This window comes from Brachyistius frenatus, unplaced genomic scaffold (genome assembly GCF_029030835.1).
Source record: "Brachyistius frenatus isolate BFR_SWC_R1_liver_20210118 unplaced genomic scaffold, ASM2903083v1 Contig_44, whole genome shotgun sequence".
In the NCBI taxonomy this organism is placed as follows: Eukaryota; Metazoa; Chordata; class Actinopteri; family Embiotocidae; genus Brachyistius; species Brachyistius frenatus.
This window is the reverse complement of record NW_027210643.1, coordinates 1538332-1608034: the sequence shown is the minus strand read 5'-3', so window position 1 is coordinate 1608034 and position 69703 is coordinate 1538332. Positions and strand designations below refer to the sequence as shown.

The 69703-nt window shown below is 41.6% G+C and overlaps 8 protein-coding genes and 1 non-coding gene across 9 annotated transcripts in view; 2 read left to right on the top strand and 7 right to left on the bottom strand.

Moving 5' to 3' along the window:
- Positions 1-17670: 17670 nt before the first annotated feature.
- On the bottom strand, positions 17671-22956 carry LOC138623490 (alpha-1-antitrypsin homolog). Its single transcript, XM_069703043.1, has 5 exons — positions 22854-22956; positions 21938-22541; positions 21479-21749; positions 18710-18851; positions 17671-18562 (listed from the first exon to the last, which is right to left on the bottom strand). The coding sequence occupies exons 1-5, from the start codon at positions 22854-22856 to the stop codon at positions 18371-18373; spliced, it is 1212 nt and encodes a 403-aa protein (XP_069559144.1). The 5' UTR covers positions 22857-22956; the 3' UTR covers positions 17671-18370.
- A 2008-nt stretch (positions 22957-24964) lies between these two features.
- LOC138623533 (alpha-1-antitrypsin homolog) lies at positions 24965-27459 on the bottom strand. Its single transcript, XM_069703103.1, has 5 exons — positions 27423-27459; positions 26546-27182; positions 26128-26398; positions 25782-25929; positions 24965-25594 (listed from the first exon to the last, which is right to left on the bottom strand). The coding sequence occupies exons 2-5, from the start codon at positions 27171-27173 to the stop codon at positions 25403-25405; spliced, it is 1239 nt and encodes a 412-aa protein (XP_069559204.1). The 5' UTR covers positions 27174-27182; positions 27423-27459; the 3' UTR covers positions 24965-25402.
- Positions 27460-29938: 2479 nt separating this feature from the next.
- LOC138623489 (alpha-1-antiproteinase-like) lies at positions 29939-33459 on the bottom strand. The gene is made up of 4 exons (XM_069703042.1): positions 32669-33459; positions 32093-32360; positions 30772-30919; positions 29939-30606 (listed from the first exon to the last, which is right to left on the bottom strand). The coding sequence occupies exons 1-4, from the start codon at positions 33426-33428 to the stop codon at positions 30418-30420; spliced, it is 1365 nt and encodes a 454-aa protein (XP_069559143.1). The 5' UTR covers positions 33429-33459; the 3' UTR covers positions 29939-30417.
- A 438-nt stretch (positions 33460-33897) lies between these two features.
- clmnb (calmin b) lies at positions 33898-45064 on the bottom strand. The gene is made up of 8 exons (XM_069703102.1): positions 44967-45064; positions 43607-43690; positions 43405-43497; positions 43058-43284; positions 42752-42945; positions 42326-42408; positions 40366-41894; positions 33898-34674 (listed from the first exon to the last, which is right to left on the bottom strand). The coding sequence occupies exons 1-8, from the start codon at positions 45000-45002 to the stop codon at positions 34548-34550; spliced, it is 2373 nt and encodes a 790-aa protein (XP_069559203.1). The 5' UTR covers positions 45003-45064; the 3' UTR covers positions 33898-34547.
- A 2639-nt stretch (positions 45065-47703) lies between these two features.
- Positions 47704-48042, bottom strand: LOC138623570 (small Cajal body-specific RNA 13). The gene has a single exon (XR_011311084.1). It is a non-coding gene; the product is annotated as a small Cajal body-specific RNA 13 (non-coding RNA).
- A 242-nt stretch (positions 48043-48284) lies between these two features.
- On the bottom strand, positions 48285-49197 carry prkrip1 (PRKR interacting protein 1). The gene has a single exon (XM_069703153.1). The coding sequence runs from the start codon at positions 49119-49121 to the stop codon at positions 48552-48554; it is 570 nt and encodes a 189-aa protein (XP_069559254.1). The 5' UTR covers positions 49122-49197; the 3' UTR covers positions 48285-48551.
- A 274-nt stretch (positions 49198-49471) lies between these two features.
- glrx5 (glutaredoxin 5 homolog (S. cerevisiae)) lies at positions 49472-54022 on the top strand. Its single transcript, XM_069703155.1, has 2 exons — positions 49472-49868; positions 51494-54022. The coding sequence occupies exons 1-2, from the start codon at positions 49577-49579 to the stop codon at positions 51664-51666; spliced, it is 465 nt and encodes a 154-aa protein (XP_069559256.1). The 5' UTR covers positions 49472-49576; the 3' UTR covers positions 51667-54022.
- A 1215-nt stretch (positions 54023-55237) lies between these two features.
- LOC138623488 (uncharacterized) lies at positions 55238-60630 on the top strand. The gene is made up of 9 exons (XM_069703041.1): positions 55238-55469; positions 56562-56629; positions 57787-57834; positions 57974-58038; positions 58134-58171; positions 58855-58934; positions 59781-59843; positions 60027-60077; positions 60403-60630. Exons 1-9 carry the CDS (start codon positions 55394-55396, stop codon positions 60454-60456), a joined length of 543 nt encoding a protein of 180 aa, XP_069559142.1. The 5' UTR covers positions 55238-55393; the 3' UTR covers positions 60457-60630.
- A 2856-nt stretch (positions 60631-63486) lies between these two features.
- Positions 63487-69703, bottom strand: part of ints9 (integrator complex subunit 9) — a 9325-nt gene continuing 3108 nt past the window's right edge. The window contains exons 9-18 of the mRNA XM_069703134.1: positions 68892-69026; positions 68464-68575; positions 68154-68334; positions 67725-67785; positions 66773-66944; positions 66543-66667; positions 65309-65476; positions 64894-64992; positions 64682-64819; positions 63487-63906 (exon numbers count right to left, since the gene is read on the bottom strand). Coding sequence (XP_069559235.1) covers positions 63730-63906; positions 64682-64819; positions 64894-64992; positions 65309-65476; positions 66543-66667; positions 66773-66944; positions 67725-67785; positions 68154-68334; positions 68464-68575; positions 68892-69026 — 1368 coding nt within the window. The 3' untranslated portion in view covers positions 63487-63729. The remainder of the gene's footprint in view (positions 63907-64681; positions 64820-64893; positions 64993-65308; positions 65477-66542; positions 66668-66772; positions 66945-67724; positions 67786-68153; positions 68335-68463; positions 68576-68891; positions 69027-69703) is intronic.

The window sequence follows — 69703 nt, the reverse complement described above, 5'->3', positions numbered from 1 at the left end:
CACTGTGGGAGATTTTTTGGATCTGAACTCCGGATCGAGAGGAGAAACTCTCGATCTGAGTGAGAGACTGCAAGTTCATCCAAGTGGCAACCACCATGAGTGATGAAGCCAAATGTGGATGTGACTTACAGCTGAACCGAACAATGTTTTTTATATTCAAAACGTACAAACAAAATCTAATGAGAATTATTACCAAGGTCAGCAGATTCTCTCAGCTATTTTTAGCCTCTTCTAGCTTGCTGTTTTGGTCTGTAGGTTCACAATACCCTCTTCTAATAACACTCTTTTCATTAAGCCAAGCAGCCCCTCATTGGTAACCATAATGTAGCATTTAGGAACAGTAAATTCCAGACATTCAGCAGTTATGCAGCAACATTTGATTCACATTTCTGTCCACAAATTATTTCATCCAACTTTTAGTTTGGTTTTGTTTTGGGTCTTTGCTATGCGTTTCTTAAGCTTCTAAATGCTCCACTACATTATCTAGCTACTGACTAACTCTTGTCAGGTACAAACCAAACCAATGAGCTAAAAGATGCAAAAAAGCTCTGGAAAGCTGAGAGGAACTTCAGAGTGAGGAGATAACTATGGATTTCTCACTACAAGCCACCCCTGTCACATTACACTGAGTCGCTTGTTCATATCGATGGTTCAGCTTTAAAAAGAATATTTTGGACCGTGTGCTTTGATGAACAGGTGTCTCTGGTTCAGTGGATGCTGCTTTCTCATTTCACAGCAGCTCAACCCTGCCTGTGCTCTATTGTCCAAATTAAAATTTTGGATGAGTGATGGAAGCAGAAAGATGTGGCAGAGCAGAAGTGATGGAGATCAGTCAGAGCTGAGTGAACTGGAGCCAAAAACTGCAAACCAATTCAGATCTGGAGGAAGTAAAAAGCAGGAAACCAGAAGGTCATGTCTTTGTTGAAGCTGTTGAAATGACATCTATTACCAGGGATCTGGAACATATAACCTTTTTTGCTCCAGGACATCAACTTGGTTTAACCATAGACTTGTTTCCATTGCATTTTCTGCCTATCAGGTCCATCACATCCAAACTCTCAGCAACCTCGGATTTGTCATGGAAACTATTGAAGACCTCATCATTAAAACCAGGTTCCTGCTCAAGCTGTGTGATGTTAGAGTATCACATTCATCCACTGTTACGTATACATTTATATCTGCAGTGATGAAATTCAATCATTTGGTTTAAATCAAGAGCTCCGACTCTCCTTTAAGCCAGTAAAGGAGAGGAGGGCGAGCATGCGGTGCTTTGTTTGCTTTGATGAATCATATTTCTCCCAGATATAAATATGAATCTATATCCAAAAGTGTAATTGAAAGTGAGCGAGAGCGTTTGAACCATACCACCGGTCTCCCTCTGCCACACTAATAAGCTATATTTCAGCTTTGATGTGGAAGTGTGTCACCTCCTGAGGAGAGGAGCAGAGGGAGGGACTCTCCCCCTCGTTTTTTTTTTTTTTTTTTTTATCTCCTCCGCTGACAGATATTATCAGTGTATCAGTGAGATGCCATTTGAAGTGGGATACACACACACACACACACACACACACACACACACACACACACACACACACACACACACACACACACACACACACACACACACACGCACACACACAGAGTTCTGTACATCAAATTATTAATCACAATAACAAGGAATCATCATCAGCACCCACAAACTGGCACAAAAGACAGTGGCAGTTCTGACTGTGGCTAAAGGAGCGATATCCATATTTAATTGACTGAAGAAATGCCACATGGGACAAGCAGCTTTCATGACAAATTGCCGAGTACAAAGTGACGCACAATAAGATGGTGGACTAAAAAGTCATCACAGAAAATTCACTTTTCATTCCCTCGCAGTGATCCACTCATCTGTCCGTCAGTCCCCGACGCCCCCCCCCCCCCCGCCCTCATTAACGCGCCTTTCAACTGCGACATATAGATGACATTTAAATATAAATCACCAGCATTAACATTTATAAACATGAGGGTTTTATGATGGCTCGGTAATGAGGTGTTGTAAATCCCCGGGCCATGGTTCACAGTGCCAGCGGACACATAAACCGCAGAGAGCACTTTAACAAGGACACAACGTGGCGTCACTCCACCGAGACAACATCAGAGATCCAGTGAAACCACCGGATGACTGATTCATGAGCTCTTGCTGCAGGTAACAGACATATGTATTTATAAACTGTATCACTCAACCCACATGTTTATCTAATTCACAAGAGAACATTTAATAGATTCAGGCTTCACTGTTCTGCGAAGGCTTTCCAATAGATTTTGGAACCTGGCTGCAGAGATTTAGCATTACTGAGGTCAGGCATAGCTATTCTGCAACAAGGCCTGGCATGCAGTCAATACTCCGATCCATTTCAAAGGTGTTAGACTGGGTTTGAGGTCATGGATCTTTAGAGGCGAGTCAAGTTCTTTCACTTGAAAACTCAGACAACAGTGGGTTTTTCTTATGTAAATGGCACGAGGCAGAATCAACATGTTAAAACAAGGAAGATATTTTCCAGAATCTGTTGCCACAGAGCTTATAACATGTTTGCAAAGTAGCAAAATGGTTTTATCTGCAGAGCCTTCATTCACAATGAACTCCATTTGTTTTATCCGGATGCCTGCACACGGCAAGTGAAGAATTCTTACAGCTTTAATGGTTAACTCAAAGCACATGGTTGAGGTTTCATAACAGACTTGTATCTTGGATAGTGTTGAAAAGTCAACACTAACTAAGAGCCTCCAAAAACATGAGTGCAAAACTTCAGTGTTTTTCCTTTTAAATTAAATGATGACTAATAAGCAACAATCAAAGTTAAAGTTTAGAGAAAAGACATTTCTTTTATATATATATATTTTTGGTGTTTAGTTTAACAAAAACTGTCAACTAATCTGTCAACAGGAGATATTTGATTGACACTGCTGGCAGCTCTGTCCTCATATGTTGAATATTAAGAAGATAAACTGTATTATCCCCAAAGAGAAATTTGTCATGTATCATGAGAGCACACAGACAGACGTGCTTCTCTCAGTCATGACAAGCAACAACACACCACCTAAACAGCAGCCATCAGACAAACATCAGTCAGGTTTAATAATACCAACATTTATATGCAACAAAAGTTTGACAAAGTGCTGCTCAACATCAGAACTAAAACAGATCAAAAAGACTTGTAAACAATTAAGTGAACAAAATGAAATTAACTAACAGAACAATTGAACATGAAAACAATTGAGAACAACATCAAGCAAAAGAACACAGAAGGAAATACATAAGCAGTGATTAGGATTAAAATATCATTCAAATTGGGCTTAATCAGAAAAATGCCAATGAGAACTGACATGAGAAATGATAAGTTGATGACTTGATCGAGTGTGGACGCTGTTCCAAAGTTTCAGAGGTGCTACACAGAAAGAAGCCCGGTCGGCACTGAGAGCCAGTCTGGATTTTTAAAAAAATCAAAAATCAAAACAGAAAGAAATTATAGAAAGAAAACAAAGCAAAACAATGTAGTAAATAAATTACGACACTGATATACACAAAAGTAGCAGCAGAGAGATACTGCACATCACACACAGGAGTGCTCACATCATGGTGACAGCACAAAAGATGAGATCTAAAAGTGGGAATAATTTAAACATTCTCCAGTCTCTGTGCAGTTTCTAATTGAAGCTGGGATGAATGACAGTTGGAGGCATGGATGGATTAAGGAGAACTAGATACCACATTACATGATGGTGTCTCAGTCATTGAATAGAAGTTGCTCTGTGGCGCTTATGCTGGAAATTCCAAGCTCGCTCCATGAGGTACCTTGATCCTCCACATGCTTCTGCAGTTTAGGCCCTATAAAGCGTGAGCATCAGCTGAACTGATGAAGAGAAGCCATGAGTCACAAAGCTGACACATTCACATATGATGGGATTTTACTGTTGATCCTTATACAAGTACATAACAATATGGGAAGTGGTGTCCATATTTCTACATATCAAGTAGAAAGACAGACAGATAAATATAGAGGATAACAGTTTTGTACTTTCCAGGATAAGTGGTGGAACAAAGAATCAAAGACTAGAAAAACAACAGCCATAAAGTGCCGCTTGAACGATGCTTGTGCAGGAAAAGCCATTAAGCAGTGGGTCAATAGTGGAGGACAAGTAGCCTGAGTATTAAACTGATCATGACATCAAGCTAAAGACAGAGAAAGCCTCTGAAGACTTCCTTTTGGCAGCACTTTATTCATCTGCAGCACAGGCTTTTCATTAGGCAGTGGACATAATAGATGATCCATTGATTCTCCCTCTCTATGTCACTCTGTCTCGACCAGCATTTCCACCGCTGTCAAAAACTCCACTACGTCTCTGAGCGTTCGACAGTGGTGAGCAATCAGAGACAGACATTTATCTTGATTATAGTCCACTCTGAGCCACAGGAACAAGATCGGTTTTGTCTATTCGTCATGTCACCGCCTCTCCGAGGAGGAACTGAGCAGCGGCCGTAGAGGAGGCGACGGATCCTTTCGCAATTCTCCACTCAGATAGTATTTCTATGTGGAAAATGGCTGAAGAATAAGATGGAGTTCAGGTGAGGGGAGGAAGGTGAGAGGTGAACGAGAAGATGTGATGAAGTTTTCGCCCCGCAGCCGTTTGCCGATGATGACATTAGCCTGAAATCTCAAGGCAGACCTGAGCTATTTTCTCCTCCCCGTGTTGTAGAAGCGCTGCAGGGTCGAAGCTGCAGTCACTTATATTCAGAATACTGAGGGTCAAAGCAGTCACATGAGTCTCACTGTGAGGAGCTGGAAGGTTTTATAATGTGTTTCGTTTGTCAGGGACAAAGCACATCACTCAACATTAATGTTAATGTTCCAATGTTAGGCAAAAGGCTCATTTTCATCTGTTGCTCCAGATGTTAGATCAGCCATTAATGAAACTACATGTACAATTAGTACATGAGAAGAAAAGAGAGTAGCAGCTGAACAAGATAAGGGGCTGAAAGGACTGAGGTGCAAGTACAAAGTACAAATGCAGACAAACAATATGAAACAATGTTAAGTGGGTAATTAGCTCAGGCTGTCGAAACGTGACATCAAATCAAATGTTCTTAAGTTCAAGGCAAAACTACCGTTTTTGTATGTTGGCGTCTAAGAGTGTAAAAGTGAACTTCAATACATAATGTAACGCCATGCAGCCATATCAGCCAACCAACAGCCTGTGTGAGACGCATGGTGGGGGATTGATTCGGGTGACACACATGAAAGTTACTTTGTCTAGCTTGCCAGCGGTTCACCTCCACAACCAGCCACGCTATGTGTTCATTGAACACCTACTGAGTGAAGCACAAAAGAGAATAAATCCATCTGCTATATCAAAATTACAGGAACATATTGCATTCATAAAAGAAAATGCATGAATGTGGATGAGACCCGTGCCATGCATGAGAACTTATCTCATACATTCTTAAAACAGAAACCGTTAATAGCTAACTCACTGTGCTTTATTTTCTAAAATGTACAGAGTCACTCACTACATGCATGTAGTGAGGCAGGAATGTGAAAGCTTTAGAAGTTTCAGAAGACATTCATTGCACAGATAATCTATACAGGACAGATAATTACATCAGCCATAATGCTTCTTCTCAAATAGCCTGATGAACCTTTTCTTATAACTATGACATCCTGTATGTTGTAATTATGACATCCCCTAGTTTTAAGTTCTTTTACTGTTATTACAATATTTATTTTTTTTGTATCTAACATCCAGGTCTCATAATTGGACGATTCTGATATTCAGGTCAGGTCGTAATGATGTGATATGGCCAGCATGAACTCGTGAACATGATCGCACTCCTAGTTTAGACAGAACCCCTGCTTTAAGTATTCATGCTGAGCTAAGCTAACTGGCTGCTAGCGTCAACTTCATATTTAGCGCACAGACATGAGAGTGAAATCGATCTTGTCAAGGAAGCACACCAGGCAAAATGTCAAACTTTTCCAATAAAGGGTGGATCCACAGACCCTCCCCCCTGAGACAGTGGATTAAAAATGTGAGTTTAAAACAATCGTCAACAGAAATCTTTGACCAGTCAGCAACATGAAATCATACGACAAAATTCCCATAATGTGAAACTTTTTTTTATACAGATGACAAATTACATTTATAGCACATCAGTAGAAATCAGTAAATAGCTGCTGTTTAATTAATTACAAGACATGATATATCATGGTGTATAAAGTAATAAATTATGATCAATAAATTATGATCTATAAATCAAAAACAGTCCTTTTTGAGGTATACAGCTTATTAAATCTTCATATTTACTAACAAACACGTGTACACGTGGTGCGTGTAATGACATTGCTGCATTAACATACAGTAGATCTGACAACTGTCTTCATATTAACATCTTATTTATATTTAACTCTGAAGAATGGGTGAAATATCACTTAACCAATAACAAATCATGACTTTGTTACATACGTTTTAATTAGTACTTTTGTGTCTTCTCAACAAATGTTGTTACCACGAATGCTCCTTTACATCGTGAATACCTGACAATTATTAGTTTTATGTCCTCTCAAGTAAAATACACCAAACTTTTTGTTCATGATTGTGCCACTAATTCATGAATCTGGCACACCAGAGACAACAGATTTGAGTCATCATGTTCAGAGCATATTACCATTAATATTCACATCCGTATGTTGTGTTAGTTGCTGTGCATAACATTCAAGCAACACTTGTAAAGTGAAGAAATTAACATTTGTAAGGAATTCACCTGTAGTTTAAAATGATTAATTAAGATAAGGGCTTAATTTAGCAAGAAAGCTCTTTACCAATCATTAATTAGGTCTGTAATCGATGTGATAACACAACATATAACTGTTCCCGCTAGCCTTAGTATGGCTGTGTTAGCTCATTATTTGGCACATGGATGTGAATATTAATGTCAAATGGCCTGAATTGATGAACATTTTGTTTTTGTTGTCCTTTGCTGGTGCTACTCATGTATTAATCATACAATGTAAACAACATTAATTATTATTTATGTGCTGTTCTCATATCATTAAAAAAAATATATCTGGAGTGCAAAATCACAGACATGGGAAAGTAATCGTGTCATAAGTGTCATATTTGTCTCTTTTGATCAACGTGGTTGTCCTCTGATTTGTTCCTCGTTGGGTCTCCTCAACACTCTGATCTTTTTCTCCAGCGTGTCCCGCTGCTATGTGTGTTTTTAACAGGATTTTAATTGGACGGCAGCCATTTTCTCACTGTGTTGCATCAGTGCTAATGTGCTGCCGGTTCCGTTTGTACTCGATGGTATTCTCTGAAGTGTACTATCACCAAATATTTCAAGGGGAACGTCTCGGCTCTTCCATCACACGGATGCACATGACAACGCCTCAGGGACGGAGAGTTTATTTGGGCTGCTTATGTCAACACCAGCAGAGTCTCTTTTATGATCCTGTAAATCTTTACTGATTGCCTCTATCAGAGAAGTCGTAGGTGGGGGAGTGGTGTGTGTGTGTGTGTGTGTGTGTGTGTGTGTGTGTGTGTGTGTGTGTGTGTGTGTGTGTGTGTGTGTGTGTGTGTGTGTGTGTGTGTGTGTGTGTGTGTGTGTGTGTGTGTGTGTGTGTGTGTGTATGGAGGTCTCCAACAGGCCTGCAACAATTTCAGCAGGCATTAATGTGATGGATCAGCCACACACTGCCGCACACCTTAAAGCTGAAGGTGTAAAAAAAAACAGTCAACACATGTATCAGGAACCCAGGGAGAGCAGCGTGATTCTGTGGGGTTGATGCGATATGACAGGGGAATAATAATGAAACACAGTTGCTGTCTTAACACTGACCTGGACTGATACACTACAAACTGAGATACAGAGGCAGTCGATCCTCCAGCACGACGGGTTGTTGGTCGAAACGCGTGCCGTCTAATCCCATTTGTCAACAGCAAAGACGCACTTGGATTTTGGGGTCATGGCGTCGAACAGCACGTTCAAACGCCTCGAAGAGGCATCCATCGCACTCAGGATGCCTTCACACACACACACACACACACACACACACACACACACACACACACACACACACACACACACACACACGGTGTCTGAGCATGTTTCTGTGTGTGGGCACAGTCGCATACTGCAGGTTAGCAGTTAGTGAGTGATGCGCTTTCGACTGTCAGCACGACTTACAGTAATAAGACATCACAGCCGAACGCGCTGTGCATGCAAACATTTGGAGTTGTTGTGAGTTTCTCCCCTTTCTGCCACAGTGGCCTCAACATCAAAGGTGTCGAATTCCTCACTGTACATCTCTGCTTTGTGAGGGAAAGCAGGCATAAATAATAAACATGATCACTTTCCTTATTGTTTGCCTTTGATGCAGGTGCAGCCTCCGCCTGTCAACCTGCCTCCTGCCTCGTCTTCTTTGTGGGCTTTGATGCACATTTAACGAGGTTCGACCAAATCTTCAGTGTGTTAAGTGGATGCCATTCTGCTGTGTGCTGTGTACTCTGTGGATTTTGTCATCGACTCTTATGTATTGGGGAACCACTGGGGGGTTATTCTTGCGTCACTATCTTTGTATCTGATAGGAATGCTAAAACCTATGTGAAGAAGTATTTTAGTCCGTTCCTGCACTGCCTCTTAATGAGAAATACATCCTAAAACAGAATTTTAAACTTCCCTTGCTATGATCTTGGATTTCAGCTTTATATTTTTGTAAATAAACAACCCAATCTTCCTCACACTCACTGCAAAAATAAATGAGGTGCCTGTCTGCGATAGAAGCTCACAATTTCTCCTCTGCAGAGATAATTTAAAGCGGTTCGCTCTTGTTGTTTCTTTTGAGCCTGTTTACACTGCCCAAGTAAAAAAAAGAAAAGATCCACTCTCTTTTTGGGTAGAATCCACCTTTAATGTGTTTTCCCAGGCTGAGACTGTGGCGCAGATAGCACACAGATGATACCGGATGATAGGACGGTGAACCTTTCCGTGACCTTCCAAAGCATCCAGCTCGTTTGACTTTGATGTGTAAAGTAGACGAATGACTGGAAGAGCGGCTGGGCTCTAATTCTGGTCTAAATTACAAACTCAAATGAGCAGAGCATTAAGTGAACAATACCCAGGTGCAGGAGACCTCGCTCTGTTCCAGTGACACAACAGTGCCACCTACTGGTATCTGTGTGGGATCATGTGAGTGTGTTGTGTCCTGTTGAATAAATGCAAGTTGTACCCTTTTTTCCGATTTTGTTTCTGATGTTTGTGTGTGAGTGCCTCGCTGCCTCTGTCTGCATACAGTGTCTGCACCCAGCTTAGCTCCACAAAGGTTTAAAAGAATAAAACAATACTCTTTTGTGCGTAATTAGTTGTTCTTGTGTCTGTTTTTTCCACAAAAAAAAAGAGTAGTTTTATCACATTGATGATAAGCAAAGTGATGCAAATGGCATATTTTCTACTGCTGCTGCTTCATTCAGCCGGTAAAATAATAGCTTTAATTTTATTGCCAAGGTGCCCCAGGAAGCGCAATGTTTTTGTTGCTGAGGTAACGGATTAGCACAGAGCAGTGCTGGTCACAATAAAAGAAAGAAAGAAAGAAAAAGATCATTACATATTACACAATGAAAATATAACTACATTATGAAATGGGTTATTTTGTGAGGGTTTATTCCCTTCTTTTTTTTTCAAAAGATATCAAAGATATGAACGCCTCATCAAACATCAAACAGTAATCTTATAAAATGTCAATACAGTGGGGTGCTACTGGGATTATTAAAAACATTAAAGATGATATTGAAGATGTTTTAGGATGTTTATAAAATACTCCACTTTGAATTATAATCTGTGTCTGATGTGTTTTTTCCACACAAAAAACAATCTTTAAAATGATATCTACTCCTTCTCACTCATTAACAATTTCACAATCTATGAATATACAAGTGTGGTCACACGATACCTTATACTATACTGTGAAGTCAGAAGTCATGCTCACAGTAGTCATAATGATTTTTGTCTTTAAATGCTTTGTTCTGCATAAATGTGTTTGAAAAATAATGAGTGTTTTTTTGAAGATTGCTGATACTGTGGGTTTGTACTTTATTTTCTGGATCAATAAAGTTAATCTTGGATTATTTAAACTGATTCACTCCCATTTAAAGTGTTCTTTGTCTTCCAAGGAGGATTATGAAGTAATAAAAGAGAAAGAATGAAAATCTCTAAATGCCCATGGCCTCATGTGTAGCTAAAATTAAAAAGACATGGAATTTAGGAAATGGCAGCGAATAGTCAGTGATATATTTCTGGTTGCAACTGACACTGACAGCCAAATGCATCTTTGTAACTTTCATTTCCTGTGCTGTTGCTAGGCTGCCCAAATTAGGCTGCTGTTTCTTCATCCATCAGTGTTAATTCCATTAAATTCAATTGTATTTATATAGTGCCAAATCATAACACAGGTTATTTCATGGCACTTAACACATTAAAGTCCTTCCAGCAGAACTTTACAGCATTATACAGAAACGCAACAATTCCCACATTAGCTAGGAGGGGGGAAAAAACTCCTCTTTAAGGGAGAAAAACCTCCAACAGAGGGAAGTAAAAACTCCCTCTTAACAGGAAGAAACCTCCGACAGAACCAGACTCAGAGGTGGGCGGTCATCTGCCTTGACCAGTTGGGGTGAGAGGAGAGCATAGAGAGAAAAGGACAGCATAGAGATAGAAGAGAAGAACTGTTGGTGGAGACGACAATCACAGAGCAGAGACATGCAGCAGGCCAGCGTTCTGAAAGCAAAGTTTTGTAAGTCAGCAGGATCATTTTAAATTCTATTCTTGATTTCACAGGAAACCAGTGAAGAGAAGCATAAACAGGAGAAATATGATCTCTCTTGCTAAATCCCGTCAGTACTCTTGCTGCAGCATTTTGGATCAACTGCAGGGTTTTTAATGAGTAATTTGGACATCCTAACAACAAGGAATTACAATAATCTAGCCTAGAAGTAACAAATGCATGAATGAGATTTTCTGCATCACGCTGAGGAAGGATTTTCCTGATTGTATTAATATTACGTAGATGAAAGAGGGCAGTTCTGGAGACTTGCTTTATATGGTGGCTAAAGGACAAATTCTCATCAAATAGGACTACAAGGTTCCACACAGTGGTGCTGGAGGCCAAGACAACGTCATCCAGAGGAACTAAGTGATCAGAGAAAGAGTTTCTGAGGTGTTTAGGACCAAGTACAATAACTTCTGTTTTGTCAAAATTTAGAAGCAAATTGTTGGTCGTCCAGGCCTTTATGTCTTTTAGACATTCTTCAAGTTTTACTAACTGATTTGTTTCATCTGGTTTTAATAGAAAGATAGACAGATTGTTACTGTAGCCTAACAAGGGAAATCCATGCAAAACATTCTGCTAGCAAACAGAAGGCATTCACTCCTCTCATGCCCTTTCACTGGTCCCCTCATTCCATGTAATATGTAACTGAATCTTCATAAATCAGTAATTATCATTCTATATTATCATGTAATGATAATGAATGGTTACTATGAGGTTATTGTGAAAACAAACATTTATCTTTACTTATCATGTTTCAAATGTGTCATAGAATAAATTTAGCACCACATGCCCTCACACAAATATCAGTACATCAACGGCTGGTTCTGCTATATAAAACAGAGACAACCAACCTTGACATCACCCATGGGTTTCTGAACTGCCGTTTTGAAGCCTGGAGTTTGGCATTTTGGCTGTCACCATTTTTGTTTTTTGGAGCCAGAAGTGACCATATTTGGACAAACTCAGGGGGAGCAGCAGTGGATCTGATTTGATCTGACTGGAAATCTAAGGACACTATTCCTGTGCAATTATAGTGGAAGCCTGACTGCATGCCAGGCCTGTCAATCAAATAGACACAGCCCCAAACATACTTCCCTTTGTGGCCTAATATCTAATTAATCATGGAATTATTTTCAGAAGGATCACCATTACAATAAGCAGAAGGAATATATTTCGCTAATTACCACCATATTGACTTGTTTAAAATATGTATTGACTTATTAATCCATTAAACAAGTTCATGCTTATTTAATGGCAGTGTATTGGAGCCAGAAGTTCTTTGGTGCCAACCCTAGTGGCCCTGGGTGGTAATGCAGTTTGAGGCACTTCTGCATTGGCCTCACTTTTCAGATGTGGAATATACAGTCTATGTTTGTAACATGTGATCCATGTTCTCAAAATGATAACCAACCAACAGGCTCAGTCGAAGGGTTATATTAACATTTTATAATGCTGAAAAATCCAGGCACATCAAAGTAACTTGAGCACATAAAATCAGATTTACTCCAAAACGATATTTAATATGAGGTAATGCAGGAGTCCATAATCCATGAAGCTAAATCCATTTTAGTCCTAGTATTTGATTATCCTGTTGTATATCCAGACCTAAATTCACTGCGTGAGTATATGTCTGGTTATGCTCCATAGCAGTTGTTGCATCCTACTGGGCGTAGATCTTGGGTAAATTTTGAAACTATTAGAGCAGCTTTAACAAATTAGTGTGCGCTTAAACTTTCTGGCAACTAAATTTAGAAAAAGACGCTCAACTTCAGTCGTCACACTAAACCAGACACTGGACTTTTATCACAGCAAATAAAACAGGAACTGTGAGCAATATGGCAGGGAAAAGCTAGTAAGCCTCTTCAACGCTTTCAACGTAGAGGCTAAGTAACTGGTACAAATTTATTTGCCTGATCATCATTAGTTCCTGAGTTACACTTATTTTTGTGAGCAGTGGACCGGCTGCGTCTGGGATTTCTCCATGGACATGACCAGAGAGCGCACATAACATTTTGTGTCAAACTCTTGAAAATCGACAACAGAGAACCGTACAATGCTTCACTGGGGCTTTGAAAATACAAAAAATAGCTGGGTGAGGAGTTGTGAGTGACATTTGCATTTCTGAGAGGTGGATCAGGATTGTCAGGATAGGCCTGCAACCAGGTGGATTTTCTTTGTCATCCCAGGAGGGTCAGACTGTCACCATGGAGCTCTACTGTGATGTTCTGAGGCGTCTGAAAAAAAACTTAGAGATCAAAAGACCCGAACTGTGGCTCCAGGGCACTTGGTTCTCCAATGTGTCAATGCGGCCGCTCACGTGCAATGAAAACGCACAAGTTTCTCACCCGAAACACAATCAATCGTAGCTTCTCACCACTCCTACTCACCAGATTTGGCCCCCTCCAACTTCTCTCTGATCCCCAATAATTTGTCCCAAACTTTGATGTGCGCCCTCTGCTCATCTTTCAGGTGCGGAAACCCTCCCGGACGCACCCGGTCCACTGCTCACAAAAACATGTGTAACTCAGGAACAAATGATGATGCAGCAGCAACATTTTTACCAGTTAATCATTAAGGTTCCTGTTCTGTGCACCTACCTGTGCTGCGCTCTGTGCGTATGCACAAGCAACAGTCTTGGAATTCATTAATCTACCATCGTAGATGTGGACTGGTCGCTGTACAACGACCTCCAGGGTGGAAGGTTAAAGTTAAAACATCCTGCTAATATCCAATAAACAATGTTACTAATAACATGTAACTTTAGTTTACAACTAAATATAACATATCAATATTTATATAAATATGTTACAAAGTAAATCTTTTTATGATAATTCAGAAACCATATGTGTGATCACACCATATGGCAGCTGATATGTGAACAAACAGAATTTATTAAGCAGTTCCTCTTTTTTTAGATCACAGCAGTGTCGGTTCTGGGTGTTATGCCTGTGTTGAACACGTTGAATATGTAATGTGTGATGACAAAAAACCTGAGAACATCCAGTTATCTCATCAGTTCCGTTCTTTGTCTTTTCCGTGCCTTTGTTTGTCAGTCAGTCTCTTGCTCTTCCTCCCGTCACATCCCCGGAATGAGCTGCTGTGTGCGAGTGACAGCGGCGGACTAAAATAACCGGCGTTAGGACTCGCACACCCTGAACCTGACGGCGAATGCATTATAGATGCCCACTTCACAATGTGTCATATCATGTCTTGATTTGCATGCGCACCACGCATTTGATCTTCTCCAAGCAGGAATAACAACCAAAGCAGAGAGAGCTGAGAGATTTTCAGTAGTAGAAGAGGAAGAGTCATGAAGCTCGACACTAATGAACACATCTTTGTGCGGAGGCTCAGAAATGATGTTGAGTTTGTGATGTTTTCCAGAGCAAAGGGGTGCGTGCTACACTGCAGACTTAACTTTGCCTCTATAATTGTACTGCAAGGGATACTTTGCAGTGAAAATGTAGTCTTATAAGTTGCCTTTCCCAAATCCAGAGTTTAAATATGTGCAAAGAGAAATGTTTAACACAAAGAGTAATGCTGACTCCGAACATTTATACCTTTCTAAATGGACATAAGCCATCTGTTTAGTCCATAGCAGTACTAGCAGCCTGTCAGCCACCGGAGGTGGGTGTACAGGGAGGTCTCCCAGCCCTGACCAGGGCCATTGTCTTCGCCACTGTCCAATTAGTGTACATAATTTCATTCATGGTTTGGTCGTCTGGCTGCAGCGATTTCCATGTGATGCCCTTCTTGCAAGCTGCCAAGAGTATTTTAAAGTATCCATCCTGAGCTGTGAGTTTGTTTGGGATTCTGCCCGGGCATACTGTAACAAAGAAGTAGACTAATCAACTTTGATTCCAGAAATGTTATATCTTTAGCAATCTCTTGCCGCAATGAACAAAATCCAGAGCAAAACCCTAGAAAATACAGAAATGGTCGCCCAACTGTTCACACTCCCTGCCTCCAGCATTCATCCTGACCCTGAAAACTACTTTGAATAGATTTCAGTGTTCAAAGTTACAAAATTGTATTGTGATCTTCCAGCAGAGCTCTCCTTAGGACCTTGAGTCAGTAATCTGGCTTTCCTATATATCTTTACAATCATCTTTAGACACGCTGAGGCCGGAGTCTTTCTCCCATTTCTATTTAACATAGAAGTGAAAAGTGCAGTTTTGCCTTCTGTTCCATATTTGTGATATTAGTCGTTGGTTATCTTCAATATTGTTTGCGTCAGTTATTGTATTGAGTAAGTTAGGTTCACTATTTTCCATTTGAAGGTGTTTAAAGTCATTATCCAGCCCAGTATCAGGTGTAATACACCCATCAGACAAGTAGAGGATACTGTGTCGATGTCATGTTTTGCCTCATCTGGTTGTGAAAACATATGTACAGTATGACCAGGGTCGAATGCGGTGGTCATTCGAGGAAGTAGACAGAGTGACAAAGTCCCAAGCAGGGATGATGATGGGTTGGATAGAACAAACATGGGACTTACACCTGGGAGACCAGTGTCCGTGAGAAATCAAAAGTCAGGCTGGATATTTTTAGCTAACGAAAGTAAGTTGTGTACATATTGTAACGTAATCCTTGATCTTTTCTGAAACCACATGGCTGATTAGCCGTACTTTTCGAGGCATATCGTGACACTGCACGGTATCGTCTACTGGACAGAGCGGCGTATTAAATGCTTTTGCAGTTGCATTATCACCATATTGCATGAAGTTGTTACAGATTTATGTTCCCAAAATCCCAAACTCTAAATGAAGACGTAATGACTTTCTATATTCTGCCTGTCACAGTATTCTTAAACTTTCTGTGGGTCTTAAACCAAAAGCTAAAGGCTTGGTCCAGTTGATTTGTTTATCCAAATGATAATCCTGGTCTTGGTAATCACCAGACATAATGTGTTGGTAAATCCAATTGTGTTAATTACAATTCTCTCCATTTAGATGAATAACCTAGATTTTATCAGCATAAAGAAGATGGATTCCCAACTATACAAGAAGCTACTTAGAAGTCTCTGTCTTTGACAAATAGCCAGGATCATTTGAAATATAATTGTGTGTGATATGGACAGTGCAGCTTGGATTTGAATTAACTGCAATTTCCTTCTCAGCAATAGATCAATGTTCTTGGTGCATTTACAACCAGCAATGATTGTGTGGCGGGACGCCAGGAGAAACTTCCCTCTATTATTTTTACCACATCCCATTGTCTTGATCAAATGACAGTTCAAAATGATTCACAGGAGTCTGATTTATTGGCTTCTTGCTCCAATAGTTTTAGCAAGTTTAATTACAGATTACAAATACAGAAAAAACATTTTTGATTTGGATTTAATTAATACCAGATTATCTATGCATACCCAATCAAGCACCTTCTCCAGCTCCTTATTTAAGATACCAGTTGAAACACGTGGCATTCAAACCAGAGGAGCTGGGTTGTTTAGGTAGGTCGGTAGGTAGGTATATACTTTATTAATCCCCGAGGGGAAATTTTTTAACATTTTTTAGACATAGCAACAAGAAAGAAAGGACGATAAATGAGCAATTCACAGCACCAATTTTGTCCAATGTTAAGACCGGCTCGAAAGTCGCATAGATAAGGAGGGACACAACACCGAGTTAGATGCAAAACAAAGGTGACATTTTATTACATAACACAAAATAACATTAACATGAGAATCAAACCAGGGTCTGGCACTTATTAGGCCAAACCCACACCTTCATGCAGGTGCCCTCAGTAGTTCATCAGGGAGCTGCACCGAGAACTCAAAGACATAAAATGCACACGTATGTGCGCGCGCAGACACACACACACACACACACACACACACACACACACACACACATGCATTCACAGCAGGACATAGAATTACGTGTAACACCAAACATGTTGGTCTGGATAGGACAATAGCAATAGAAAACAAGACTCATTTGGCTGTGACACGCTAGCTGAACTCAAAGCACTCGGCTCGGCCAAAAAGGGAACACTAACCAAACACAAGAAGGATCACCGCAGCCTGAAGATTTAACGTTAAGCACAAGCTACTCTGGTGAAGAGCTAACTATTTTGCAAACCATATTGTTATGAGGTCATGCAGATCATAACGTTTCAATCAGTTCAGACTTCAACTGCATTGCTATGACTTGATAACTGATGTCCACTGTGATACATCACACAACTCAAACTCTTGAGTTTGCGGACGGATTTTCGTGACACACATGAATGAATAGAAAGCAATATCTTCAATGGCAGGAAAATAAATCCAAAAACATAAAGCTGAAAAGCATGCATTGAAAAATTCTTCAGCAGAAATGGTCAAGATCTAGTTATGAAGCTAAAACCTCCAAAAATACTATTGTAAACTTTCCCATGGGCCACATACTCTACATAAACATGCAAGGCAGTGCAGCTCCTCGGCAGTACCTGTTTATCTTTCAGCAGACTGGACATATTGGGAATGTTTCAGCACTTCTAAAGAGCTGCCCACTCAGCTTTCTGATTCAGACACGTCTTACTCATGTTCTTTCCAGAAGTCAGTTTGTGTGGGCGCTGACAAGGGAGACAAAGTGTATGTGTACTGATTGTGTAAACACTCTGTAGCAACTTCTCTGTTGACAGGTCAAAGGGCGAAGAGTCGTGCGAGGATGATGGCCATCAGGTTACACATTCTCCCTCTGCTGGAAAGCCAAAACTTAAATGTTACTTACCTGTCAGTGTTTTATTCATCGTGATCCAGTACGCTGGCAGGAAAAAGACTAAACATCTCAGAAACGGACCCCAACACAAATTCAGAACCTCTATTTAATCAGAATTAAATGTTTTTAATGTATGAATTTGATGTCATGCTTTACCATGAAATTTAAACACGCTGACTGTAAAACACTTCTTTCGTACTTCAACAAAATTTTCTGTAACAGCATTTTAAAACTTTTCTGAAAAGGCAGATACACAAGCATATAAACAAGTACCCTTGGGAATATAAGAATAGCAGTGTTAATGGTAAAGAGTAAAGAATGGTAATCCACAACACAATATTGTGTCAGTGTCACATTTTGCCTTGCCCAGGTGTGAAAAGTAAGATTCCTTACATGTATGCACCAAAAAACGCATGGTTAGGGTTAGTTAAAGATCAGGGTTTGTAATAAGAATTTTTTTATGAAAGTAACATTACGTACATCACTTAAGTTAAATATGTTACATTATGTAAGTAATTTGCATGTTTACTTTTGCTTCTTCAGACTCAAACATGGGTCTCCTGGGTAAAAGTCCTTGCTTTCACCATTCAACCTGTTGTGTATTATAATGTTAACATGTACCTCAGTCACATGACCTCCTTCTTCAACCCCTGTCATAAATCTGTGTACTTTTCATGCTTTGGAAAAGTAAAACATGGCACAGTATATTCCAGTGGACTGACAGGTGTATGACACCTGTTACCAGACTCGAGCCTCATGATGACACATCACTATTCACTATTTTGCAAGTGTGCCCCTTTACATGGCTTTGGGGTTGTTGATCTTGCCCATGAAGAGGATGTTCCCAGTGGGGCAATCCAAAATAAAAACCAAGAAGGGCCTGTTAATTATGACTGATGGTGGCAAACTGAAAAACATAAACTCCATGATGGTGGAGGCTGCAGCTTCGGTACCCAACTCAGTGACACTCAGCGTAGCCTTGTGGGACACCTGTGGAAGGAAAGAGAGGAGGCAGAGAGAGGCTGACTTCAAACAGGCAAACAGGTTTTATTTCGGATTGTCAGCATTTAGTACATGTGGTGGAGTTGGCATATTCTTTAAGGCCCATATAAAGCCAATGGAGGAGTGTTTGCCTACCTTTGAGAGTTTGATCTTGTCAGACACACCAGAAAAATCAGCATTGTCTTCAAAAGCGTTGGTTACGCCCATTTCTTTCAATGCGTCCTCCAGTAAAGCATCAGCAGAGATGTCAAATTTTGGCAAGAGCAGTTTTACATACCTGAGAAACGCAGAACATGAGCAGTGTCATAAAGTGTCATGCACATATACAAGTAAATAAAATATATCTGATCCAGTCAACAAATTCTCCATCTCTAGTCCAATGATCACACTCCATTACCTGGTTGTAACCAAGGCATGATGTGCAATCAATACGTTTTGAAACTGTTCCTTTTGCGCCCGAACAGAGCTTAGCACAGAAGTGATGACTGAACAGGGGGAAACAGTAACTTTCATGAGTGAGTATCTGAAGTCACATCGCTTGATCAACATCAGCACCTGAGTTACACACATTTTTGTGAACACTGGAACATTAAATTTTGTGTTAAACTCAGGTGATCCATAACAGAGACCCTTGAAATGGGCCCACAGCAATGAAGCAATGAAGTGTTTTAAGGGGCAGTTGTGTTTCAAGAGGGTCAGAGTGTCACTGTCGAAGCCCAAAGAGCGCATGTCAAGTCAGGAGTGCAACCAACTGGGTTTTCTTGGACATTTATGGGGTTGTGCCCTTTAATTCTTCCCTCCCAGTCAAACGGTCAATGCCAAGTTTTACTGTGATGCTCTATGGTTCTCCAACATGACGCATTCAAAACGCGCAACTTCTTTGCCCATAACAACATAATTATTGATGCCCACCACACCTCCTCATCGGATTTGGCTCCCTGCAACTTCTTTCAGTTTCCAAAAATCTTACACAAAATTTGATGTGCACTCTCTGCTCAAGTTGCAGGCCCATGGTGAAATAGCAAATGTGCACATACCAGTGGGCACAAAAACAGATGTACCACAGGGACTGATGATGATCAAGCAGAGTAACTTGGACTGCTTACTTACAGTGCATCCGGAAAGTATTCACAGCGCTTCACTTTTTACACATTTTGTTATGTTACAGCCTTATTCCAAAATGGATTAAATTCATTTTTTTCCTCAAAATTCTACACGCAATATCCTATAATGACAAAGTGAAAATAGTTTGTTTAAAATTTTTGCAAATCTATTAAAAATAAAGAACGAAAATATAACACATGCATAAGTATTCACAGCCTTTGCTTAATACTTTGTTGAAGCACCTTTGGCAGAAATTACACCCTCAAGTCTTTTTGAGTATGATGCTATAAGCTTGGCACACCTATTCTTTTTGCAGTTTCTCCCATTCTTCTTTGCAGGACCTCTCAAGCTCCATCAGGTTGGATGGGGAGCATCGGTGCACAGCCATTTTCAGATCTCTCCAGAGATGTTCAATCGGGTTCAGGTCTGGGCTCTGCCTGGGCCTCTCAAAGACATTCACAGAGTTGTCCCGAAGCCATTCCTTTGTTATCTTGGCTGTGTGCTTCGGGTCGTTGTCCTGCTGGAAGATGAACCTTCGCCCCAGTCTGAGGTCCAGAGTGCTCTGGAGCAGGTTTTCATCAAGGATGTCTCTGTACATTGCTGCATTCATCTTTCCCTTCATCCTGACTAGTCTCCCAGTTCCTGCCGCTGAAAAACAATCCCCAAAGCATGATGCTGCCACCACCATGCTTCACCGTAGAGATGGTATTGGCCAGGTGATGAGCAGTGCCTGGTTTCCTCCAAACATGACGCTTGGCATTCATGCCAAAGAGTTTAATCTTTGTTTCATCAGACCAGAGAATTTAGTTTCTCATGGTCTGAGAGTCCTTCAGGTGCCTTTTGGTAAACTCCAGGCCGGCTGTCATGTGCCTTTTACTGAGGAGTGGCTTCCGTCTGGCCACTCTACCATACAGGCCTACTTGGTGGAGTGCTGCAGAGATGGTTGTCCTTCTGGAAGGTTCTCCTCTCTTCACAGAGCAACGTTGGAGCTCTGTCAGAGTGACCATCGGGTTCTTGGTCACCTCCCTGATTAAGGCCCTTCTCCCCCGATCGCTCAGTTTGGCCAGGCGGCCAACTCTAGGAAGAGTCCTGGTGGTTCCAAACTTCTTCCATTTACGGATGATGGAGGCCACTGTGCTCATTGGGACCTTCAATGCTGCAGAAATTTTTCTGTACCCTTCCCCAGATCTGTGCCTCGATACAATCCTGTCTCGGAGGTCTACAGACAATTCTTTGGACTTCATGGCTTGGTTTGTGCTCTGACATGCACTGTCAACTGTGGGACCTTATATAGACGGTGTGTGTCTTTCCAAATCATGTCCAATCAACTAAATTTACCACAGGTGGACTCCAATCAAGTTGTAGAAACATCTCAAGGATGATCAGTGGAAACAGGAAGCACCTGAGCTCAATTTTGAGTGTAATGGCAAAGGCTGTGAATACTTATGTACATGTGATTTTTTTCGTTTTTGATTTTTTAATAGATTTGCAAAAATTTCAAAAAAAAATATTTCACGTCATTATGGGGTATTGTGTGTAGAATTTTGAGGGAAAAAATGAATTTAATCCATTTTGGAATAAGGCTGTAATATAACAAAATGTGGAAAAAGTGAAGCGCTGTAAATACTTTCCGGATGCACTGTACAAAGGTTATTGCTTCCCTCTGCTCAATGCACCCTGCTGGGATTAATTTATGCATAACAGGAACAGTTTCAGAACGTGTTGTTCGCACCTTGTAAATAGGAAAATTGTTTATCCACAAAGGTAGAAGGTATCAAAATTAAATCTGATTCCTCTTACTTCTTGGAGACTGACTTTAGCCAGTGCCAGATGTACTCCTTGTTGATGTAACCCTCCACCTTTCTCATCTTGCCTTTATCCGGCAGAACGATCATCATGGAGGAATTGCCCTGGTACGGCAGCATGACGACGGTGGTGTGGTTGTCAGCATCCCGGTAGACGTTGTAGTGGCCCGTTCTCATCATCATGTTCACTTGAACTTTGGTTTTGTCGTTCACATGGAAGTCCGCCATGTCTGTCATGTCATCACTGAAGGGATTCTTCCACTGTCCTATACAATACAGCGGAGTGGGGATGATGACAGTAATGTAGATATGTCAGTGCTAGATTATTACGGTTTGCTTTTAAATGAAACAGTATGCTTTACAGTCATTTTGCTACAAATTAACATAATTAAAGCTGACTTATTTTACATGTGGCCTGTTGGTAAATTTGAAAGACTTTCAACTTGCTTCTTACCCCTAAAGTATACGTAGTTGATAAGCACCATGACCATGTCAGGGTCCAAGTCCTTCACCATGTCTTTGATCTTGTCCTGGGTTTTATTAGCAATATATCTGTTGATCTCAGCTACGGACTCTTCAGGGTTTTCTTGGTCGACTTTAAAGATCTCACCAGAGTAGTAGTGCCTGACATCCCTCAGGAACTTCTCCAGAGGATTGAAACCGGATCGCAGGGCCACAGCGTTGCCGACATCCAGCTGATGGTTCTCCTGGTTGGAGCCTAACATGTAGAACAGATCCTTGTAGGCTTCGTTGACTTGACTCTGGTTAAAGGTGCTGAAGCCCAAGCTGGACAAGAGCTGGCTGTGGGTGTCACCGTGGGCACCGGTGGACACCATGGACAGGGCAGTGGAGATGCCCAGTGGTGAGTAGAAAATGTTCTTTCCAGGGGCAGCTTTGGCATTCAGGATTTTGTAGAGGGCAAAGGTAAAGTCAGCATAAAAGGAGGACACCTTGTGGCAGCTCACCTCTCTCTCTTGATGGTGGTGGTCTGCCCAGGATTCAGCTGACAGCAGTGCTGCCAGAACACAACAAGCAAAGATCCCACGCATCTTTACAGCCTGTCCACGTGAAAAGAAAAAGCAGTGGGACTGAGCTGTAAGTGGAGTTTTACAATGATAGCTCAGAATAGTATTTGATTATGAACAAGACAATAGACAAACATTTTGTGTAAAACATAATGAATAAAAAGAATAGAAGAAGCAGTCAATACAATTTTAATACATGTCAATGATATAACACAGCGTTACAAATCCACTAAAAACACATTTCCTCACCATATTTTCAGAAGTTCATTTAATTTTTCGGTTTAAATCCAAGTCCTCACTATTCAGATAAACATACAGTATATTTTAATGGAGGCTGATGCTTACCATTGACGTCTTCTTTGGTGCAGCTTGGCAGAAACTTCACTATTATACTCAGCAAGTGAAAGAGAGTCAGCTGACAGTTTCATTAAACATTAATGAGGATCGGCCTCCTCCATCCTGTGATCACTTCTGTTCTGGTAAGGCTATTGTGCAACGCAACATGGGTGTTGAACGGCGGGTGAGTCACATGGTCTTTTAGGTATGAAGGTTGCAGAAACACAAGCCTGTAGTGTTCATCACAAAACATATATAACAAGAAATGAATGAGATGGCAGAAATATGAAGCAATTCACTCCAATCAGTCATTTGAGATCATTTCCTCTTCCAATCCTCTCTAGAAAATACATGATTACATTTTAGTAGTTGGATTAACTGGTGTTGTAAATCATGTAGACACCAGAGAGAAAACCGATGGTATTGTGTGGTATGGTGGTATTGATTTAAATAAGAGGCAGTAAAATACCATACAGAATTCATGAACAACACACGGTGTGCTGTTTTTATTCACTGTATTGAGGGTGGAAAACTTGGCTGGATAATGATGTATTTAGACCTTTAGAGACTTCTGCGAGTTCAGATGATGGATGATTCATACTGTTCGGTGCCTCTCTGAGTTCATATGACTAATGATAATAAACTGCTGAAAGACTGCAAACAGTTAACATTTGTGTTATTTCTGATTGATCTGTTGTCTTATTGAGCAAACTGTCCTCTATTAATCATCTCCACAGCTGGCTGGAAACCTCTGTGTTATCTCTACAGACCTGTGTGAGGGGAACTAAAAGCTACTTAAACCAACTACAATATGATGGAGGCATGCAGAGTACAAAAGCAGTCATTGGTCTTACCTGAACACTCTGTCCTTATTGACAATCTGGACAGCTTGAGGACAGAAGCTCCTCCTGAGCCCCTCTGTACTGACCCACAGGCTGCGGTGTTCTTTTTTGACAAAAATGTATATCGGTCTCAGGCAAATCTTGGGGCTCTGGTTCTGGTTCCCATCATGCACCTTGGGTGAATCAGCAGTGTGAGATGAGTTGAGTTCAGGTATGACTCACATCCTTTCTTGGGTGGAAATTATTCGTCAAGATGACCGATGAATGAGTTCCTCTCAAAAGAAAATATTGTAAATCATGTGCCATTACTCAATATGATACATTTTGAGATTAATCGTTTTTGAATTAAAAATTAAAAAATAATTAAAAGTAGATATTTGAAGAAAAAAAATATTGATTTACTACTGTATATACATACAATACAGCAGTTTCATGATGGGTCTGTATTTTGTGGCATGTTGAACCATTTTTGAAACAACACCCGAATGTACTCAATGTGTTTGCACATTCTTCACATGCAATACGCACACCAATGTTTTTATTAACCGAATTACTTACAACAATATGAAAATATAATAATGTCGATCTTTAGACACTCAGCCAGGTTTTTCTAGAATGATGCAAAAAAAACATTGCCATTGCAAAGAGGTGAACCCCGTAAACCTTCCCATCTGAAAAATATAAATCCCCAAATTGAGTCAGTCACAGGCCCACACCTGTAAGGCCAAAATGAACAAGCCTGGTCTCTATTGATCAGAAACACTCGTGAGAATTTAGAAAAGTAGTGAGTCCAAAAACTGCAGCAAAAAGCCAGACAGTAAAAGTTGACGTTATTGGACCGGGTCTAAAAATTATCTGATGAGATGTAACAGAAATTAAGCACAACAATGCTGCACCTAGCAGCACAAGGCGACCTGTTCTTTAAAATGCCACACTCAGCAAACCCTATGAAACTCTTCATGCAAATGGTAACAAAAACAGAGAGCAGAGGACAGGAAGAGACAGGCAGAAAATAACCACTCCGAACCGGCTTTAAAGCGGCGTTCTAGACTTCAGGTCTCTGCTCGATTAGTCCTAACTATTAGTTGAAATTCTATTATCAAAATCATAGCCACAGTTCAGCTTTCTTATGTATATACCAGCCAATAACGTAATATATTGTGCATTCCTGGATGTTGCAACAAATGTCCTGTATATTCTGAAAAAAACAGTCGGTGTAAATCGTTCAACTCTGAGATAATTGGCTCCCAAAATTAGACTGAAAACATAAAATGCCAGTTTGTCTTGAGAAGTCTTTATTTCACTTTATTTTGAACCATGTATTAACAGCAGTAGTACAATAACAAGTTGGCTTGGTGACTTCGTCGATGCTTCAAATGATAAATCGGCTGATTGTTGGTTCATTGTATCATATAAAACAGTCAGTTGGATATGATATATAATGATGTAATCAGACATGTGGAGACGTTGCCAGGTTCAGATGACAAATGGTGATAAATGTGTCACGCTGACAGACAGATTAATAGACTGACATTTCTGTTACTTGAAGATAGATCTGTTGTCTCATTCATCAAGCTATTCTCTATTCATCACTTCCCCGGTGCTCTTAATATCACCTTCACAGTGTTTTCAGATGCAGAGGTAAAAATGAGATGCAATGTCCTGAAGCTACTAAAAAACCTGCTGCAGCGGGAAAATGTGACACACGGAGCATCTTTACATGGCTGTGGGGTTGTTGATCTTTCCCATGAAGAGGATGCTCTTGGTCGAGTGCTCCAGGATGAATACCATGAAAGGTCTGTTGAGCATAATGGTCTCGGGCATGCTCATGGGCATGATCTCGATGGTGGTGGCGGCGGCTGCCTCCGTCCCAGTTTCGTCCACGCTCAGCACGGCCTGGTGGGACACCTGTGGAGGAGACAACAGTCAGCGTCAAGTCGGATTTAGAAATGTCTGAAAAAAACTGCAAAAGCTGGATGGCCCGTCAGCTATGTATGTGTGAGTCAGCTCTTCCATGAGTAATTGCCATTAAACAGAAAAAAAAGCTTTCAAGTAACATAACAGAAAATGTGAAGTCATGTTTTGCAGATCCTACCTTTGAGGCTTTGAGCTTGACCTCATCAGACATGCCGGAGAAATCTGCGTTGTCTCCGAAAGCGTCTGTCATTCCCATTTCTTTCAGTGTGTCAACCAGAGAGGCTTCGGCAGAGATGGAAAATTTCGGCATGAAAAGATTCATGTTGCTGAGGAACAAAGAAAATCACCAGTGTCAGAATCAGTGGGAAATACAGATGACATGTTTGTGCAACATGAGCTGTACTAATTTTAGAATAAAAACCCAACACATGCCAAGCCATTCCCTGCCCACACTATTAAAGCATCTGTGACACACAAACATAACTGCAGGCCTGAGGATGCAAAAGAAATCCCTCTCTTCTTACTTCCTGAAGAGCGAGTTGTGCCAGTGCCGGATGTACTCCTTGTTGATGTAGCCCTCCACCTTGCTCATCTTGCCTTCGTCGGGCAGCACGATCATCATTGAGGTGTTGCCCTTGTACGGCAGCATGACGACGGTGGTGTGGTTCTCACTGTCCTGATAGAAGTCGTAGCGTCCCAACTTCTTCATCATGTCCACCTGAACTTTGGTGGTGTCGTCCACGTTGAACTCGGCCTTTTCTGTCATGTTAGCATCGAAGGGTTTCTCCCACTGTCCTGTACGAGACAGCAGAGGAGGGAGACGAAGGATTACAAAGATAAAAATGTTGAAATATTAGATTTAAATCTGGTTCTTTGTCCTTAATACCTTAATTAAGATGACTAAATGTGCCTGCACAGATGGAGTGTCTCTGTGTGTCCTACCTCTAAAGTACACGTAGTTGATGAGCACCATGGCCATCTCTGGGTCCAAGTCCTTCACCATGTCTTTGATCTTGTCCTGAGTTTTACTGGCAATGTATCTGTTGATCTCAGCTGCAGCCTCGTCTGGTTTGGTGAAGTCAACGTTGATGGTCTCACCAGAGTAGTGGTGCTTGATATCCTTCAGAAACTTATCCAGAGGACTGAAACCAGAGCGCAGGGCCAGAGCGTTGCCGACATCCAGCTGCTGGTTCTCCTGGCTGTGGCTGAGCATGTGGAAGAGATGCTCATAGGCTTCATTGACCTGCATCTGGTTTAATGCGCTGTAGCCCAAGCTGGAGAACATCTGGGTGTGAGTTTCACCTCGGGCGCCGGTGGACAGCATGGACAGGGCGGTGGAGATGCCCAGCGGTGAGTAGAAGATGTTCTTTCCAGCAGCAGCCTTGGCATTCAGGCTTTTGTAGATGGCAAAAGCAAAGTCAGCATTGGGAGAGGACAGTTTGTGGCAGCTCATGCCGCCCTCATGGCCCTGGTGGTGGTGGTCGTGGCCCTGGTGGTGGTGGTCGTGGTCTGCCCAGGCTACAGCCAACAGCAGTGCTGCGAGTGCACAGCTAGCAAACATACCACGCATCTTTACAGCCTATCCAGAGAAAATCAAATCAGTTAGGCTCGACCGGAGTAGGTCAAATTTAATCATAAACAAAAGGAATTACAGGATTAATATCTCTAAATTAAACAGGACACATTTATAATAACATCTAGACAGGTTTAAACTTCCGAATTATTACAAATTTTGTCACATCCAAACAAAATTTTTACCCAAAAAAATAGTTTTCTTAAGAATATTGTGGAGCATATTTCATTAAAGTGATGTGCTTACCTTCAATGTCCTATTTGCTGCAGGCAGTTTGTCAAAAACGTCCTCCTTTATATACAGGAGCTCCGGGAGTCAGCTGACAGTTTGTCAAAGATTAACCAAGACCAGTTTCTCTCCTCTGTCCTTTGCTAAGAGAGATCGGCCTATCTTCACTGATGCAACACAGCATGGGTAAAGAACCGCTGGTGAGATAATGGACTGCTCTAAAAATGTGGGAGAATGTGTCTATAATGCATCACGCAAAATTCATGTCTAAGTTATTCTCAGTCATGTAGCAGTTAATCAGTTGTACTAGAGCATGTTACTTCAGATCTGTTCTCTCATCCCAACATGAAGTGTTGACGTAAAGTTAAAGCTCCTGAAATGTTGCCATCAAATCTCAGTTCTTCTCAATAACATGAAATATCGATGACTAACTAAGCAACTTTAAAGTTGATTCTCACACCTCAGTTCATCTGGACTGTTTGATTAGATATGATTGACAGCAACCAAACAACCCACCAACTGTTATCTGATTGTGATTGAAGTGTTGTTAAAGCCTGATTGGAGCACAGGAGTATATGACATCACATCTCTCATATGTTACAAGCTATTGTGCAGTTATAAGTACCACAGATTGTTTGAAGTTTTGTGATCCTTCAGATGGTTCTCTTAAAGATCATCAGCTTAGTGCTCTTACCTGGTAAGACTCTGCACTGACCGGAAATAACCGCAGCACGTGACTACATCACCCGCCAACTTATCTGCAGGCTTAATTATTTTATCCAGAAATTGTCATACAATCTTTCCTCAAAGCAATTCATAAAGAATCTTTTGGTTGTTCATGTGCTGGAAATAGCAAAAAGAAGCTCAAACCTTACCTGCTGTCTCACCTCTGCACATGTGGCCAATCACTGCCTGAAGTGGGCGTGTCCTTCTGTGGACCCTACACTCTTTCAAATGGCTCACAAACTTGGGGCTCCCAAGAGTCACTGGGACTCTACCTGATTAACAGGCTGACATTTCTGTGACTTCTGATAGAGCTGCTGTTCTATTCATCAAACTCAACAGTGTAACATAACTGGCCCCTTGCAAATATTTTTTATTAGCACCCCTCCTTGCCCCAAATACAAGCACACACAGACATACATACACACACACACACACACACACACACACACACACACACACACACACACACACACACACACACACACACACACACACACACACACACACCAACAATTGCAAAGCAGACAGTTGCTATGTCACCATGGAGAGGCTCACCATGCTATTGCCACCCTGGAAACCGGACAGCAGCTGATCAAAGCTCGGCCGTAACGTCAAATTTCTCAACACTAATCTAACAGCCTGCCCCAGACTCAAACCACCGAAGCTGAATTTCTCCAACTATCAAACATCCGAAACAGCTCATGTATGTCAAAAAGCACAGTTCAAATAGCCATCAAGAAAAACCGAGCGGTTCATTACAGGCCTACATAGTAGGAATGAATAAATGATGGCAGCTGCTCACACAATCACTCGCATTTATTGAATTCATCATTCATCATCAATGGCAAAGTGTTATCACAGACAGATTACAGTGGCTGCACATTTTCATGAGAGGTAACAATCACATTGCCATAAACATAGAGGACTTTGCTGCTTTACTGTGTTTTCTGTCATAAATGTATGATGTTATAATGTCAGATATTCATATTAAAAGTGGCCAAAGATTCAAATAATGAAATTAAATTAAATTAAATAATTCCCAATTGAGAATGAGAAATTATGTTATTTAGTAGGTTTAAAGTTCCATAACTCCACACCGGCAAGAAGAAGAGGCGTCAGTCACAAGCACTGAGTGCTGCTGCACTGTCATCTCCCTGGACAATCAAAAGAAAGTGGGTTGAACTGAGGGCCTGGATAAAGGACCAGTGTAAGATATATAGGGATTTTTTTTTTTTTTTTTTTTTTTTTTTTTTTTTAACTGTAAATCATGGAAAGGTACTTTAGTGGAGTTCCTGACTAAAAATAACACCCAGAAGGTGAGATTAGTAGGTCCACTTTAAATCCTTGATCTCACACTATAGCAAAGAGAAACTGTACTCACAAATTAAAAGTTCATTCTAAGGACCTTGTACTCAGCAAAGTTATTAAGAACACTGCTCAAGTCCAAACTCCTGGCTCTGCTGTTGTCTAATGGGACTATAGCCAATCAGCTGAGTCTGTTTTGTCCCATTCTGCTCCCCACATAACATTTTATCAACTTGAACTTGAAGAATGAGCTCTGTGGACAACACAGGGACGGGTATGCTGAGGTATCTCAGCAATCCTGTTCAAGTGTCACCAAATGTTGGTGCCGTTTAGCTGCAGTAAAACAATGAATGCATGAGCGGTCCCAATGGCAGAGCATGGGCCCCCAAGAGCTTCTGGGCCCCTGTTCTGCATCGTCCATATTTACGCCAGTGATCACACAATCTTCTATTCACAAAGCTAAATATCATTTATCATTTCATCACCAGGCTTTCTGACTAATATCCCAGAGCTACTAAACCCAACCACAGTGTGAAAATGTGACACTATTATATGAGTGTTTTCTCTTTGTGTCGGAGAGTAAGCCTCAATGCTCTTGCAAAGCAATTTCCAATAATTGCATAAGATGATAAAGAGATGTTAAAGGAGGAAATGGGTTCCAGAGTGAAAAAAAAAAATGACAAAAAGAGAAGATGCTTTTGTAATGGAGGAAAAATGTTTTATGTTTTTGCAGGAAAAGCAGAGATTGAGTCATGGGAATAAATTGCTGCCATTTAAATGCCTTTTCATCATTTTGTGAAAATGGGGAAATAAACCTCAATTCATCTTGTAATGTTTAAAAAACAAAACTCCCTCTGCAACTTCAGTGAAATTGCTGGAAAGGCATTTGTTGTCAAAAATGATTGGCTATACTACAGGGACAAATTCAAACCAAAGCTTATTATATCAGTAGCAAAAGAAAAAATGTGATGTTGACTCTAGCCTAGCCGTCTGTGGGATCAATAACTCTCCCGATAAGCAGGACGAGCCCTGTGAGACTGTCATAGATTATGAGCATGAAGGGTCTGTCAAAGGTTATTCTCGGGGGGATGGAGAAGTCCAACATGATGTCAGGTCTCCCCCGGTCTTCTGACTTGGTCTCTTCCACCTCCAGCATAACCTCATGAGGAGCCTGAGTGTAATGACACGGAAACAGCAGCAGTGATAGATTAGGGAGTTGGTGTTTGAGAAAAGTACAGTTCAGCATCTGTGTTGCACAAATTTCGAATATTTTCCTGATAGTTTTGTGGGTTTCCAATTTCAAAAAGTATAATAGGATATTTGGTTCTCGCCTCACCTTAATGAGTTTCAGCGTCTTCTTCTGTGATATTACAGAGAAGTCAGCTGACTGTGAGAAAACGGACGATACCCCTGCATTCCTCAGGAGGCTCTCTAAACTGTAGGATTTTCTGAGTTGAAACCTTGGGAAACGGATTTCTGCCCGCCTGTGAAAACAACAATCAATGTGTTAATGGATTTGCTCTAAGCTGTCTTGTTACACCTTGTGGGACTCGCAGTGCAGGCTTTCCCTCACTGGTGAATAGCGAGCAGTAATTATTGCTGACTTAGAAACTACTCAGCGTTGTTCATCATGCTACCAAACAACAGATAGCGAGCGACTGCAGGGGACCAATGAGAGGGTGAGACAGAGAGTTGCTCAATTTACTGTAGACTCAGGAATAAGCCGTTTATGGATGACGTCTATCGAAAAGGACACAGTCATGCTAATCTTTGTATCAATATGCTCATATTCAAACCACCATGAATGCACCACTACTAAATTTGAGCATAGATGAACAACAAAAACAAAAACAACAGAGGTGAATGGCATCACGGCAACACTTCACTGTTAACAGTTTTTGTAGGGACGATTTCTTTCTGGGACACAATGTAACAGCCCAGTATCACGCCAAAGCATAGTTCAGTAGAGGATACCAAGTCAGTGTCACATTTTGCTTCGCTGAGGCATGAAAATTACACGCATGTATGATCAACATGTTTTCATTCACAGGGCATCAAACAAGTCACGAGACATAGTAATAGTGATAAAGTCTTTGTAAGGAGACCATGTTGGGAGTCTGTGAGAAATCAAAATTCATCCTTTGGTTTCTTTTTAACGAAAGTAATTTTCTAGCCTCAGCAGACATCGTAACATATTTAATTTATTTAACCTACATAATGCTAATTTTTAAAGCAAAATGTTTTCCAAACATGTAATTTTTGGTGTCTAAACCTCAGGCACCTACTTTTCACGCTTGGGCGAGACAAAATGTGAAACTGACACGATATCCAGTAGTGGACTAATCAGTGTGTTACACAATTTGGCTTGATAGAAGTAGATATTTGGGTGTAAATAGTTATATAATCAGATGAAAATGTCTCTTAAATTTTAGTTGCTCAGCCTTCACAGTCACGATATTGAACTGCTGCTGCTGATTTTGAAGGTTTTCTTCTGCATTCACTTTGAGCAGTTCATGTAGGGATGCACAATGGTACAAGTATCGTCATTCCGGAGCAGTTGACACAAAAGTCCAAACAAGCAGTCACAAAAACATCACAGAGAGTATGTCGCTTGTTTGCATTTCATTCCTGTTCAACCATCTGGGTTCCCCACTTACCCCGGCTTCAGGTTGCTGAGCCAAAAGCTCATGCGGCTGTCGGAGAGGCAATCCTCCAGGGGCTGCAGCTCGGCTTTGGGAAGCAGGAGCAGAGAGGCCAGGCGTCGCGAGTGGGCCAGCCGAACCACCGTGGCCGAACAGTTGGTGTCGTACAGCATCGTCATCGCAGACGAGTCGTCCCTGAACATCATGGCGACCTCCACGCTGGTCGTAGCATTCAGGTGGAAGTTCCGTAGCACCGTGTGGTGCCGCTCAAATGGTTGAAGACCTGATTCACGTGTCATTAATAAAGGGAACATGTTATGGATGAAATGTAAAATGAAAGTGCCAAAATGCAGATGCTCAATATATTGCATTGATACAATGAGCCCATATTTGTGTGTTAATTATACATTTTGTAATGTATTTTAAATTAACCTTCATTTAATTTTCCCCTTAATGTTTTTGTGTTTCTTTTATGCAGAGAAATAAAGTGATGCCTCTGTCTAATTGCTCGTACACCAACCATGTGTTGAAAGAATATGAATATACATAATTAAAACTTCAACTTTCATCACTTAGACAACAAGGAGCTACCTTTGAAATACACATAATTGTTGAGTGTAAGTTTGTCCGAGTCTTGCAAGTTTTTTATCAGCGTCTCGAAGCTCGTGTTGAAGGCAGCGGGTCCAGGTGTGGATAAAAAGTTCTCATAGTCTAGTGAGGGTTTTCCATCAACATGCAGGCTGCTCCACACTTTTAACTGACCCCCAGCATGACCGCCATCTTCAGTCCCTGTTTTATTCCCTTCTCCATCACCTGCATCAGCTCTATGTCCAGCATCCACTCCCTCAGTGGCCCCACCAATCCCAGCATCTGTCCTGGCTCCACCCTCAGACTCTGCCTCCTGGAGAGTGAGGCTGCGCTGCAGATCTGTGAGAGCAGATATGGTGGCCTCCACACTCTGCTCTGTGGAGTTGGATGCCATCCCCAGGGCCTCCAGGACCTGGCTCCGACTGTCAGACCCCGAAACTCGGCACAGCAGAGTCAGAGCTGACGCCAGGCCCAAGGGTGAGAACAAGATGTTGCGTTGCTGCTGCTGCTGGACCCCAGGTTCAGCAGCGGTTCTGGTGGCCAGGGCATGGTAAGGTCCAAAGGCCAAGGCTGTGTTTAGGGCTGATGTGTTGAGCTGCTGCTGCTGCTGATTGGCCTCTCGTTCCCTTCGCAGAGGCCAGCTGAAGACCGTCACAGGCTTTGGTGCAACTGACCTGCATGCCGAAGAACACGTCAACAATGTCAGCACTGTAAGACATACACAACCAAACACAACAGACATCATCGCTGCTTCTCTCCCCATCCTGGCTGGAGCGCGCAGAAAAAACGGCCAAAACTCTTGCTTTGGGGAAGTGTTGTTCTCAAAGGTTGGTGCGGGGGTGGTGGTGGTTTCGAAAGTCCATCGATCTCCGGGGCTGAGCTTTTGACCTGTGGGTTGAGCTCTGAGCAAACACTGTTTCTAGTTTCTTTGAATTTCAGCAGGGATGAATGTGTGTTTGGTGGACAGAGGACAGGGCACACTCATTCCCCCCTTTCATACACATTCTGGTCAACATGGATTTTGAACGCTTATGCAACTGATGCATACTTTTGTTTTGCTCTCATTTCACAGTGTACACACTGTGGTATTCAAACAGACAGTATATGAAAACCTCCTATTGTATGTCCGAGCTGTCTACAAATACAGTATTTACAGGCCTGATTCTATCATGTGGAATTGAACATATACGCAGTTTAAATAAATGATTTATTGTTTATATCACATAGTCACAAAAAGTCATAAAAAAAGCCTGCACTCATAATAAGCTTTAACTATCATACAGTATATTTGAGATGAAAACAATGACAGATTATACATTCTGAGCCACAAGTGGCACAGTGAGAGTCTGCGAAATGTCAAAGTGCTCATTAATTATCATCAGCTTAATCTCAGCATGTCAATACAGCTTCTAAATAAACAGCAGGTCATGAGATTCTCAGAAGGCACCGAAATGCTGTATAGATGTCTGTGACGGTTGCTGCTGTGGTGCTGCGATGCCCCCATGTGGCTGCGTCAAATAAAAATTAAAAAGAGTAAATCTTCCAGGGGAAATCAGTCCAATAAACAGAGTGTTTTGGCTAGAAGACAGTGCTTTGGACAAACCATGTCTGATAATAATGTGTAGTGTAACACCAGGCAGCTGCAAATCTGTGTAATAATGGGAATTACAGCATTGTGTGTTTATCTGAAACTGTAGCCTAAGTTGTTACAAGAAATGTCTGTTGGCAGCAAGAAGCAAACATAATCGTTAAATGTTGCCTTGAGGGAAATGTAGTGACACAGATAAACAGTCAGCCGGGCCCTAGGTGTCCTTGTTTGGCTTATTAGTGGAAACTGGGCTGATAAGCATATCTTAACAAGAAGGGTGCACTGCAGGAGGACTCAGAGGTTCATCTGAGGTAAGATGAGGCAGCAGTAGAAGAGGATCCACAGGACAAAGATCATCTCCAGCTCTGATGGGGTTATGTCACAAGAGGTCGCTAAAGATTGAAGAATGGATCCTCGCTCGCTGTTGAAAAGCAGATAAACAAAGGGGTGTTAGATTTAGGCACGTGACACTCACAATGTTTAAAAGTTATATTAAAGCAACAAAACAAATCAAATTAACTGATTCTACAACAAACCCCACTCCCAAACATCCCCAACACCATCGCCTCGGGTGGTGCTACGACCAGGATGTCATGATGGTGCTCTTGCAAAAGAGTGACAGGAGGAACTTGTTTTGGTGGAACATCTGCATGTGAGCATTGGCATCAAAGTGACTGAAGCTTTGCAAAAGAGTGAAATAATTATTTTTTTTTTTTTTTTTTTTAAACAAGCAGACATGCCTTCCTAATTGACGCACTGTTTGCCATTTTCCGTGTGTTGGTTTCTAGTTAGGAGTAAAGCAACACAGAGATACTGGAAGGAGAGGAAGATCTCAAGTGAAATAGTTGACAAATGTCAGGTTTACACCAACATTCAGACTAAATCGTAGTTGAGGTGAAAGTGGTATAGATGAGGCCGAGGTAGGAGTGACATAAAGAGTTGGGATGGTGCTTTCTTTTGTTTTCTGAGCCATAGACACCTGAGCTGATGTAAGAAGTGGTGGATGTTATCCAGTTCAACTCTAGCCCTAACCCAAAAACACCAATGTCATAGAAAAAGGAATAGCTAGGAGCATCTATATTCAGAGTCAGATAACATACAAGGAGACCTTTGAAACACAGGAATGACCACATCTTAAAGATGCTGTAAAGCAAATTCCATGATTTGCTTCTCAGTACATTATATACGTGTGAAATGAGTTGCTGAAAGCATGTGCAAAGCTAGAAAACTTTGTCGCACTGAAATGTGGAGTTAGACCGTTGAACAGTTTCTCACCTGTTTTCAGCTCAGGTTTTGTTTAGGCGGGGCTAAAAGCCTACCCATCTACATCACAACAACCTACTGTATCTACCTCACAACTACCTATCTATGTCACAACAACCTATCTACGTCACAACAACCTATCTACCTCACAACAACCTATCTACGTCACAACAACCCATCCACATCACAACAACCTATCTACGTCACAACAACCTATCTACCTCACAACAACCTATCTACGTCACAACAACCTATCTACCTCACAACAACCTATCTACGTCACAACAACCCATCTACCTCACAACAACCTATCTACCTCACAACAATCTATCTACCTCACAACAACCTATCTACATCACAACAACCTATCTACCTCACAACAACCTATCTATGTCACAACAATATATCTACATCACAACAACCTATCTACCTCACAACAATCTATCTACGTCACAACAACCTATCTATGTCACAACAACCTATCTATGTCACAACAACCTATCTACATCACAACAACCTATCTACCTCACAACAATCTATCTACGTCACAACAACCTATCTATGTCACAACAACCTATCTACCTCACAACAATCTATCTATGTCACAACAACCTATCTATGTCACAACAACCTATCTATGTCACAACAACCTATCTACCTCACAACAACCTATCTACGTCACAACTACCTATCTACCTCACAACAACCTATCTATGTCACAACAACCTATCTACCTCACAACAACCTATCTACGTCACAACAATATATCTACATCACAACAACCTATCTACCTCACAACAACCTATCTACATCACAACAACCTATCTACCTCACAACAACCTATCTATGTCACAACAATATATCTACATCACAACAACCTATCTACCTCACAACAATCTATCTACGTCACAACAACCTATCTATGTCACAATAACCTATCTATGTCACAACAACCTATCTACCTCACAACAATGTATCTACGTCACAACAACCTATCTACGTCACAACAACCTATCTATGTCACAACAATCTATCTACATCACAACAACCTATCTACGTCACAACAACCTATCTATGTCACAACAATCTATCTACATCACAACAACCTATCTATGTCACAACAACCTATCTATGTCACAACAATCTATCTACATCACAACAACCTATCTATGTCACAACAACCTATCTATGTCACAACAACCTATCTACCTCACAACAACCTATCTACGTCACAACTACCTATCTACCTCACAACAACCTATCTATGTCACAACAACCTATCTACCTCACAACAACCTATCTACGTCACAACAATATATCTACATCACAACAACCTATCTACCTCACAACAATCTATCTACGTCACAACAACCTATCTATGTCACAACAACCTATCTATGTCACAACAACCTATCTACGTCACAACAACCTATCTATGTCACAACAATCTATCTACGTCACAACAACCTATCTACGTCACAACAACCTATCTATGTCACAACAATCTATCTACATCACAACAACCTATCTACGTCACAACAACCTATCTATGTCACAACAATCTATCTACATCACAACAGCCTATCTACGTCACAACAACCTATCTATGTCACAACAATCTATCTACATCACAACAACCTATCTATGTCACAACAACCTATCTATGTCACAACAATCTATCTACATCACAACAACCTATCTATGTCACAACAACCTATCTACCTCACAACAACCTATCTACGTCACCACTACCTATCTACCTCATAACAACCTATCTATGTCACAACAACCTATCTACCTCACAACAACCTATCTACGTCACAACAACCTATCTATGTCACAACAACCTATCTACCTCACAACAATCTATCTACGTCACAACAACCTATCTACGTCACAACAATCTATCTACATCACAACAACCTATCTACGTCACAACAACCTATCTATGTCACAACAATCTATCTACATCACAACAACCTATCTACGTCACAACAACCTATCTATGTCACAACAATCTATCTACATCACAACAACCTATCTATGTCACAACAACCTATCTATGTCACAACAATCTATCTACATCACAACAACCTATCTATGTCACAACAACCTATCTATGTCACAACAACCTATCTACCTCACAACAACCTATCTACGTCACCACTACCTATCTACCTCACAACAACCTATCTATGTCACAACAACCTATCTACCTCACAACAACCTATCTACGTCACAACAATATATCTACATCACAACAACCTATCTACCTCACAACAATCTATCTACGTCACAACAACCTATCTATGTCACAACAACCTACCTACCTCACAACAATCTATCTACGTCACAACAACCTATCTACGTCACAACAACCTATCTATGTCACAACAATCTATCTACATCACAACAACCTATCTACGTCACAACAACCTATCTATGTCACAACAATCTACATCACAACAACCTATCTATGTCACAACAACCTATCTATGTCACAACAATCTATCTACATCACAACAATCTATCTACATCACAACAACCTATCTACGTCACAACTACCTATCTACCTCACAACAACCTATCTACCTCACAACAACCTATCTACGTCAGATAACAGCCAGTTTATATAACCTTCTGCATGGCTCCTCCGGTGAAAGCCTGGAGCTCATTTACATAAGAGGTCATCCCACTGGACTTCAGTTCTACTCCTGGTAGTCAGATAGTTATTGTACATCAGCTAGCTGCTACAGGATGTCTCCCTCCACCTGCAAGTTCATCTTTCCTGGAAGCAAGAACCTCCAAACTGGCGTTGCATCGCCATTTAAATTTCCTACTGAGGAAGAAAGGAAAAAGAGGTGGATTGATTTTGTCAAGGGCCACGCTGATGGAGACGTTAGGATTAACACCAACAGCCGCCTGTGCAGGGACCATTTCACCAACTTCCACCGGAGACAGACGGAGTTCACGGACACACCGCTTCTCCTGCAGCGCGGAGCCGAACCGAGCTTCACACTCACGGCCGTTCATCTCTCGGTCGCACCGGCACCGTCTGCCGCCGCCAGCAGGGTCCGCCGCCGCCAGTAGCGGTGGACACCACCGCCGCCGCCGACCGTGTCCACCGCCGCCGGCAGGGTCCCCTGCTGCCGCCAGCAGTTCACCACTCAGCATAAGTTCTGTGCTTGTTATAATTATACTAGATAACTTTTCCACAGTAACTCTGCTGCATGTAGTCCGCGGTGCAAACCTAACGTGATAACGTGATTTTACTCTGTGTAGAATAACTTTATTTTCATGAAATGGGAGCTAATGTGCTAATTAGCTTGTATTGAGCTCGTAGCGGAGTTCAGAGGAAAATGCAAACTATAATATATGTAACTCTGTATTTTACATGTCGGGGTGATGGTGAACATGGACCAGAGGAGATCTAGTCCTCACGATTAATGAGGGTTGTTGTTTTTGTACTCCGGTGTAACGTTATAATCACTGACCCTCTCTGTTACATGTACCGGTACCGGTCCGGATAAACGAGCCCGAAAGACTGTAGGATTGACCTGAGCAGGTTCAAAGTTTGAATTGATGTGACATAATGAATTAACATGTGATGTAATTAATTAACATGTGATGTAATGCAGCCTTGTGCATGTTGCAGTCATTACAGAACTAAATCAACTCCTCCGCTCTTATTATCTCCACTATTGTAATGCAGGTGCGTTAGAAGTAGTTGGAGACTCACTGTCTGCTGTCTCTGGTGTCCAGTTTTACTCCTGTGTTACAGATCAGAGGGGACAAGCTTCATTTATATGCATCTGTATGTTTCACTCATTGGACAAATAAATTCTGATTCTATTGTGTTTTCCCAAAGCAGGCTGCTCAGTCCACCAGAGAGACAGAGTACCAGTGGGACATCATGCATGAAGTCATAGAGAGGTTGGATGTCAGATGGACCGCTTAGTGGGGAAAAGAACTGCAGCCACAGGACTGTCCAACAGAACACTGAACACCTCCCAGGGAGTGGGCGGAGCTTCAGCTCCTTCAGGACACGCCCCCCCCCAGTCGCAGAGAAGACTGATGATTTTCTCACTATTTCAAAGCCTAATTTAACAAACTTGTCGGTGTTTTTTTTTCATTCAAATTTGGATGGGTAGTTAATAACCCATACTTCTGTGGTGTGATGAACTTAAAACTCATTTTCATTTCTACTTTACAGCATCTTTAAGCACTGTGTGTGTGTGTGTGTGTGTGTGTGTGTGTGTGTGTGTGTGTGTGTGTGTGTGTGTGTGTGTGTGTGTGTGTGTGTGTGTGTGTGTGTGTGTGCTCTTGAAGTAGCTGCAAATGACAACAATCCATCAAGTCCGGCCAAATTTATGTTAGCTAGCAATACTTTTTACAAAGTCATCCGTAAGTCTAAATCCTAAAATGTCGCACAGAGAGAGAGCAAAGTGTTTGAAGATTTTTAAACCATAACTTTACATTACTTCTGCTGTTGTGAACTTTCAAAGCAGGGTTGTGTCAGCACAAATACCACTTTAAATCCATATTTAGCATAAAATTACACTATATTACTGGGGTTAACTATCTTTATACTGCAATACAAGAATATTGCTTCACCTGCAAAACATCAAGTAAGCTGTAAATAAGCTGCAACCAATTCACTGAGCTTTACCAACAGCATTAGCTTCTGCTACTTAAATTCTGCTTGCGATGGTTCAGCTGACAAAACTTCATCAGGTTGTGAGCTGTATCATGGAGCTGCTTCTGGTAGCTTGCGCGTGAAATTGAAGATCTGAATCTGATTTGAAGGTTTGGTAAACAATCAGTTGTATTTTCACTGCTAAATCAGTACCTGAACGTCTGAGAGGTTCCACTGCAGGCAGGAGTCCAGTGATTATCACCATCATAGTTCTCGACATGTCCACTGGTGTCATGTTTTGTTGGAGTTTCACTTGGATGGTCTGGTGTTGCTATCAGGTCTTTTTGCCTCCTGATATCCAGTCCCCCATTCCTCCCATCAGCTGTTTTAACAGGAACAAAATCTGTTGAATTTATCTCTTCATCTGTGTCCTCCATCTTTTCTCCATCTTTACTCTTGGTTGAATCCAGTTTGACAGCATTGTCTCTCTTGTCACTTTCTTCTTCTGTGTCAACTCTCCTTCTGGCTTCAAACGCACCACCGTCAATTAAGATTTTTTTATTTGTTCCTCCTGTAAAACCTTCTAAATTCGCACTCTGCTGATTTCCCCTCTCTTCCTCTTTTACACCCAGTTCTTCGCTTGCTATCCCTAAATCCTGCCCTTCCTTAAGCCTTGTCAAATCTTCTCCCTCATCTTGCTCACTCACTTGTCCCCATGTTTCAGAGAGCTTTCTTTCACCTCCTTTCTTGATATCTTTCTGCCAACTAGCTGCTTCAAAAATCTTTGCTTTCACTGCATCATCTTCTCTTTTGTCATCTCCATCCTTCTCCAATCGAACCCTCTCCGTATACTTCTCCCTCTCTTCCTCATGATAATCATCATTACTCTGCCACTCAAAAACGCTCTCCTCTTTGCGTTCCTCTTTGGTTCTACTTTCAGGCTCCGAGTAAAACAGCGCTGTGTTTTTTGTGTTCTCTCTAGTGCAACTATCAGTGTTGTCCAAATCAAACTTCCTGTGAACCCCTGACTGAGCCCCGACTGCTGATTCTAGATCAATGTCTCCATTCTGCACAGCATCGCCTTCCTGATGTTTACACCCACCACCATTAAACATCTCATTTGCTTCCTGATGCCTGGACTCTTCATTCATTTCCTCCGCTGTTTCCTCCTCCACCTTTGGCACCTGCCTTTTCAGCTGACTGAAAGGCTGAAAGACTTCTTTATTCAGATCAAGGATGTAGCTGTAGGCATCCTCCTCATCCGAGTCCAGCACCGACAAGCTGTAGATTCCTTCGTCAGAGCTCAAGGAAAAGTGACTTTCATCCGCCCCGTGCATTCCGAAACTCTGATCCAAACCCTTCTCCATCCACGATTGGATCTCCTGGCTGACAACGACCGCTTCCAGGGGACTGGGTGGCTGTAAAACGCTACGACCCTGACCTTTCTGTTTGTTGAATGGTGAGGAGGCAGCACTGCCCGCAGGTTGCACGGTGATGCTTTGGTCACATCTGTTGGAGGAGAGGTCAGAGGTCGCTGCTCTGTTTGTGTGAGGTGAGGTGGCACGAGCGCTCCCTGAAGATCTCCTGGACCACCGTTTCCACAGAAGCTGCTCGCTGCTCCTCTCCAAGCCTTTAAGCAAAGCTTTGGCTTCTGGATCATCAGCAAGAGTTTCTCCAAAGCTGACTGACTCGAGTGATCCCAAATTGGGGATCTCAGGAACTTGAAAATCTGTTGTATGATCCTGTAATATAAAGCATGTGTAATTTAGTAGAGAGGTAGAGTTTTAGCACACATTATCTGTCATATTTTGGCCAATGCTGATTGGTTAAAGGCTGCACCAATAATTTACGCCTATTAGGATGCAACGACTGGAAACAATCCCCACTAAATTTGGGTCTGTTTATACCAAGCAAATGACATGCATATGACATGAATAAAGATAAAATAGATGTCCTCATTAAAGTGTCAAACCTTGGGACCATTGATCACAAATGTCAAACCACACAGTGACACACTAGCTATTTCCCTCTGTTTCCACTCTTTATGCTAAGTTAAGCTAGCTGGCTGATGCTTACAGACAGATCACGGAGTGGTTTCAGTTTTCTCATCTATCTCTTATCGCAAAAATGCAAAAAAAGGTGTATTTCTCAAAATGTCAAATAGTGCACTGACCTCATCTGTGCCTGAAAGAAGCCCCAGGAACATGGACACATAGGTGATGATGGACTGCTCATCTGGTGAAGTGCATATCACGTCTGTGGGGGTAATGACAAATCATTTTTATTCTTAAACAAACTGTTAATATGGAGGCCTTCCTGTTTTTGGAGGACCAGCTGGAGGTCTCGTGATAAAGACACAATACAAAATAAACACGGTGAACACACAGAACTGACCTTTGCTGCTTACTGGTAGATTAATCTGCAGCGAGACTAAAGTTTCAGATTTATTCCTACATGCTTAAATAGGTGGTATCATTACACCACAGTGAGCCTTTGGCACCGAGAATACAGTAGGTTCCATCAAAGTAACTTGTATCTTGCAGAAAGGCATGATGAAATGAAAGGAATGAGGCACTCACTGCTTTCTGGACACTCTTACCTTCAGGCTCCAGCAGAGGTGGTATATCTAAACTGTGATGGGCTATCATGAAGGCCTGCTGGATGTTTTCTTTTGGTCCCCTGCACAAGCTCTCCCTCAGGTCAACCAAGTCTGGGTTTATGGACTTAATTATAGCGAGGAATGCCAGCCCGCTCCTCCAGCTCCTCCCAAAGTCACGGACATTCACCCCATACCTGCAAACACATGCATAACATAACTTGAAGTTTACTACACTCATCGTAGTTGTAGAGATACACGCTTGGGTTCAGCGTGACCAAAAGGATTTTGTAAGCGACTGGATCTCACTTCGACGTGCATCTCTGGACCCACTGCAGGAGCGTCTTGATTGCTTTCCCATGATACTTTGGCTCCCTGGCAGCCTTTCTGCCTTTGCTCGGCAGAGTGCTGCAGTCGTAGCTGCCAGTGACATCTGGCTGGGGTGAAAGGTCACCACCGGACGGGTAACTGCTCCCTGATAAGGAGGAGAGGCTAGAAGATAAATGTCTGCGGAGGACTCCCGTCACCTCCTTTATCTGTGTTGGAGTAAAGTGGAGGTGTGTATGTAAGGTCAGCAACAAAGACAAACACTCAGGCAAGAAGCGAGATAATACAACGAGACATTAGATTGATGGACGATGGGGAAAAAACCCTACTTGGAAATGCAGGATGATGCTCCAGACAAGGTTAAGAACAACAGATGGCGTGCCATCAGCGATACCGGAGGCATCAATGCCAAGCAGCTTCACCTGGGAGACAAGAGGGAGGAGACATCAGTCACAGTCTAGTTATTCAGCATTCCAAAGTGAACGAGAGTGAAACGCATGTCAAAATGTATTTACAAGCAAACACACTCACATGTCTATCATCTAGGAAAGACAGGGCCTTGGAGATGTTGTTCAGTCTGAAAATGCGATGAGAAGACGACCTAAACCTGTAGAGCTAACGTAAGAAATTACAGGTTGAACGCTTATCCTCTACAGTAAATATGAAGCGCAGGCAGTTCATTTGGCCTCGCATCAAGACGGTAAACAAGCTCTGTGCAAAAACAAAAGTCATTTTTTCGTTGGTCACCTAGTTCATGGCTGAGAAGATGGATTTTGTTAGTTTTAAGCAGAGACAAGTTACCCGTCTCCCCACTGCCTCCAGTCTTTGTGCTAAGCTAAGCTAACTGGCTGCTGGCTTTAAAGTTCGGGTTAGATATGAGAGTGGTATCAAACATCAACAGTCAGAGTCTTTGGAAGTGGTTTCATTGATCCCATGTCTCTAAAATAAGGACCTGATCGAAACTGAAATATTAAGAAATTGCCAGAACAATCATATATTTTATTTCTTTATTTTCTTAAATATATTTTATTTGGCATCAAATTTGTCAACTGTGCATTCAATGTGAAGAGAAGTACTGCTGCATTGCATGTTGGGAAGGGGAGTGCCATCTTGTGAGGAAACACACGTTGATGTCAGAGCCCTTTGGCTAAAAATGTAAGATGTTAAATCTTAAAGTGCTGGACCTTTACAAACATGTAACATCTATTACATTCAAACTCTTGCCAAACGAGTACACACAATGCTGATTAAACCCATCAGTGCTGGATAAATCTCTGTAGTTCACATTATAGAGTTTTAAATCTGGTGTCTGTTGAGATATTTCCACGCTGGACAGATGAATGCCAACTGAGCGTGCTCTGTAGGGTAGGACATGAGCACCAGAAACGTCCACCACCCAAGCAGGCTAATTTTCAGTGTCCACAAGCTAACTTGAATGGGAAATAAATCATGCAGCTTTTCTAGACTTTTTATAGTGGCCTTTATTTCCTTTACTCACAATCTATCCACAGTTTACAGCCACAACAGTAGCGACAAAGTATGCTGCAGTGGTGCCTATGAAGGATCGTATCAACAGTGTTTTTGTAAATACTCTCAATGGCAGACAAGGGAGATAAAAGTTCCAAACTGCAGGTTTAAATGGGTGAAATGTGAAAGAGAGAGCAGAGAAAGAAAAGGGACAGATTGAATCACCATGTGAAGCAATTCTATTTAGACAAAGTAAGTATGATAAAGAACATAGATCCATAGATATTACTTGATACTTCCACTCACATACACGGACACTGTCAGACATTATCTAGTTTTTGGAGAGTGCATCCACTTTACAATTTTAAAAGTTACAAATCCCTAAAAGCTCATGAAGGGTTTTGCATTCATTGAGGATTCTTACTAGTTTGTAGCCAGACAGCTCCTCCAGCAGGGCCATGAGTACTCTGCCATCCTGGATGTCTGTGAACAGATCGTGCACTTCGACTGGAGGATCGCGCTGAGAATAACAAAACATCACCCTCACTGGTGACTGCATTTATTTATTTATTTTTTAAAGTGTGGATTAGAACTGTATTGATTTGGGCCTTACTGTCTGTAGAAACACATTCATCCATCTGCTGAAGGTTCTCTTCTGCACTGCTTTCCTCCCATCTGGGGAAAAGAAAACAGGACCTTGGCCTTGTCACAGGAATAGTTTCAAAAGCTTCTAACACACGGGAGAGTTTGTGTTGAATATGATAAGCATTAAGCCAGAACATGGGAAAATGCCTGTATGTGTTAACTCCAAAATACGTCATAATATTGAGAAATTTAGCAACAGAAAATATATCTTTAAGCTCTTTTTATCAGATATTTTACATACAAGTCTCAACAAAACAGAGTTTAGAAGGAAGCCATCAACTAATACAAGACATATGAAATGGTTGAGCAATCAGTTGCCACAAAGCCAAAGACTCCTACTTGGAAAATTACTTACAAAGGGTTAGGGAAAAGAGGAATAGTTGCCATTTCATGTGTGTGTAGAGTGTTTTCTTATCAAAAGTAAGCAGTATACGCAGCGATGTAACTCCTATTATGGATCGGCAAAACACACCACCATAAGACTGTACCTTGAAGCTGCTCGTATCGATGACTGAGCTCTCCCATTGATCTCCTCTGCAAATCCCAGTCGTCCTGCATTCTCATTTAACCACAGCTACTCTGCTCGTGATCCATTGTGGAGATGAGAACAATTGAAAATGTCAGCAGTTAAGAGGAGCTCTGCAGTTTCGTTACTAAATAAGGATGAAGAATATGCAAAGAGAAGCAGAGAGTCCTGCCCGAACATGCTGAAACCTCCCTCTGAGGTGTTTGAGGGCCACTCCCCCGAGACAGCTCAGTCTGAATGCTATTGGCAGGCTGCGGTTCATAAAACCGACTAAGTGGAGGCGGTCACATACTATAATGTGCAGCCCTTAATGTTAAAATGAAGGAATCAGCTGGGATTACTGTGTCAGGTTACAGAAGTGACTTCACATAATAGAATGATTCACTGACTTCTTCTGAGCATGCCGACCTTACAGAGTACAGGACTGAGCAGAGGTATCCAGGGTTTTGACTAAATTCACATTTTCTGAGTGAATGTCTGCACTTTTATATTCTAAAAGAATGTGTGAAAGAACATTTCCTCACGTCGCTGCGGTAGTCCATTGATCAAGTTGATCAACAGAAAAAAAGTCAATTAGTTTTTATAATCTATTAATTGTTTGAGGGGTTTTTTGTGAATAAAATGCTCACATTCTCTGATACAAGCTTCCCAAAACTGACTGTTTTCCAGTTCCTGTAGGCCTCATGATAATAAACTGAATATCATTTGGTTGTGGACTCTCGGTCGGGACAAAACAAGAGATTTTAGGCTGCATCTTGGTCTTTCAGCAACATTTTTCACTATTTTCTGACATTTTTAAGACCAAACCATAAATCTATAATTGAAAAAGTAATCAGCACGTTAAAGAATGATGGAAATATAACAAATATTGAACTTCTTACTCTTTTAAACAGGTTTGGTTTGCTGTTACTTAGCAGATTTTACATATGAAACAAAAGATAACGTGCTGAAATAAAACACTTTGTTAAACTGACAAACAGTATGTAAAAATAGTTCAAATCTGCTCCACCTTAATCAGAGATAATAAAATGTTTAAATGCTTATGCTTGGCTAATGTGTAATTATTTGTAATATTTTGAAAAGCATCACCGCTGCATAAAAAGTGTTGTATTTTATAAAGGACTCTGTCTGTGTGCTATTTTACTTAAGAATCAGACCACCGCTGCCATTTTGATGCATACATGAAAGTATCTTTTCTTTTTCTTCTGAGAGGAAAGTTTTTACTAAAGACACTACAATTATAAGCAAGTGGTTTGTACTGTGTAACAGTTTATATTTCTGTGTCCAACTGGACAAACTTGGCTGATATTTTTGTATTCTGGATCTTTTAAATTAGTTGGTCTGTAACTTTCATCCATCCATCAACACCCACTTTACCCTGTGCGGGGTCTCGGGGACGCCGGGGTCTACGGCAGCTCTGACATTGGATAAAAGGCCAGTTATACCCCGGACAGGTCTGTCGCCAACATAAGACACATTTCACTCTGTAAACTTGTTGGCTCACTGTAGAACTAAAGCAGGAATTAAAAAACGCAAAGAGAAACATTGTTAATCATTTTAAGAGTACAGTATTTACACAAACAGGAACTCTCAATTTTCTCAAAAACAAAAATGTTTGTAAATCCACTTTTGTTACAAGTTTCATTTAGAAACAACACAAACTGAATTTATTTCCAACACATCACTTTAATCTGCAGTACGGAGCAAAGGAGGAAGGGTTAATAAAAAAAAAAAAATTAATTTTTTTAAAAAAAAGGAGCCTGAATCCACAGTGGAAACTTCAGAGTATGTATAAATTATCAGATGCAAAAAGAGCTGCGAGTCAATATAAATCTTGCAGGATAGAAACTGCACAGCTGGCAGCCTCTGAAAAACAGAAATTTCTAAAGACAGATCGATAACACAGTGAGGTGAAAACATCATCTATTGTGTTTTACTTGTGTGTGTGTGGCGGGGGGGGGGGGGGGGGTGTCCAAAAATCCCAATGTATTTTTGTGACAACTGACAGTGTCTGACAGGAAGCCCTTCCCCTGTTTCAGACAATATCCTGCTGCCAGGTTTTGCTCTGCCTGCCTCAAGAACGGTGACAGCTACTGAACGGGACCATCACCACCGTGGAAAGCAGGGGGAGGGGAATAGGGGGAGGGGAGGGGAGGGGGAGAGGGGAAGAGGAGGGGGGAGGGGGGGCCTGTGCAAGGAACATCGCACGTGAAACTCCTGAGCCTCCAGAAGTCACGCCTTTTCATTCTTTGAGTTGCTTTCTGCAACCTTGTTGTGCCCACACAAGCAACGGTCTTCACCTGGTGGCAACTTCACAAGGCTGCAAAGGGCAGAAACGGTAAAATAGGATCACGGGTCACTAACAGTGTACTTACTTGTGTTTCTTAGTTGTTCATAAACCTAGCTGCCGCCAACGATGTGCGGTGATGACGATAGAAAAGCAAATTTTGCAATAAAAACACCTGAAATTTCATGTTTTTTTTATTTTATTTAAAAAAAAAAAAAAAAAACGATATTAGCAAAAGAAAAAATAAGAAGATCCTCAACAATCAAATCAAGTTAAAAGTTGATTTTTTTTGTTTTTTTTTCCCAGAATCACAAATGCGTCTGAACACTGAATGTCCGATTTAAAATCCTGCAGTCAACAAACCAACAAGTGTCTGAAAGTGTGTTTGTTTGCTGGTAATAAAAAAAAAAAAAAAAAGGTCTTGTTGATAAATGTTGTCATCTTTCCGGACTGGATCAATTTGACTCTTTCGCTCTCCATCAGGTGTCCAAAGGTTTTCCTGCTTTTTTGAATCTGTTCTGTGACGTTTCAGTCTAGAATCCATCACGCGCTCATTTCTTCCCCATGATGAAGCTCGGAGCCTCCGCGTCATCCTCAGCCTCTCTTCCGTCTTCTTTGTCCTCCTCTTCGCTGCTCTCCGAGCTCTCCTCGGCGTCCTCTCCCTTCTTGTCTTGAGCCTCCACTTTCGCTTTCTTCGCCAGCAGCTTTTTCCGCTTCATCTTGTCGCGCTTCTTCCGGCGCTTGGCCGTGCGGTCCTCGGCCGCCTGCTTGTTCAGCTCCACTTTATCCAGATAATCCACGTCCTTGTCCACCTTGTCTGCCATCTTGTCCAAGAAGTCCTGCCTCTGGTACTCCCTGCGCCGGAGGTGCCGGTAAACGTGGAACTCCCCGCTGCCGGCTCCGGCGCTGGAGCCCATCACGTCCCGGACGAACTCCGGCGGAGCCCGCGGGTTCCACTCTTTCGGCCGGTCCGGGATGGGAGCGACTTTATCCGGGTTCCGCATCAACCTCTCCAACTTCAGCCGCTGTTCTTCCGCCGGAGTTTTGGCGATTATCAGAGGCTGAGCCTCTTTACCTCCAGATTTCCCAGGTTTGTTGTTCTTCTGTGTGTGCGCCGCCATCTTTCAAACCGTCACCGTCTTCTTCCTTTTTTGCCCAAGTTGCCCCGGAAGTTTTTAAGGACTTCTGTAACCTGAAAAGTTTGTTTTTTTTAAATACATTTTTGATACATACTTTTTCTTAAGAAAGGAAAACACGATTTCGTATATTGATATGTCATTTTCTCTTTTTATTTTTTTATTTTTTATTTATTTTTTTATTAAATCGTCAGTTTGAAAAGCCTCCCTTGTGTAACTGATGCAATTGGCGTGTGGCTTTACCAATAGCAAATCAGATTCGATTTTGTTTGGCCAAAGCTGTCCAATCAGTGTTAAGGTCCCGCCTCTTCTCTCCAGCGGGTAGCGTGAGCCGTGCGCGTTTTGACAGACGGACTGCGTTTACGCCGATTTGGACTGAACAAAGTTGGTCCGTTCCAGCATTTCTTTCCTTCGGGTATAGTTATAACTTACCGAAAACCATGAACAGTTTAATTAGATCTACTGCGCGGTGTCTGCGGTTGGGGGCGGCGGTCTATCTGCCCAAACAATCCGGCGTGTGGCCGGCCTCGGCCCGGCTCCTGTGCGCCGCGACAGATATCCAGAAGGACCTTGGTGAAATGGTAAAGAAGGACAAAGTGGTGGTGTTCATGAAAGGGACGCCGGCACAGCCCATGTGCGGCTTCAGTAATGCCGTGGTTCAGATCCTGCGGATGCACGGGGTGGACAACTACGCCGCGTACAACGTGCTGGACGACCAGGACCTGAGACAAGGTCAGTGGGCTGAAATAACCGGCTCGTGACATGACGTGACGCGACAAAGCTGTCACCGAGCAGCTGAACAGGAAACTTGTAGCTCGACAAACTTCCACATACGGAACAGTGGAAGTGTTACATGCTGCGTTCAGTTGCTTTAACCCGTGTTTATGTCTCCCATTAGCTCCTGTCGTGCTTTGTGTACACTATATAACCTATTATTAACCCCACACTTCGGTTATTTGTCAGCGGCTCTGTCTCGAGGTGTGTTCAAGTGTTTATCAGTGTGGTGCAGCAGCAGGACCACAGGGTGTGGTGCTTCAACTCAAACGTTACACCATAGTCACATGTGAGCCTGTGGGGCCATTCACACCTCACTCATTGTCTTGTCTTTATGACTGGATCCTTTTCTGTTCCAGCAGATATGTTGATGGACAAGGAAATGACCAACATTGTTCAACATTTGTTGCAGTTGCACGACTGTAACAGAAACCCCGGAATCACTTGTAAATATCCCGCAATGCAGTATAGAAGTGTTGCATAAACTTAAACCCCAAAATGTAAGTAAAATACATGTAAATATTGACATTGGGTCACTTTATTTATCAGTACTTTTGTCCTAAACATTTTTTTTTAACCAGCTCTGCATCCTCCCCAAACATACAACACTATTGTTTACTGTGGACTAATCTAACATTCATCTTCACATTTGGATTATTGCCTATTGTTTTGTTGCTGATGTTACATCACAAGTGAGCAGCATAAAACAAGATCATACAACCTACCAAATCACACTGACGCATGTAATTGTGTTCAGCCGTTTTAAATACTCGGGTCTTCTTATGAATGTCGTGCAAAATTCTGTTGATAGCTCGTTTTACACGGAGATCCTGAAAGACAGCCGTTAAGAAGACCCCTCACTAAATGGTCCGCAGTAATATAATGCATTTTTATTTTTACCACAGTGATCTCAAAGCACTTTACAATTTGCCTCCCATTCACCCATCAGCACACACATTCACACACCAACGTGAAGAACTGCCATGCTAAGATGGCTCCTTCCATCCAGAGCAATTTGGAGTTTGGTGTCCTCCCCAAGGACACTTCAGGACAGGAGGACCTGGGGATTGAACCGATTGGTGGGCAACCAGCTGCACCATCTGAGCCACAGCCACCACGGCTTTTCTTTTTTTTTTTTACATTGAACCAAACAAAGCCAGCATAATGTTGCCCCAGTGTGTGATTTTTGGATGGCATGACGTGGCACAACATGGTCTAATCTCACCACGAGGGGTCACGACGTCTTTCTAAAAGGGAGAGTCGGAAATTCCCGTCCGTGATTACCTGCACTGTTTGTTTAAGTGAAACTGTGAATGGCTCATTCAAATATTCCGCGTTTGTTCCTTATACACAGAAAGATGAGGGGAAATAACAATACAACATTCCTGCCTTAAACAAGGCTGTAGAAAAAGGTCTAAACGGGGGAATCCTGGGTGTTTTATACAAAAGGAAACATGACAGATAATAATCAGAAAATGTCATCGGTTCGTACACAGGAAAATCTCCCGCCATTCTCTTGGTCTGACATCTGATATTATATTTCCATTTCCGTCTCTGACACCGATGCCATCTGCTTTCCACAGGAGTCAAAGACTTCTCCAACTGGCCCACGATCCCCCAGGTGTACTTCAACGGCGAGTTTGTGGGAGGCTGCGACATCCTGCTCCAGATGCACCAGAACGGAGATCTGGTGGAGGAGCTGAAGAAGCTGGGCGTCAACTCTGCACTGCTGGACGCCGAGAAAGAATCCAAGTGAAGGACGACAGTAAAACTCCAAACGGCTGACGAGACAGAGGAAACATTTATCAGGTCGAACCCCGCCTCCCGCTCTCAGATGATGGCAGATAAACCAACTCTCCTTCTGACCAACAGGATGCAGCCAGAGTGCAGATTAATGGTCTGAAAGCTGAGGAAGGGAAAAAAAAAAAAAAAAAAAAAGAGTAGACAGTTACTTCACAGGGATCCAAAAGTCACTTTTACCCACATTTCCTCCACATTTTGTCTATAAAGCTCCTTGAAGATTTCTTTGGGGTAATTTTTTTTTAGGCTGCAGAAACAAACCGAACGCAACACTGACATATTATCACATACCGTTTGGTGCTGTGCAGGTAGTGCGCAGTGGGCTTTATCATTATTTTATCGTGTGTGGGTAAAAAGGACTTTTTGTCGTGCGCAAAATGGCACTTAGAGTGAACCAAAACATAAAGCTAAAGGGCCGAAAACCAAAACAACGAGCTGAAGGAAGCTATAAAAGAACTCCATAGCGCTGAGGGGACCTGCAGAGTTGAGCAGATCATTTTCTGTGTTTGTAACGCGGAGCGACACCGTTCACATTACACATAATAATTTGACACATTGTTCTTATAAAAAAATATTGCTCACTTAACCTAACGAGGAAAAACGTTGATATTTGGCTTTTAATTTCTACATTTGTCAAGTTCTTTTCACGTTTTGATTCACAAATTCAGACGTTTTATTCAAACGTATTGTATTGTAAATGTCAGAATTGGAAGATTTTTGGGACAAAAGGTAATAATGAAACTATGACCCCCCCCCCAACCACTAAAGGAGACGTTCACGTTCCCTCACTGGGCCTGAATTTGTTTACACGATCCGTCTGTGGTACCCCGTTTCCACCGTGCATCCACACGTGTCCCGGAGTGATCGGATCGCAAGCGGCCGGCGAACGTCCAAGTGGAATAAAAAAATAAATCCGGTTCGTGTTCGTTCCGATGTGTTCCCATCACGTTACAGCAGGTTTGCTAGTTTTGGATCTGTGAGCGCTTCTCTTTTATTTTTTTTTATTCTTTTTGTTACCAGAAAGAAAAAAAAACCTCTCCTGCCTGATTGTGCCGAGCACAGCTGAACTCTACAGACAGCACGAGAGATTTACTGCAAACTCGTGATGTAAATCAGCTTTTTAGCGATTTAAAACAAGCTGCCACGTGAGACTTGTTTCACCGAAGCCTCCTCAGGGTTTAGTTTCTTTCTCTTGAGTTTACATCGTGTAATTTCCAACACATCGGACCGACGGCAGCGAGCACGCGCAGGAACAATTCATTAATCTGACCCGAATCATTGAGGTTCTGACGTTTAGGCTCCCGTTCTTGTGCTTATTTACTCGTGCCTTCTCATGAAGCAGCCCACATGTTCATTTGCATAAAGAGCGGGGAAGTGAGATCTGGTCTCAAGTGGTCACTCAGGACTCAGGTGGAGACGCATGACATGCAATGTGGTAACACTCGGCTTACGGCTGGCCACTTATGATCCGATCTCGCCGGGAGGCACGTTGATGCAAAGTGGAAACAGCCTCCTCTGAAAGCACTGCCACCTCTACTGTCCACCTTTTTGTTTTTTTTTCCCCCCCAAGTTCAAGACCAAATGAGCCTCCGAATATTTTAACTGCACCGAGGCCGAGTTTAGATCATCAGAAAGTCACACCCGGAGATGGTGTCGTCATCACTAAAATCCTTCCAAATGCACTGCCCGTTTCTTCAGTATCATATAAGGAAGAACAAAGAGGAGACATTTTTAAAAGCTTCATTATAATAAAAGATGTTTTAATATAATTTCTGTCCAGTTCAACGACATATGAATTTTACCCTTTTTTGTTTTTAATGGCGGTACCTACAGCATGGGCCACACCTCACTGATCTCGTTACACACACAACTGATGGAACCAACGTCGCCCCCTGTTTGTTCTCCCTCTCAGGACCACCATACAAAATGTAACCCTCTGTTTTTATGTTGATACCCGCTGAAACGCAACAAACATACCAGAATACCTTGTTTGTCTCTCTCTCTCTCTCTGCTGAAGATGAACACATGTGAACAGACAGAAGTAAGTTAAATGTAAAGGTTGTTACATCTGTCCAACATAGAGCTACTTGTAAACTCTTCACTGAAGGATAAGAGTGTTTCATGAGTTTCAAATCCTCCAACATGTATCAATTCTTGTTCATCCTGCTGCACACAGGTGTATTATCAGTTATCAGTGTAGTACACTGTAAGATATTGTACATTGAAAGCTTATTATTAAATGTATTTTAGATGCATGTAAAACGTTGCACCAATTAAATATTTTGTGACACAAATAACAAGAAGCCAGCTGTTTTTTTTTGTTTTTTTTGTATTTACATCTAACGTTTGTTCAGTTTAGTGTGTAATGTACCAAAGACAAATCCAAAGAATTCAAATCATGATGTGAAGCAGACAGCACAGTTGCTGATCGTTGGTCTGCACCGTCAGCTGCTGGGGGATTAAACCTCGATGGAGGCGGAGCCTGTGTGGGTTCAAATCAGTCATTAGATTTAGAGCTTGTAAAGTGACGTTCACGAATACTTCCAAAGTCTGTCGTTTGTAATGGTTGTGAAATAAATCTGCACCGTGTGACGCTACTATGAACTCTGACCCGGTATTTATACCTGAATCTGACTGGAAATTGACTAGCCAATCACAAGGCAGAGTCCAACTGTCTAATCAGAGTCCGTAAAGATTTGTCAGTTATCCAGGTCTCAGCCTATCCATCTATTGATTATCTGTACCTGCTCTGTGCTGCAGACAGTCGGCAGGTCATTGCAGGGCCAGCAGGCAGACAACCATTCACACCCATTTGGAATCGCCATCCGTCTGAACATACAGGTCTGTGCTGTGGGAGGAAGCGGCAGCAGGTCATGTAAATGTTATCCAGCTGCTCCTCCGCACGGTTTCAACTGAATGGTTGGGATGCCGGAGACTCCCAACGCCAGTCAGTCTGAGTTGAAGAAGCCTTTCAGAAACTCAAGCAGTTACCTTTTGGGGATATCTAAAGTGTTATCCAATCAGAGGGCGGATGGCTGTTACCTTCATCTTCACTGCAGGTCCTGAACGGTGTTGTAGATGTTCAAGATGGGAGACAGCTTCCACAACCTGTACAGCAAAGTAACTGACTGCGTGAGTCAGCGCCATATTTTACATTTCTTCTTAAGACAAATGCAGAACTTATTTTCCTGATCTTTTCATTTAAATGTAGCCTATGTTTATTTTTTCCAAGCTGTTATATAATGAAAATCTGATTATTTAAAAAAAAAAAAGTATGGATATCATGCCTTGTTTGAAATACTAGGGTTTGGGAAAGTGCTCTACATATAAAGATTATTGTTGTTGTTATTATTATTATTATTATTATTAAAACATTAAATGTCATTGATGTAAAAAAAAAAAAAAAAAGAAATCCCAAGAAATAGCACATAATGGAAATAGATCAAATACAAAAGTGTACTGAAGCAGGCGTAGTTGGGTGATTGTAGTACTTTTACTGTGATGCTGCACATTATTTCGGGCTGTTCATACGTTCCCGCTGTGCTGCGTGAGGCTCGACGCCTCTTACCCGCCACTTACCGGCACGTTGATGTGCAGCCACAGACCTCAAGCCTTATTCTGAAAATCCCTCACCGGAAGTGTCAGACGCTCTCGTGTCCTCCTGCCACTGTGCGCAGAAGAAAATGTCTAACGTCAGTGTTGATGAATCTCCTCACGTGTCAAAGGTCTGGATCGCTCTGAGGCGGCTTGACAAAAACGGTTCGTATACGTTTCTGTGAGTTTTCTCCACGTTGCGGTCAGATGCGAGTTATTTGTCCAGTCACTGTGCGTCCGTCTCCATGGCAACCAGCCTCTCGGGACTCATTGAAGACTGAACAGAGATGCTGCGCTCTTATTGTTCAGACCTGGCAGAGTTAAATCCAACTAACAAAATGTTATTCACACGTGAAGGTTTTATTTTACTCCACCGAGTGATCAGGCGTCGCTATGGTAACGCTCCTGTCCATCAATGGTCAAGGAGGACAGCAGCTGCATTTGATTAAGGAGGATTGTTAGGTTATTATTAGACCTGCTGCCCACATCTCAGGCTTTGAGTGTGTGTGTGTGTGTGTGTGTGTGTGTGTGTGTGTGTGTGTGTGTGTGTGTGTGTGTGTGTGTGTGTGTGTGTGTGTGTGTGTGTGGCCCAATTATAATGGCTTTTTAAATAATTTACTATCTGCCAATAGCATACAGATGTTAATAAGAGATGAATAAAGGGGTTTTACAAATCCAACCAGTCTCCCTTTCAGACAGGTTTGAAGACATACGCTCTGAATACTAATTTCTGCCTAATGCAGTGTTTCTATACATGTTTAAATATTTTTACCATGACATCTATATTCTTTCTACCTCACTGAGCAATCCAGAGTCAGTTTATCATTTTTAATGAAAAAGTTTTAGTACCGGACACAGACTGTCTCCAGTGCAAAGTCCCTGTATGTGCACTTAATCATCATACTTGTTGCATACTGCCCGACCATGAGTTTTAATATCACATTATCATGGCTGCACTTGTTCAACTCACGTTAAAAATGAGCACAAAGAAACTTCACCTGTTTGGCAGATGAATGTGAAAACATGTCAAACTCTGCAGATACATTGTGAAGTGCGAAGGCCAAAACAAGCAGGAGAATTAAATGTTTGTGTTGAGGGGGACTTTGGTGAAAAGGTTGATTCACCATTAATAAAGTCACTAGTTACAACTTATAAACCTGTCTTAAAGATAAATAAATATGAATATATATATTCTTATTTATATATATATATAAATATATTATAAAGTGGTAGAATGTAATGTTCCATTTGTTGCAGATGAAAGAGTGGTGGCTCTTCGAGAAGTGTCCATTAATGCAGGGGCTGAGGTCACCGTGATCATACAGGTATACATCCATCCATCCATCCATCCATCCATCCATCCATCCATCCATCCATCCATCCATCCATCCATCATCCATCCATCCATCATCCATCCATCCATCCATCCATCCATCCATCCATCCATCCATCATCCATCATCCATCCATCCATCCTTCATCGATCATCCATCCATCCATCCATCCATCCATCCATCCATCCATCATCCATCCATTCATCCATCATCCATCCATCCATCCTTCATCGATCATCCATCCATCCATCATCCATCCATCCATCCATCCATCCATCCATCCATCCATCCATCATCCATCCATCATCCATCCATTCATCCATCATCCATCCATCCATCCTTCATCCATCATCCATCCATCCATCATCCATCCATCCATCCATCCATCCATCCATCCATCCATCCATCCATCCATCCATCCATCCATCCATCCATCCATCACTTTAATTGATTTTAATTGTAATTCATATTCCTCCTTTAGGATTTTGTTGTCACTTGTATTGATATCATTATTGTTGTCAGATACTGTGATTTTTGTTTGAACTGTTTCAAAAATATGAACAAAGAATATTTGTAAAAATAAATATAAACTGTTTTTAATGTTGTGTATGTTGCAGCGGTGGAAAGTACATGAACTCAAGTACTGTACTTGAGTAAAATTTAGAGGTACTTTTACTTGAATATTTCCATTTGAAGGTATTTCATACTTTCACTCCACTACATTTATCTGACAGCTTTAGTTACTGTTCAGATAAAGATATTATAGGCCTACCTAGAACATATGATTAGTTCCTATATATGCATTGATGTGCATAAATTAGATGCTTCAACAGTGTCACATGTTAAAATGATCTCTACCATGACAACATTAGAATGAGACTCACATGTACACTCACAACATCCCATTAATTTTATTATGACAAATAAAACACTTTACTGGGACATTCTGCGTAAAGAGTACTTTTACTTCTTTAAGTACATTTTGCTGACAGCACTTAAATACTTACTTTCAATCCGATTTTGAACACAGTACTTCTACTTGTAATCATAGACCGTAGATATTTATTTTACTTGTGGTATTATTACTCGTACTTCAGTAAACGATCTGAGTACTCCCTCCACTACTTTTGAATCTCTTTTTTTTTTCAGATCATCAACAGTACCTTCGGGCTAAGCTCTTCCAACGTCATACTGAAGGTACGACTCGTTTTCTCTCATGTTACAGACATGTCTCTGACTGTTTCAAGGAATTGTTTGTGTCCACAGAATATTATCACAAGAAATGAAAAGTCACTGAGAAGTCACAGTGACCTGGATCATTTTGTTCTGTGTGCAGATAAGGAACCACCGCGGCCGTCTGATGCCTCTGAACAGCTCCATCCCCGCCAACAGCAAACACATGTATGTGGTCTGCTCATGTACACTATGAATGTCTTTACATAGCTTCAGTCTATGCGCATCATTTATGAAGCAATTACATGTTTTTTTCTCCACAGACCTTATGTGCTCGAGGTTGCCAAGATCTTTCAGCATGGTAAGAGTTCACCCAGCTTCTGCTCTCTCAAACAAAACATGTGGGTCGACATGTGTGCGTCATGTGGGTTTCTACATTTCACAACACTGTCAGTAACAGTTTGAAATTTGGGGAAATATACAAATTCACCTTCCTTATAATGTTTAAATAAGGAAATACTGCTCTTCGAGCTGGTACATGGCTTGATGGGTTGCCATCGGCAACCATTTTAAGAAGTTAGCAGACAATTCTTGGCCTTTGGTTGCCATCAGTGGCGACCACTTTTAAACACATAAAAAATAGTGTCAGCAAACAGCAAAACGAGCACCCAAAATATATTTTTTTAGATTTGTTGCATCAGTGAAATTTAAATATTTCTGTTACAAATGCTTGTTATTAAATCCTTGTGTGCTGCTTATGAATGCTAAATATGGGGACTCAAAGTGTCTCCAATTAAAATGTTATATGTTTTGATTATAAACACTTCTATCATGAAGAAAATGACTTATTTTTTCTTTGCAAATCACTTTAGATTATAACATGGATATTCGTCTCACTTGCAAACCAAACAATGCTCATGAACATCTGTCATTGTCGTCACTTGTGCTGTATTCTGTGTTGTATTAAAAGCTGCCCGTGGTGAGCGTGGTGGCGGCAGCAGCAGAAACGTTGTTCAGGTCAGTTAGTTGTGATTTTTACTGCAGTGCATCCCAAACCCAGAACCATCCCCATGACTGTGATCAACAGGAGCATGAAGACCAGACTGCAGACTATCGACAGGAGGGTGAGGAACAGGAACCGCACAGTCATCATACAAGAACTGCTGCTTTAGTAATGATGTTTCAGGGAGCTAATATAACATTGATGTATTTAGTCATCAGTGCACCAGACAGAGCAGCTACAGGCCGCTGGGAATCATCTTCTAACTTTTGGATGAATCGGTTTAATGTCACAGATCGTTAATGTGACGACGTGTTTCTGGAAGAGTTGCTGTTTGGCTTTGGGTAACAAATTCCATTTTAAAATGAAAAAATAGATTGTCTTGGGTAAGATTGATCAATGTCATGCAACTAATAGGAAAGGTCACATGACCAGATCAGTTTTCCTGCTTGCATGTCTGGAAGATGATGTCTCCCCCAGTCTTTTCCAGAAGGAAGTCAGTAAATCCCCTTTATTTAACCCCTTTTTATGGATATAGCTTTTATATGTAATACATATAATCTTTAAAGGGTCTACTACTGATAAACTTTGAAAACGATTCTACTGTATGTATATTTTCCTCATTAAAAATGTAAACAGTCACTCTTGTGATGGAGTATTAACGCTAATATTTCATTACTTGAATCAACATTAATTCAAAAAGGGCTTAAAGTTTGTGTGTCTGAGGGCTAAATTCTCTGTGCTCAAATTGCGATGAAGAATTTGGGATTAGATGTGTTCATGTTTAAGTGGTTTAGTGTTTCTTTTTTCTTTGCCCAGCTCAGCCTCAGGTTGGCCTGTTTGACTGTGAATTGGTTTATTCCTCTTCCGACAATCAAATGTGTCTTCATGCCATTTTTATTCTGTCTGGATCGTTAAGTTTCTTTATTATCTGCCAGGACATAAGTTTAACATTTTATATTTATTCCAGATTCACAGACTGGACAACCTCTTGCCTCAGATCAAACTCAGGCACGATGAAAAACTCACACAGGTATTTGAACTTTTCCTCCGGCAGTGAACACAGAAATAAACACCAACACACACCCACACGTCACAGTCAAAGCTATGAGACTCTTACTTTAAATGTGAAAGGCATCTGTACCTTCTATTATAATTAGACAGATATTTTACATTGCTCTGTCCACCTGACCACAGCATCTCTGTCTTCTCTCAGGAGATTGAATGTCTCAGCCAGAAGTTGAGGTTTCTTCACAAGAGGATGCAGGTGAGTTACTCTGATCAAACACATCTTGTAGTCAAAGCAGATCAGGAAGTGAAACCTGCCATGGCACACATTCAGTGCAATTTGTAACAATCCATTTATAATTTCACATACTGCAAAGTTGTGCTTACCTTCCTACCACACAGTAATGTTGCCTCAAATAGCACTTTTACTTTTTAATGTGATCAATAATCCTTTCATGTTGCCATTTTTTTTAACATGGAGTTGAGCATTTAGCCACAACAAGGATTGTTTTCATGTATCCCTGAAGTCTGTTCATTGTTCCAGCTGTTCTGCATCCACAGCGCTTTATCCTGCTCTGTTGCAGGTGGCAGATTCTCACAGCTGGAAAGGGATGCTGACCAGAGCTCCTCTGTGGTAATCCAACGGCCGACAAGTCATCTGTGGTCACACGTTGTCATTCATGGTAGATTTAACCACGTCGATCACACCGTAATAGATGAGTCTGACCACATCTATCAGCTATAATGAGGTTTCATCAGTCTGGTCCGAATCTGGACAAAAGGGCTTCGAACATACAGATCACAGACTCTGACCTGCAATGTTGCAGCATTCAGCTTTTCTGCTTTTAAACGTAGTTAGAAACTCACAGGCCTGACTAGACTTTACTGTGGCAGCCAATCAGCAGCAAACTCTTTGTGACCTGCAGGTGTGTGACTTTATAGTATTTGTACCATGAAATGAATGAAATAAAGTAGAGAACCTGAGACTGTCTCTTCTTTTAATGACAACCTGCCTCCAGCCCCTCAGCACTCTGATACAAAGACCACTCTTTTCACTTTCAGATACCGGGTAATGAAGGAGGAGTTACCAGTTTGAGCACTGTAACAAAAGCACTGAATACTACGCTACACCAGAGTTCACGAGACAAAACAGTCTAAAAATGCATTTTGAAATTACTTTGAAAACCTTAGAGAGGCAGTGGGGGAAGAAGTATTCAGACCCTGGACTGAGTGAAAGTACCAATACAGCAATGTAGAAATACGAGTAAAAGTCCTGCAGGAAAAATCTTACTAAAGTCAAAATCTAGAAGTATTACCTGCAAAATGTAGTTAAAGTCATAAAGTAAAATACTGTCTCTGATACATTAATATCTATGACATCATTAGATTATTAACACTGAAGCATCCAGGTGTCAGCAGCATGTTACTGTTGTAGCTGCTGCAGGTGGAGCTGGTTTGAACTACTTTCTATCCAGTTTTCTATCCAGCAGCAGATTAATCTGAGGGCTCGTCAGATGATTACTGGGAGAAAAAAACAAAGTTTGAATCTACAAATCTGCTTTTTAAGTTTTTGAAAAAATGATCTCCTTGATTTTTGCTGAGATTGTGGATCATTTGAACATTTATTGAAATAAAACCGTGAGCAGTTTGGTGAGAAAAATCACAATTTGCTGGAGCTGTTAACAACTCACAGACATCTGAAATGTGACAATACTGACTTTATCTTTAACATTGTGTTGCATTTTAAAAGCTTGTTATATTATCCATTATGTCAAATCTTGATTTGACAAGTAACTAAAGCTGTTGGATAAATGTAGTGGAAGTACAATATTCTCTCTGAGATGTAGTGGAGTGGAAAAATAACGCAGCTTCAACTGGAAAATACTCCAGTAAAGTAACTTAAATTGAGTAAATGTACTTATTTACCTTCTACCACTGTTGAGAACCTATTTTGCACAGCCGGCCAGAGACAGTTTTGTTATTGGTTGTTGCATGTTAGCAGTTAGCTCAGGCACAAAAATGATTAAAAAAATAATTAAAAAAAAAAACAACCAGAAAAGAAAGAACTTCATTGATCCTCCACAACTATTCATTCAAATGCTACAAACACTGACACAGACATTCCTCAGATACTTGACATCATGTGTTTTTAAAGGGGTTACGTTTGGTCAAACGGTGAGCTCGCAGTGATATTAAATATCTTCCTGTAACGTGTGCTGTATGCACAACATTTTCTATTTCTCCAAACATTTGCTCATAATTCACTGAAATATTTGGAGATACACCTGACATCATCCAAATAATATACAGTATATATTTTTTTTTCAGAATTTTATCGCCAACATTTTGTCTTGAAGTGTGTTAACCCCAGGCAGGTATGAACCCTGAAGCTTCCTGCAGTGAGGCGACAGTCTGCCGCCCACTGCACCACCAATCATCAACCCATGAAGTTACAATAAATCCCCTCTATTGGCTACAGAGCTGAATCAGGACATCCCCTGCATTGTGACAAAACTTTGGCTCACTGCAACCCATAACTCCACAAATATTCATTCAAATGCTCCCAAAATTTAACCACACATTATTTGGACACTAGATGTTTTCAAAGGGGTTGTTTGGTAAAGCTGGTGAGTCCGCAGTGATGTTCAATAGCTTTACATTTATGTGCATTTATATCTTCCTGGTGGCGCAGTCAGTGAGTCACCTTCACTGAAGATCTACGGTTTGAATCCACTAGTGGACAAATACAACTCATCAACACTGTTGCAGTGTGTGCATGTGATTTACTTTCTTGTCTTCTACAACTCTTGCAACTCTGATCATTGCAGCTTGAGGCTGTTTTTTTATGATATATAAAATATATATTTACAAAAGATTTTACTCGCATTGAAAAAAGTGTAAACAACACAAACATCCTAACGTCCAAAGGGATGTTAGATTTCATTACCCACTAATTGTCGGTGATGCGCTTCGGCAGCAGTCCCAAAACGTCACGACGCAGTTTTAATTCACGCAACCATCCAACTGCGCTGGAAAGTCAAGTTGACATCATAAACTGTGTATAAAAGTAGCGGTATATATTTTAATTTTAGTTGAGACATTTTTAACTTAATCAGTGGTACAGTGCATTTTGTTGTACGGAGCACGTCTGTTGTGCGGACCATTAACATAAAGCACCGAGGTCTTCAAAGTGCTTCAGCAGCACTCGTGGATTATCATATTTACCAATGTAACAACTGACCGGCTGTTTTGACAGGTCACATGTAACAAAGGCTCTGTTGTATTCAGGAGTCCCAGGAAGCCGTGACAGTGAGTCAATAACAGGAACCTGAAACCAGAGCAGCTCAAAGGAATTCTGCCGTCATCGTCTCATTATTTACGACAGAGCTTTTCTTGCACCGCCTCATTCAGCAGGAAGAACATTTTGTACCAAATTTAAAGCCTTGAGTTCTTCAATAGAGGTTATAGTCAGATGAGAACAAATGACGTGTACTTTTTTTTTTTTTTAAGTTATGTGAGAAATGTGAATAACAAACAGACAAACCACAGGAACCTACAGGAGATGACTTTTTTTTTCTTTTTTTTTTTTTACTTCCTCCTTTGGAAAACAACCTCGAGTGGTTTCAAGTTTCCTTACCGACGAGGTTACAGTGATGAAAGACACAAAATTGGACTTTTTCAGATCTTTTTTTTAATACAAAATAATACATCTGGGTTTGTTTTTATAAATTTAAAAAAAAAAAAATCATCGCTGGGCTTCACAGTAAAACGACTGTAAATGTTACAGCGTTAAATGTGACAGTTCAGTTCAGCTCACAGCTCCTCGTCACATCCTTCCCTCCTCCCGTTTCTTCTGCTGCTGCTGCTGAAGCAGAAATGCGGTGAAGAACTAACAGAGGCGAGTTTTCAGGTCAGAGTTTCTGCAGGAAGCGCAGCACCAGGTCTCTCAGTGTGGTGCGCAGCGCTTCGTTGTTGTCGCAGACGATGTGCGTCCCGTCCTCCTCCAGCTGAATCAGCGTGTCCTCCGCCTGCAGGTGGAGGATGTGTCCGTCTGCCGTCTCCTCCACTTTGACCTCGGAGATCCCATGCTGCACGTGAGGAGACAAACGCACATGAACTTTTCATACATGTAAAATAAGCACTAATCCTGACAAGGTTACGCCATAGAGAGATTTTAATGTCCAAGAGGAAACGATTTTCAGGCTCCTCTGGGAATACGAATGCCAATGATGGGCCAATAAGAAGGCAGCATGGTACAGAAAATGATTTCAACTGCTGGCTGATATTTAAGTTTCCAGCAAGCGACAACCAGCAGTGACGTCACCCGTTGGTTTGTGAACGGCCGATATGAAACCTTGAATTCGTACTTTGGCCGTCGCCATCTTGCTAGTTTGGAGCAGGAAGTGACCGTATTTGGGCGAGCTGTGGGTCTGACTGATCTGATTGGAAACCCGCCGATACTACGTCCCGCCCACCGACAGCTGTAACCTGACTGCACCACAGGCCTGTCAATCAAACAGACACGCCCACCCACCCCCCACCACCTCCCCTCCAAAAAAAAACAACATCTTTTTGAAGCCTATTTTCTAATTAATGAGGGATTATTTTCAGATGGACAACCAGAAAACAAATAAGAAGCTAACAACACTGAAATAACTTGTGGAAAAATATAATTGACTGAGAATTTTATGAGACTAGTTGAATGGGAGTCTATGGAGCCGGAAGCTTTTTGGAGCCGACCCTCTAGTGGTACTCGGTGGTATTGCGGCTTAAGGCGCTTCCACGTTGGCATTTTTGCAGGCCGGAAGCTTCGTCCACTTTTATACAGTCGATGGTTTCCACCAATGTCTGCAGATTTCACACCTTTTGCAATGTGGCCAGGAAAGCTTCCAGGGGCACGGCTCCACTCAGCAGGGGTTTGGGGGCCAACACCACCGGGGGCTCCTCCATCACACGCTTCCTCTTCTTGGTGGGGGCCACAGGGGGGGGTTTGGGCACCGACTGGCAGCACATGACAGAGAAACGTCAGCGGACAGCAGGGAGATTACGCCTCTTAAAGACTTTTGTGAACTCACCTGCAACGTGTGCTTGTTGTCTTTGGAGTGCAGCACCGCAGACACGGTTGCCACGGAGATGCCAGGTTTAACCTCAGAGGGCACCAGCGAGTTGGCCAACTGGGAACAGAAGCAGAATCAGACTTTGAGAATTGAAAATCGGCCATCTGCTTCTTGACAGCACTCAATGTTTCCATAATACATTTCAATCTTGGATTATGACAGCTACTTCAGCACCACATGTCACCGTTCACTAAAAGCACATCAGAGAGTTTAAAATATGCCGTCACCATCTGTTTCCAAAGGGGCTGATTCGATCTTTTATTCAACACTTTCAGAGGACTCTGTTGAGGGCTTTTAACCGGGCAAGTTAAAGAATAAACCGACACCCTCGGGAGTGAAACCTGTTAAGAGCTTCTGCTCCGCAGCGCCTCACCTCAGGCAGGATGTAGATGCGTTCGTAGCGGCGTCTGAAGGGCAGGTTGAGGACAGAGCAGCGTCTGTAGGGCATCGGAGGAGGCTGCAGCTCCAGCATCAGGTCCGAGCGGTGGGACTGGGTCAGAGGGGGCTGGGTGTACTGCTCTGGACACACCACATGGAGGGGCTGCAGGGGGGAAAGACCGGGGACACTCGTATTTAAAAGTATCTAAAACTAGGATTCTTTTTTGGTCACTCTTTTTTAAGTGTTGGCTATTAATGTGTTTCCCCGGCCAGCAGCTGTGGCAAAAGTCATTTTTCTTATTAAATGATATTGAACATTTCTCATGATTATCAGGATTTATGTAACTTCATCTGTGTTAGCAGCTCGATGAGGTTGTACAAAGCTGTTTGGAGCGAAAACTAACATTACATGACAAAGTTCCCATCAGGGCAGTGAATAAAGATTATTTTTATTATTCATTTTTCTTTTGATTTTCTTAACTGATTAACCCTAAGGAATAAAAGAAAAAAGTACACACGCACAGTCGCAACTCCTGAACTGCAGCATGAAGTCGGACATCTTATAACAAGGAGAACACAAAAAAGTGTGAGATAAATAAAAGCAGTTCATTCATTTTAAACAATGAGTTCAGCGCTTTCTTGTTGCTTTTTTTTTTTTTAAATAAAAGTTAAGATTACTGATAACCTGACAAACCGAATGGATCTATTCATAGCCATTACTTATTAAATACAGTCCTTCTACATGTAAAGAGGACGAGTGGAGGAGTTTTAACATGATTACATCATAGAAGAACAACAGGGTCAGTTGAATAACGTCCAGTTCAACCAACCACTTCCCTCTGCAGCGTATCACGACTGTTGTGTTCTCTGCACGCTGACTTAAGCATTGTTCTGCTATTTTGTTTGTGACTCACCTGATAGCTTGTCAACTTGTTTCCATTTCCTGTTTCACCCACAGGACTCTTACTATATTATTTCCTTGTTCTCCTCTTACCATTATTGTGTGTAAAGAAACCCACGGGGCAGCCTTCTCTAAGCAAGACAATCAGGAGAGAACATTCCCTCTATAAACTCATCATTATTATTAACTCTTTTCACGCCCGTGTAATTCTCGTCTCGTCTTATTTCACCTTTTTCTCACAATCCACTCTAACTGGTGGAGGAAAAAGTGCCAACAGTCCATTCACCACGCGTGGGAATGGGATGATGATCAGGTGTTAACGGCGTACCTGGACTTCTTTGAGCAGCTTGGACACTTGGTGGAAGTTGAGCCGCGTGTCGATCGGACAGTAGACACACTTCATGGCCAGCGGCTGGTAGGGAGCCAGGGCGTCCAGGTAGGAGAAGTCCGGCTCTGGTGGTGGGAAAGAGAAGTCAGTGAGGACTTTAGGAGCTTAGTGTGTCCAGGATGACATCCTGTCATTCACCTCTGATGACACAGCAGTGTTTGCGTGGTTACCGGTGAAGATGATGGTGTTGAGGCTGGATTTGCCCCACAGCTCCATGAAGTGGACCACGTCGCCGAAGCGCAGCGACGGGTGTCCGGTGAAAACCACGCAGGGCTGTCGGAACTCGCTGCTGAAGTCTCCGTGGATGCTCGGGTAGTGCTTCAGCTTGTTGGTTTGGATCAGCTGCAACATCGGCAGAACGGGCAAAACTCAACAGAAGCCTGCGGCACATCTAATCTAAAATAATCCACCATTTCTACATTTGCCAGCAAACTCAAGAGAGACACGTTTACTAATAAACCAGGTGTTGGCAGATCCATAACTACATGGCAAATGTGTTTAAGTTTATTTGACCGATAATATTTGAAGTGGCTCCTGGTTACTTGTCTTTTTAAGTTATTTTTTGTTTCTCATTGATTTAAAGGTGGTTTTTTAAATGTGAAATACTGTTGGATTAACATGAGTTAGTCAAATTATATTTTCTAAACGCTCCACTGGTGGTGTTAAACATATTAAGATTTTATGTTGAGAAATATAAATGTACGTGTATATACAGAAAATGCACTTAATGGGCACTAAATTAGGAACTGTAGCAATCTAATGCAATTGAATACAACTAATATTCTGCGTTCCTCGTGAATATTGAAGCTGGTAAAAAATATTTCAAAATACTTTATATAGAGCAGTCTGGTGCACCACCCACTATGATCTCAATAATAAACATAAAGTGGAGTTATCATCCTTCTGAAAATGTAGAACTTAAGTCAGACGGGTGTATTGGTGTACATCAGAGTGCACAGGTGTTCCTAATAAAGTGCTCGGTGAATGTATGTCGTGAAAATTCTGCATCGTTGTTTTGAGTCGAGCTGCTTGCGGGAATCGTGTCAGATTCATGTCTACCGGCACAAAATCTGGTTCCGCAGCTCTGTTCTTACAGGTCGGAGACACGGCGGCAGGACTTACCTCTGCGTGGGGGAACGGAGGCTCGGGGAGATACACCTTTGATTGCTTGTTATGACAAAGCCTGAAATTATAAAGGAAACAAAATGATCTCGTAACTTAAACATAACATAAATAAATGAATAAAATCAGCACGGCCATTTAAAATATGGTGAAAATCCAGCTGCTCCACAAAACAATGTTTTGACTTTACAATAAATCACTGTCAAAAATTAAACTCTCTTCAGCAACAGTCTAAAATGAAGCATTCAAATTATATTACAGACACCGAGGCAAAAATGTGAAGTACAATTAAGACATGACTGTTTTTGTGCATATTGGGGGAAAACATCTGGAATTGATGTTTGATTGAGTTTCAATCCATCATCATATTCGGACTAATTACTCCTAAAGTCTGCTAGAATGAGGCGGTGTTGATAAACAGCTGCTCACCACTCAGCAAAGATCTGAGAGAACTCCAGCGAGCTGTTGGCCACGGGTGAGATGAAGTAGAAGGGCGTGGTGCCCAGGTTGGCGCTCTCGATGAACTGGTACAGACACTCCAGCAGGTCGTATATCACTCCTGAGGAGTAGCACGGCACCAGCACATTGCCGCCGGCCCGGATGGTCATGGCTGCAGGGACAGACAAATGACACACGACAACTTAAGGTGTTTCCAGCTCACTGTGGGACGCGCAGCGTGCTTATTGTCAAAGGAAGTGTCTACAAGTAACTCGATTATGTCCGGTACATTTCCACCTACCCAGGTTACTGCAGAATTCTCCCAGCATGCCGTCTGGGTTGGCGGTGGGCATCTGAGTGAGTCCTGTCAGGATCAGAACGTCACTGTTCTTCAGGGAACTCTGGTCCATCGGCTGGTAAATAAAATAAAAAAAGAAGGAAAAAAAAAAAGAGGAAGTTTAAATCATCATCAGACAAGCGGGGAAGCCAAACTATCCTGTGAGGTTTTTATAGGATAAAACACAGCTGATTTGTGATTATTAACTAAAATGAATCTACAGAGTTATCCTGGATTATCTTTCAAGTTTGGGGGTCATTTAAATTCATTCACACATTAAACATGTTGCTGCAACCATCCAACTACATCATATCTAGCTTAAATGTTACATTCTGGGTCATTACAGGTTTCCCAGGTGTAATTTCGTCAAACATTAGACCCGCTGACCGAACCTGTGGATGTGTGGTGAGCAGCGATGAACCCGACACGTAGGACACTTTCTCATGGTGAGACTGGATGATCCAGTTGGAGCTGCCCAGAGAGTAACCAGAGCTTAATGGGGAGATCTGCACAGCTCCAAACAACTCCTGGAGAAGAAAAGAAGTCATCACTATGACGACGCACAAATATGGAAAACACAAAGAGGAAACATGCAGCTGTTTTAGCAGCATATACAAGCATATGAATTAATCCTTCACTCGTAGCTAGAGCATCGCAGATTGCAAATATGTGACATGATCATCAGAATCGTGTTCATTCCTCTGTATACAAACAGCTGGATGAAACTAACAGATGTCATATTTGCACAATGTTTTCCTCAGTTTGCGGTTTGACTGTTGCTCTTTTGATGACGTCATCTCATGACTCCCACCAATTTTGACAATTGTCAGCAATTTCTTGGTATGTTTCAGTAATACACTTTGTATACATAAGTTGTTTGTTATATTTGCCCTGTTCAGTTTGTGTTTATAAAGTCTAAAAGGCAAACAGAAATGTAATTTATATTTATAAGTCCCCATGTTCAATGACAATAAATGGCTCTACTTTTTCACAAGGTGTATTATTAAACTATGATTTATAATATTGTCACGGAATAAATTAAAAAAAGACAATTATATCATTAACAACAATAATTTGTATGACAGTTAATCATGCAGTGGGATTTCAGGATTGTGAAAGCGCAACTCAAAGCATGTGGAGGAAAAACCAGCCTGAGAAATACATGAACACTTTCTAATATGCAAATAAAATGAAATATGTTTCA

What these genes read in the sequence shown, in the direction of transcription:
- LOC138623489 (XM_069703042.1), bottom strand. Translation starts at nt 33,428, where the DNA reads ATGGGGAGAGAAGCAGCGATGATGTCTGTTGTGTTTGGTTGTGTATGT. An exon ending in CTCAGCAACCTGAAGCCGGG is followed by an intron (nt 30,920 to 32,092) that starts GTAAGTGGGGAA and finishes TTGTTTTCACAG; the next exon opens with GCGGGCAGAAATCCGTTTCC. An exon ending in AGACGCTGAAACTCATTAAG is followed by an intron (nt 30,607 to 30,771) that starts GTGAGGCGAGAA and finishes CATTACACTCAG; the next exon opens with GCTCCTCATGAGGTTATGCT.
- glrx5 (XM_069703155.1), top strand. Translation starts at nt 49,577, where the DNA reads ATGAACAGTTTAATTAGATCTACTGCGCGGTGTCTGCGGTTGGGGGCG. An exon ending in CGACCAGGACCTGAGACAAG is followed by an intron (nt 49,869 to 51,493) that starts GTCAGTGGGCTG and finishes TGCTTTCCACAG; the next exon opens with GAGTCAAAGACTTCTCCAAC.
- prkrip1 (XM_069703153.1), bottom strand. Translation starts at nt 49,121, where the DNA reads ATGGCGGCGCACACACAGAAGAACAACAAACCTGGGAAATCTGGAGGT.
- LOC138623533 (XM_069703103.1), bottom strand. Translation starts at nt 27,173, where the DNA reads ATGCGTGGTATGTTTGCTAGCTGTGCACTCGCAGCACTGCTGTTGGCT. An exon ending in CAACTACGTGTACTTTAGAG is followed by an intron (nt 26,399 to 26,545) that starts GTAGGACACACA and finishes TGTCTCGTACAG; the next exon opens with GACAGTGGGAGAAACCCTTC. An exon ending in CACAACTCGCTCTTCAGGAA is followed by an intron (nt 25,930 to 26,127) that starts GTAAGAAGAGAG and finishes TTTGTTCCTCAG; the next exon opens with CAACATGAATCTTTTCATGC.
- clmnb (XM_069703102.1), bottom strand. Translation starts at nt 45,002, where the DNA reads ATGGCCCTGCTGGAGGAGCTGTCTGGCTACAAACTA. An exon ending in AGCTGTCTGGCTACAAACTA is followed by an intron (nt 43,691 to 44,966) that starts GTAAGAATCCTC and finishes TTCTTACGTTAG; the next exon opens with CTCTACAGGTTTAGGTCGTC. An exon ending in TTCTTTCAGGCACAGATGAG is followed by an intron (nt 41,895 to 42,325) that starts GTCAGTGCACTA and finishes TTTATATTACAG; the next exon opens with GATCATACAACAGATTTTCA.
- LOC138623490 (XM_069703043.1), bottom strand. An exon ending in CTAAAGTCAGTCTCCAAGAA is followed by an intron (nt 18,852 to 21,478) that starts GTAAGAGGAATC and finishes TGCGTTTCTCAG; the next exon opens with GTATGTAAAACTGCTCTTGC. An exon ending in ACAAGATCAAACTCTCAAAG is followed by an intron (nt 18,563 to 18,709) that starts GTAGGCAAACAC and finishes TTCCTTCCACAG; the next exon opens with GTGTCCCACAAGGCTACGCT.
- LOC138623488 (XM_069703041.1), top strand. Translation starts at nt 55,394, where the DNA reads ATGTCTAACGTCAGTGTTGATGAATCTCCTCACGTGTCAAAGGTCTGG. An exon ending in CCCGCCAACAGCAAACACAT is followed by an intron (nt 58,039 to 58,133) that starts GTATGTGGTCTG and finishes TTTTCTCCACAG; the next exon opens with ACCTTATGTGCTCGAGGTTG. An exon ending in TTCTTCACAAGAGGATGCAG is followed by an intron (nt 60,078 to 60,402) that starts GTGAGTTACTCT and finishes GCTCTGTTGCAG; the next exon opens with GTGGCAGATTCTCACAGCTG.